The sequence below is a fragment of the Pistacia vera genome, unplaced genomic scaffold, assembly GCF_008641045.1.
Source record: "Pistacia vera cultivar Batoury unplaced genomic scaffold, PisVer_v2 Contig529, whole genome shotgun sequence".
Taxonomy (NCBI): Eukaryota; Viridiplantae; Streptophyta; class Magnoliopsida; order Sapindales; family Anacardiaceae; genus Pistacia; species Pistacia vera.
Window position 1 is genome coordinate 308,772 of NW_022196367.1, and position 72,089 is coordinate 380,860.

General features: G+C 34.2%; 4 protein-coding genes and 2 pseudogenes across 4 annotated transcripts; 2 read left to right on the top strand and 4 right to left on the bottom strand.

Annotated features, from left to right (window-relative positions):
• Positions 1-16,951: 16,951 nt before the first annotated feature.
• Positions 16,952-24,203, bottom strand: LOC116107226 (annotated as a pseudogene).
• A 275-nt stretch (positions 24,204-24,478) lies between these two features.
• On the top strand, positions 24,479-25,538 carry LOC116107227 (uncharacterized mitochondrial protein AtMg00810-like). Its single transcript, XM_031393534.1, has 2 exons — positions 24,479-24,565; positions 24,666-25,538. The coding sequence occupies exons 1-2, from the start codon at positions 24,479-24,481 to the stop codon at positions 25,536-25,538; spliced, it is 960 nt and encodes a 319-aa protein (XP_031249394.1).
• A 21,854-nt stretch (positions 25,539-47,392) lies between these two features.
• Positions 47,393-49,612, bottom strand: LOC116107213 (annotated as a pseudogene).
• A 4,034-nt stretch (positions 49,613-53,646) lies between these two features.
• LOC116107203 (protein TIC 20-II, chloroplastic) lies at positions 53,647-54,673 on the bottom strand. Its single transcript, XM_031393512.1, has one exon. It carries the CDS (start codon positions 54,608-54,610, stop codon positions 53,966-53,968), a length of 645 nt encoding a protein of 214 aa, XP_031249372.1. The 5' UTR covers positions 54,611-54,673; the 3' UTR covers positions 53,647-53,965.
• Positions 54,674-57,066: 2,393 nt separating this feature from the next.
• Positions 57,067-66,326, top strand: LOC116107176 (membrane-associated protein VIPP1, chloroplastic-like). The gene is made up of 11 exons (XM_031393475.1): positions 57,067-57,196; positions 58,532-58,656; positions 58,781-58,891; positions 59,094-59,158; positions 59,256-59,337; positions 60,265-60,339; positions 63,601-63,671; positions 63,777-63,859; positions 65,072-65,136; positions 65,758-65,832; positions 66,210-66,326. Exons 1-11 carry the CDS (start codon positions 57,067-57,069, stop codon positions 66,324-66,326), a joined length of 999 nt encoding a protein of 332 aa, XP_031249335.1.
• Positions 66,327-67,440: 1,114 nt separating this feature from the next.
• Positions 67,441-69,977, bottom strand: LOC116107191. The gene is made up of 2 exons (XM_031393495.1): positions 69,354-69,977; positions 67,441-67,934 (listed from the first exon to the last, which is right to left on the bottom strand). Exons 1-2 carry the CDS (start codon positions 69,834-69,836, stop codon positions 67,872-67,874), a joined length of 546 nt encoding a protein of 181 aa, XP_031249355.1. The 5' UTR covers positions 69,837-69,977; the 3' UTR covers positions 67,441-67,871.
• Positions 69,978-72,089: the final 2,112 nt, after the last annotated feature.

Here is a 72,089-nt window from a genome sequence, read left to right on the forward strand (position 1 = left end):
TTATCATTTTATTTTGTGTAATGTTTTTGGTTGAAATCAAATTGTAGATTGCGACCCACATTCAAACTGTTGTAAAGTAAGATTGGATGAGTTTTAAATTAATTAAAAAAAAATCATAGATTTTAACCGTATATTTAATTTCTTAAACTATTCAGAAAATGGAGTTTGACGGGATTGTAATACTAACAGGACTACATTAAAAAGCAGTGGAATTTGATCAAGTCTTTATAACCAATACAATAATCAATTCCCAATGATTTTTAAAGGGATAAAAAAGAAGCCCCAGGCTGTTAGAAGTTCCATAAATTACTGTAGATTTGGGAGTCAGAAGTTCCATAAATTACTGTAGATTTGGGAGTCAGAGCATTCTCAATTATGTTTTTTTGAAAAACATTTTTCATAATATTTTTATTTATGTTTTGAAGAACATTTTTTATATAAACGAAGAATATTTTTATTAATTTTTAAATATAAAGAATATAATTTTTATTTAAATCTGACAAACTCTTTAAATTTAATGAAGATGTTCTTTATTTTCAAGATAAAAACTTAATGGGAGAGGGAATTAATAAACAAAATGCATAGAAGCCACTGTTTTAAAAAGTAGATCGGAGGGTAACTCGCTCTGTTGCTTAGGTCACGGTAGTGGTGGAAAAGTAACCCGCCCGGCCTGGCCCGGCCCGGCCCGCGGCGGGTTACATGTTTTGGCGGGCTGGGCTCAACCCGCCCGCCAACAAAGGCGGGCCGGGTTAGGCCCGCCAATTAAGGGAAAGATGCTGGCCCAGCCCGGCCCGCCAGCCCTAACCCGTCGGGTTAGGCACGGTCCGGGCCGGGTTAGCCCGATTTTGTTTTTTTTTTGTTTTTGTTTTTTTAATTTATCTTTTCAAATGAATAATTATAAATATAATTGTTTTTAGTTAACTTTTCAAATATCAATAATTCAATTCAATTCAATTTTTTTTTTTGTTAACATTTCAAATATTAATTCAATTTTAATACAATAAAATTTATATAGACAGAAAAATTAGACTTATTCATTATACAAAAAATAAAATAGAAATTACAACAATTATTGCCTCGTTAAAAACCTCACAAGAAAAACCCAATGGGAGAAAAACTTGGTAAAGAAAAAAGAGTGCAATAATTGACAATTAATTTACAAATTACATTTTACAAAAACAACTAAATTGGGGGTGGTTCAATGGACCTCCCTCATCTGTATCATCTATATTACAAAATGAAATGATTCTATTAAGCATTGTCGATAACTGTATTGATCTTGATGGCGCGATCGTTCCCAATCTCGAAGACATGTGAGGACTTCAATCATTTTTGGAGCAAGTTTAGTCCTCTTTCATTTAAAATCCTTCCACTTGCACTAAATGTTTGTTCGGATGAGACGGTTGAGACGAACAGCGAAAACATCCAAGGCAAGTCTTGATAATACCGGAAAAAATACATTTTGGCTCTCCAATACTCTAAGAGATCAAAGTGACATGTTGAAAACATTTCGGGGGTTGCCAAATATTGTTGAAGTTCATTACTGCGACTCCATGGAGGACAGCATATTAGTTGTTGTTGTTGTTGGTGGTGGTGGTGCGTCTGAAGAGGAGGTTGCGGCTGTGCTTCGGACTCGGGCTCTTCGGCCTATTCAGTGCATTCAAGAGATAAGTCTTCATTTGTTTCTTCTGCTACAGCTTCTCTGGATATTTCGCCTCTTTGCGAATGCGGGTTCCCATAACTGTTTTCATATTGGAATATACTTCGAAAAGACTATTTTTTACTCTCCTATTTGTTGATATATGATTCGTTTTGTAAATTTCACTTAAATTGTCAAAACCATTTTCTAAACGTGCTATTATCTAGGATCAAAATAGCACCTAAACAATAAGAAAAGGAAGGGTCTCCAATATTTCAAAAATTTTTTTCCATTGCCTTATTGGTGCATGTAAAATTTCCATCTTGTTTTTTGTAGATAATCGGAAATTTTTATAATTGCATGTATTACCAATGGACTAGTAGGGTAATACACACCAGAAAGTTGTAAGTGGCTTGGTAAAACATTGAGAAAGAATGAAATACTTTAGCTATTTCCAATCATTTTCTACCAAATGATGAGGACCTCTATTATTTGCTACAAAATAACTATATATTAGCATAAGGTACATGAATCAAGCATAAATAAGTACTATTCATCTAACAGGCATATCTAATGCAAAAGTTCTAGAGACATATTTGATTTTATACAAGCTTCTTGAAATTCAGCATTCTTTTATTACTACTAGTAATCCAAGCTAAAGATTCCTAATCTATCAATATTTTTTTTAATTGTTTTCATACCACTTTTCACAATTAAATTAATAACAGACATGACAACGTTGGTGAAAAAACTTCAAATTATTATATAAAAGATAATTATTTGAAAAAATTCTATAGCTTACTATTAGAACTTGCATTATCTAAAGTAAACTTATCACTTTATCAATAATATCATAATCTTCTAAAACTTCAATAATTTTATATAGATTTCTAAACCACTATGATCCACACCCATTAATCTAAATCCTAATAAAGATTTATTTAATAATCATTATCAAAATAATGACTAGTCACACAAATATAATCTTGTAGCTCTACCACTCCAAATATCAGCAGTTAAGCCACACTAATATGACAAGTATGAAATTATTTTTTTAATTCTAATTTCATTTTTTTAAACAATTTTATTTAACATTTCTAGTGCAGTTTTAGAATAACTTTTAAATCCTGGGAAAAATGAATTTTGACAAATCTTTCAAAATATTTATCTTCTGCCATATTAATAGGTTGATCAGATGCAGCAATATATAAAGCTAACTGTTCCCTATATACATCAGAATTATAACGCCAAGTAGTACCCATATTAGTATTTGAGTTTGATTGCTTTCTCTATTTCCATGTTGATTAATATGTTATTAGCATGCCTTTTAAAGTACTAGTACCCTTACCTGAATACGCTTTATAAACATTTGCACAATATTGCATCTTGTTCTGACTTGAACGCCATTTTCTGTCTCGTAAAACTTGTCGAAATGCGCCCAAAAGTTGATGTGTGTCTGTTTTCGCTTTCGACGGCAGTTGATGATCCCGCCTCAGCTTGAGATGAAGTTGGACGAGGACGACGATTACGAGGACGACTTCTAGAACCGGGCGCTGTTGGAACGACGCCAATTTTGAGGTGTATCGGATTGAGACGGGATTGGGACAAGCGGGACTATTGAATCTCCTGCATTCATAGTAAAATCAGCGGGACTAGGACTAGGATAATAGTTTTCTTCTCATTGAAATTGATGGGAGAGAATATCTATTGTAGACTTGTAGTTGAAAAAAAATGTGTAGAAGAAATAAAATAAAGAAAGAGATTTGGAATATGGAAATTGGAAATATGAATGAAAATTGCAAAACCTAAAAAATTAAAATAAGAGCAAATTGATAACAAAAATATTAAGAGAATAAATGAATAATTGAGACTTGAGAGTTGAGAGAATAGAGAATATGAGAAAATGAGAGAATTTGAGTTGTGAGAAAAATATGAGAGTTTAGGCCAATTTATAGAAAAAAATAGGGAAGAAAATGACGAAAAAGACCCCTCCAACGGCTATAAAACGGCTAGATTTCAAGGTAAAAGTGTAATTGAAAAAAATAAAAAATATTAATAATTTTTTTTTTTTTGGGCCAACCGGCGGGTTGCCGTTGGCAACAGCCAACCCGCGGTTGGCATGCCAACCCGCCGGGTTGCGGGCCTCTTCCAAAGAGGCCAAAATAGCAACCCGGCGGGCCGCGGGTTACCATTGTGTAACCCGGCCCGCCCGGGGGTGACTGGCGGGTTGGGCTCAACCCGGCCCGCCATGAAGGCGGGCCGGTTTGAGCCCTCTTTTTTACGGGCCGGGTTAGGGTTGGCCCGCCTAACCCGGCCCATATTTTCCACCTCTAGGTCACGGTTCAACCGGTCCAATCGGTTGGATTGGTGATGTCATCACACAATATGATGATGTCAGCACATTAACAAAAAAACCTCTTTTTTTTTCTTTTTTTTTTTAAGATTTATATTTTTTAATAAAACAATAACAATTTAATTACTGTCCAAAATGATTCAAAATTCAAATTCAATAACAATCTCAGTATTATTTAAGTATTTAACAACAATTTCCAAAGTTCAAATCCAAAGTTTCAAAGTCCAAACATGATGTTGTTTTTTTATGCAAACATTTGTTTAAAATGATAATGGTGGATCACACATTTTCAGCAAATTATAATCACTTTTCTTTTGGTTCAGTTGAATTTATTAACTAGACCCCATGTTTAAATCTTAAACTAACAAACCCCAATTCAGAATTTACTTGAAAAATAGCCTCCATATATATGTATACTAGCTGTCATCATGACTCCGGTGATACAGGAAAAATAGCCTCCACATTTTGGGATCAAATTTAGTTTAATACTGGCAAAATAAACGTAGAAAAATGCATGCATTCCGGTGATATAACAGTGTAAATATAAGAGATTCTATTTCATTGAGCACCAACATTCTTTATAAACAAACTGCCTTCAGGAAAATGCAAATACGAATTAAAAGTTCATGAACATTTAATTCCGCAGAAAAAGTAAATATAAGGGATTCTATTTCGTTGAGCACCAACATTCTTTGGAAACAAACTACCTTCAGCAAAATGCAAATACGCAGAAAAAGTTCATCAACATTTAATTCCACAGAAAAAGTAAATATAAGGGATTCTATTTCATTGAGCACCAACATTCTTTGGAAACAAACTACCTTCAGCAAAATGCAAATACGCAGAAAAAGTTCATCAACATTTAATTAAGCAAGCAAGCATTCCTCCTGCTAGATGATTGAACCAGAGTTTCTCCAAAATTCTAATACGTATTAGAGATGAACCTGTGAATGGCATGTAACTGGTTCAATTGTTGTTGCCGGTTAACAGTAAAAATTATTGCAAACAAAAGAATCACATTTAAGCATTAAAAATGAAATCATTATTGAAGATGAACCTGTAAATGGCGTGTTTATTACTTAGATCGTTGAGGAATGGAGCTGTCACCGTCGATTTCCAGCAAGGAACGGAGTTGTCGTCGTCTAGGAATGGAGTTGCCGTCGTCGTCGTCGATTTCTAACAAGGAATGGAGCAACCGTCATTGTCGTTGATTTCCAGCAGGGAATGGAGTTGTAGTCGTCGATTTCCGGCGAGGGAGGAACGCGTAGGTGTCGATTTGAGAGAGTTCAGTTGCGAACTTGCGATTTGGTGAATGGTTGCGATTTGAGTGCGATTTCAAAGAGGAATTTGCATAGGAGAAGAAGCTGAGAAATCTGAGAAACAGAGATGAAATCAGATTCAGATTTCAGAATGAATGGGCTTGTGATTGCGATTGCGTAGAGTTAGAGCTTTTTCACATTCGACCGATTGACCGGCGGTTCACTCATTATATCCGATTTTCAAACGGTTTAAAGCGGGTTAGTGTGTAATTACGGGTTTGATGGTGACTCGAACTGGACACGTGACCGGGTCCCGGTCCAACTGGTTGGACCGGTCGGTTCGATTTTTAAAATAGTGATAGAACTTGTAATTTATTAATTAAAATTAGGAATGAGAGTGAAATTTGACTCTTCAGATGTAGAGAATCAAACTAACTTTTCAATTTATATTTTAAAGATAAAGAGTATACTAAACTCTTATTTTTATGGATATATTTTTTATAATAAAGAATTTTAAGTCATATAAAGAGTCTTTTGGAAATGTTTGTACAAAAGCAGCCTTTTAAATTTCACATAAACCACCTGATAATCTAGGGTTAAAAATTGGGAGGTAACATAAATAGTCCCGACTAGAGTTGGGCCAGTCGAATACCGGGCCGGTGCCTTTTTTTGTTCATCCCTAGTTGAAAACATGGATACACGTCAAGTTACCAATATTGCAACAAAAACATTAAACAACAAAACAATCCTACAAGGAATCCATACGTGGGTGTTAAGGTTGCCTCTCTCACGAATCACGATGGCAAAATTAGTTAATGATGTTTATTTGTCTTTATAAACTCAAGATCTAACTTATGTTTATCCGGACATCATGGCTAACTCATTAGTTATTATTCTTTGTTGATGCATCACGTAACTCAACCTAACCCAAGCTCAATATCAGTCATCAGAAGAGTCGTCTGTTACTTCTTGGAGCAAAAGAGCAACGATGAAGTCATCGCCATCTTCTTCTTCTCTTCTTTCAATGGGTGGCGGTGGCAGCTGCAGATTTACGCTAGTTAAAACAAAGGTGTGAGTGACTTGAAGAAACTCATGATAAAACCATAGCCATAACCGCTTCACAATCTCTACCAGCTTTTGAAACCAAGGAGAAATGGCTATGCAAATTAAGTAAGAAACGAAGAAGAGTAAGGGACGACAGAGGAGGAGTGAGGCAAGTAATGCCAGAGTCAGTGGCCCGGAGAAGTCGCCGAACTTGACAATAAGTGGGTATACCAAAACATGTATAGGGAGTTTGATGGAGTTGAGTAGAAAGACGAGAATGGCACAGAAAAGAAAGAGCAGGGCCACTAAGGTTAATAAGAAGTAATCGTCGACGTCGTCATCGTTGCCCTCTTTGTGAAATAGATCAATGTAAGCTAATTGGTCGCTAAGTAAAATGCGGAGAAGGTAGAGGAGAAGTGGAAGAAGAAAGCGTAAATCGATTTTCCAGTTCATGGTTATGGCTGAGTAAAGTTTGGTGTTGTGAAGTGAATGGGTTGCAGACCTGCAGGTGAAGGTGGGAATGTTTATATGGGCAAACTTGGGGTGTGCGCCGTAGGAATATTTAATTTCATATTGATTTGAAATTATTTAGAATGGACATATTAGTGGGTCCGTCTTCATGAAACCGAGTTCAACAGTTAACACTGCTTCAAAATGTTTTGGTTCACAATTTTGTGTTTTTGGGAAAATTTTTTTGAAAAAAGTTAAAAAAAAAGTTGAATTGGGTAGGTATTACGATGTAGGATTTACAAATTATAAAATACCCCCTATGTTTGTTTTTTTACAAAACACCCCTTATAATAAAACATTAAAAGTTAACAAAAATACCCCCAATCTACCCTCTAATACAGACAGCCGGCCACCACCGCCGGAGGGTGGCCGGAGTCGCCGTAACAAAAACATTAAAAATATTTAGGGGTATTTAATTGAATTAACAAATTTAGGGGATTTAAAAAATGTTGAATAAAGTTGAATAATATTGTGAGTTTTTTGGTATTTTACTGTTTAACTTTTTTGGGAATACTAAAAGTAGTATTCCCAAAATCCAACCAAACGAAGCCCTCAGTTTCCTTTTCCCAATCCTGAAACCTGTTATTTCATGAAACCGAGTTCAACAGTTAAACACTATGCTTCTGAATCCATATTTTCCTCAGTTAACTTTTCCCAATCCTGAAACCTGTTATTCTTTAATTGGTTCCGGCAACAGATTTTTTACTCCTTGTGGAATTCAAGCAAGTCAGCATCTAGATTTTATATCACCATGTTTGTCTCTCACTCCTGCAGCTACCAGGAAGCTCATGTCAATTGAAGAATTTTAATATTACATTCAGGTCAAGACTCTTGAATGTAATATTAAAATTTATTAATATTACATTCAATAAGACCTGGTGAACGGACTGCTCGGTTAACATTACATTATAAATATTATTAATTTACTACATTAGTTATTAATATATTACTAAATTAAATGGTTAAAAAATATAATTGATTGTAATATTATATTATAAATTTATAATATAATTTTTTAATTAATTATAATATTACATTATAAACATTAGTACAATATTTAATTAAATAATTAGAAATTTAATTAATTATAATATTATATTATAAATGTATAGTATGATTACTTAATTAATTATAATATTATATTATAAATGTATAGTATGATTACTTAATTAATTATAACATTACATTATATTTGAATGATTTTGGTAAAGTTATTTGATGTGAATTGTGATGAATAATTGTTTATGTTTTGGTTTTGATTGAGGAATTTTATGTGAATTATGATGAATTAATTGAATTCAAGTATTGCCCAGAGATTAGAGGATTTATGAATTACATTGGACACAAATGAATGAGTAATCAAAATTTGTTAGGGTTATATTTGTAAACTTTTAAGGTATTTTTGTCATCTTTTAAACTAATAGGGGGGGGCAATTATTTTTTATAGGGTACCCGGAAAAGGCACCGAAACTTGCATTTTAGGTTCTAGTTCCTTGAATTTAAGAACCAGCATTGTGTGTTCCGATTCCGGTTCCTTTTTTTGGAAACTTGCACAGTGAGGTTTCGGTTCTCCCGAAAAATGCAGGGTATCCGGAACCGCTCACCCCTAAATTATACACAGATCCCTATGGAATGTAGTGCTACCCAGCATTGCTTGCCTGGAATTCATTCTTTTAATTAGTTTAAAGAGACTAGTTTTATTCTCTTCGGACTCTCGGACAGAGACTTTGGTTTGGTGGGGATTTACATAGATCGTAGAGTTTTTATGTTGTCATGAGAAAATTTTCTTGGCAATGACAACAAAAATAGCTAAGTTTGATGAAGGGAGGCAAGATATATTGGTTTATGATTAGTTTATGTTGGGTTAACCGGAACCGGTTTTTAAATACATCAGTGGGTCCGTCTTTATGAAACGGGCAAGATATATTGGTTTATGATTAATTTCATATAGATTTGAAATTATTTCAGAATGGATATATCAGTGGGTCCGTCTTCATGAAACCGAGTTTCAACAGTTAACACTATGCTTCTGAATATTTTCCTGGAAAAAATTCTGCCAATCCTGAAACCTGTTATTCTTTAATTGGTTGCTGCAACAGATTTTATACTCCTTCTGGATTTCAAGCAAGTCAGCATCTAGATTTTATATCACCATGTTTGTCTCTCACTCCGACCCGGACCCAGGCCTTGACCTGGTTAAGTGGCCTGCTCGGTTAAAATTCTAATAAATTTTCCGTTTTCACTTGCATTTCTACGAGTGTGAAAAATCAAAATAAAAAAATGTTGGTTATTTTAATTATTTTAAAATATTATAGATTATTAATTAGGTATCAATTCCTGTTAAAATTGGATTACGTGTCACTCTTCAAAATGAAAATTTTAACAAGTAATTGACTGCCATTTAATATTTTACCTATTTATTAATATGATTTAACTTTTTTTTTTCCAATAAAAACAATAATTAATTCTTATTAATATATTAAAATCATAATTATCTTTTATTAACATTTTAGGGGTTTTTCTCAAATCCCAAAGTTCAAACAAATAACAAAAGTTTCCCTGAGATTTTAGAAATAACAAAAATTCCTCTACCATTAATGTATAATAAGAATTTATGCCGTGCTATGATAATGAGTACTAATTTAATTTTCTCCTGCCATTTATTTTTATACCAAATAATTAATAGTAGAGGGATTTATGTTATTTCTCTAATCATACGGAGATTTTTGTTAATCAATTATACCTAATGGAGATTTTGTTATTAACCCAACATTTTATTAGATTAATACATAACTTAAACTTTGTAAACTACATTGTATTTTATATCTTTGCTATATCTCTCATTTATCATTTTTATTAATTATGTCAAATCTTATCGCTCTTAGATTTGTCATTATATTTTTATTGAATATTTTGAATTATTACCACCACTATTTTCTTTTGTTTAATTATTATATATTTGTCAGTAGATATCTTTTAATTTTAAGTCCCTCCAATAAATATATCATGTATGGCTTTAATTCACCAAAGTAATCCAATCTCTAGAGGAAATTAGAGTCATGCATTATATATTTTGAGTTAGGTGCTTCCTCTATCTTCAAATTGAAAACGAAAATGATCAATTACGATGTAAAATTTTCAGACTTTTACTATAGAATGACAAAAGTTATAAATTGTTCAATTAAAAGACATTTATCAGTTATTTATTATTAACTTAACAGAAAATGACATAATAACTTAAGTGTCCTTGATTTTTTGTTTTTCTTTTTTTTTTGAAGTAAATTTAGTTCATAAAATCTAATTCAATTGTTAAAAAAAAAAAAAAAAAAACTAAAAAGACTAAAACTATTTTTTTCAAGGAAATCGAAGAAACAAAAAAATTTAACAAATTTAAAAACTAAAAACTAAAAGAAAATTTAATAAAAATAAAATATAATAAAAAACCTAAATATCTTTTTTTTTTCTTTTTTTAATTATAATTATAATTTTGATAATTTTTAATTTTATTATTTATATTGTAAATAGTATAGTTTAAGTTGTTCAATTATATCTTTATGTTTATATAAAGTTGAACTTGACCCAAATTAATTGTTCTCTTAATTAAATGATTTATAACTACATGGCCTCAAATGTAATTTTACATTCAAAATGTCGGCGGTTGAAGTAACATCACAGTTGAGGCCAAGGTAGGATGTAAAATTACATGGAGGCCAAAGTCGGCTGTAAAATTACATGTGAGGCCATGACTGATGTAGGTCAATGTCAGATGTAAAATTACATATGAGGCCAAAGTCGGCTGGTAAATTACCATGTGGTGATGTAGGTCAATGTCATATGTAAAATTACATTTGAGGCCATGTTGGCGGTGGAAAATAAGCGTTATTTGATTTATTCTTACATTCGACCACCTACATGGCCTCAAAAATAATTTTACATTGGACAGACTACATCACTACATGGCCTCAAATGTGATTTTACATTTGACAAATCAAGCTACACATACTACTAGAAGACTGATCAAACTTTACAATGGAGCTCATTTTTGTTCTATAAATTTGGTGAAGTCCATTTAACACAATAGCCATAGTCATAACCATGAATTGGAAAATCGATTTACGCTTTCTTCTTCTCCCTTTCCTCAACCTTCTTCTTATTTTACTCTGGAACTCTCCTTCTTCAAACCAATTAGATTACATTGATTTATTTCACAAAGAGGATGACGACGACGATGATCACTTCTTCTTGTTCATCCTGGCCTTGCTCTCTCTTCTCTTTGCCACTCTCTTCTTTCTACTCACCTCCATCAAACTCCATATACGCGTTTTGAAATACCCATTTGTTTTCCAGTTCGGCGACTTCTCGGGGCCACTTGCTTTGGCATTACTTGCCTCACTTCTCCTTCGTCCCTTACTCTTCTTCATTGCTTACTTAATTTGCATAGCCATTTCTCCTTGGTTTCCAAAGTTGGTAGAGATTGTGAAGGGGTTATGGCTGTGGTTTTATCATGAGTTTCTTCAAGCCACTCCTGCATTTGTTTTAACTAGCGTCAATCTGCGGCAGTCGCCATCGTCGCCCATTGGAAGAAGGGAAGAAGAAGATGGCGACAACTTCATCGTTCCTCTTTTGCTCCAAGAAGTATCAGACTCCTCTTCTGATATTGAGCTTGGGTTAGCTTGAGCAACATGAAGAATCTCTGTTTTTTAGATTTTAAGTACACGTGATTAATTTTGCTTTTAAATTTTCACTTAATTTCCTGAGAAAAATATAACTGTTTCTAAATATGAGAAGAACCTTGGTCATATATTATTGGGACTTACATGTTGCTTATAATATTATTATAGGAGGACAAAAGTTAGAGGCGCAAGGAGGGAAGTATTTAAATTTAGCTCACACCTTATTTTTCAGGACTGAATATTAGCTCTGATCGTATAGTTTTAATTATGTGAATCTGAATTTTCTTGCTTCTTTTTATAGAAAAAGAAAAGATACACAAGACATGAGACATGGGACGGCCTCATTTTTTTTAATGAAATTGGAAACTACTCAGGAAGTTGCCTGAGTGTTTATTATAAAATATGTAATGCAGAAGAAAGAAATCTTGTCATTAGGGTTCCAAAAGTCTTGATGGGGTTTGAATGAATAGGCATTATCTTTTATTCAGCTATAAGGGGCCACCCTTTCTATATTTATTTAAGGCAAAATATCATAAACTATTGGAGGTTTTCGAATATTCGCAGAATAAATTTTACACTTACTATTAATGAATCCTTGACGTTTAAAATGTATCATTGATATCCTTTTACCTTGTTTCATGGATCCTCAAAGTTTGAAAACTTGATCACAAATACCCTTTACATTGTTGTTAGGTAGCACAAATGACAATATAACAAAGTTAGGGCAAAGATGTATCCATGATACAGTTTTCAAACTTTGAGAGTCGGCTTGATAAAAAGTACAAAAGTNAACAAAAAAATTTAACAAATTTAAAAACTAAAAGAAAATAAAATATAATAAAAAACCTAAATATCTTTTTTTCTGTTTTTTAATTATAATTATAATTTTGATAATTTTTAATTTTACTATTTATATTGTAAAAAGTATAGTTTAAGTTGTTCAATTACATCTTTATGTTTATATAAAGTTGAACTTGACCCAAATTAATTGTTCTCTTAACTAAATGATTGGTAACCTCTGTCCTTCCAGATAAAGGTATGAAAAATGGCCGAACGATTTTGCATACCCAAAGTTTTCTATAATAACAAATTGGTACCTAAAAGGTTTAGAAACGACAAACAGGTATCTTCCGTTATGTGTTGTTAGTGATTTCTGTTAGTTAATAATGAAAAGACTAAAATACCTTTAAAAGTTTGATATTTTAGTTTTTTTATAAATTTAAAACTTTCTAAAAAACCCCCTAGGTTTGCTAATTTAACTAAACACCCGCATATATAAAAAGTTTGTTAAATAACAAAAACACCCCCACCACCAGCAATGCCAGATTCCGACCACCACCGCCAGAAACTGGCCAGGAAATTGCGTTACGACACAAACCCGACGGATCTGTGTCGTAACGTGTCGATCTGGCCCTCGAGGTAGCAGATGGAGTTTTGCGGCCTCGACGGCCAGATCTGACCTTTTCCAACTAGATCCTTGGCTGATCTGGCTGTCATGGCCGCAAAACTCCATCTGCGGTGTCGACGGCCAGATCTAGCCTTTTCCGGCCAGATTAGCCATGGATCTGGCCGGAAAAGGCCAGATCGACGTGTTACGACACAGATCTGACGGGTCTATGTCGTAACGCAATTTTCGACCAGATTCCGGCGGTGGTGGCCGAAATCTGGCACTGCAGGTGGTAGGGTTGTTTTTGTCATTTAACAAATTTTTTATATATGGGAGTGTTTAGTTAAATTAGCAAACCTAGGAGATTTTTTAGAAATTTTTAAATTTATAAAAAACTTAAATATCAAACTTTCAAAGGCATTTTAGTCTTTTCATTGTTAACAAACAGAAATTACTAACAACACATGATGGAAGGTATTTATTTGTCGTTTCTAAACCTTTTAGGTACCACTTTGTCGTTATTGGCCTTTGAAAAATTTATACCCTATATAATATCTCAACACGTGATAATATCCATCTAAATAGTAGTAGATAAAATCCAAATTATTGTCTGAATATTTATATTTAATTGATTAAAATTAAATAATAAAAAAATGCACGTGTCATCCTCTATAATACAATTTTCTTCCGCGTCTCGCTACATCACTACGTGGCCTCAAATGTAATTTTACATTCAAATGTAGGCGGTTGAAGTAACATCACACTTGAGGCCAAGGTAGGATGTAAAATAACATGGAGGCCAAAGTCGGCTGTAAAATTACATGTGAGGCCATGACTGATGTAGGTCAATGTCAGATGTAAAATTACATATGAGGCCAAAGTCGGCTGGTAAATTACCATGTGGTGATGTAGGTCAATGTCATATGTAAAATTACATTTGAGGCCATGTTGGCGGTGGAAAATAAGCGTTATTTGATTTATTCTTACATTCGACCACCTACATGGCCTCAAAAATAATTTTACATTGGACAGACTACATCACTACATGGCCTCAAATGTGATTTTACATTTGACAAATCAAGCTACACATACTACTAGAAGACTGATCAAACTTTACAATGGAGCTCATTTTTGTTCTATAAATTTGGTGAAGTCCATTTAACACAATAGCCATAGTCATAACCATGAATTGGAAAATCGATTTACGCTTTCTTCTTCTCCCTTTCCTCAACCTTCTTCTTATTTTACTCTGGAACTCTCCTTCTTCAAACCAATTAGATTACATTGATTTATTTCACAAAGAGGATGACGACGACGATGATCACTTCTTCTTGTTCATCCTGGCCTTGCTCTCTCTTCTCTTTGCCACTCTCTTCTTTCTACTCACCTCCATCAAACTCCATATACGCGTTTTGAAATACCCANAGAAGCGCGTGGTGTGGAGAGTTAAATGGAAATGGGGAAAAGCACAGGAAATCCATTAGCTTTACTGTACGAGGATGGCTGTAGTCAACACCCTCCTTCCAGACAAAAAGTGGGCAGTGGGTCTGGGTTAAGCTTGAAAGTTGAAATATTCCAGGAATGATAAGCAAATTCAGAAATTCTAAATAGTAGTAGATAAAATCCAAATTATTGTCTGAATATTTATATTTAATTGATTAAAATTAAATAATAAATAAATGCACCTGTCATCCTCTATATTTTTTTCTTTCTCTTAAACAATCTAATATATAGAGTTTACATGGATACGATACAAAATTGATATGAAAAAAAGGAAAAAGAAGATGGAAATGGTAAAGAAGCACGTGGTGTGGAGAGTTAAATGGAAATGGGGAAAAGCACAGGAAATCCATTAGCTTTACTGTAAGAGGATGGCTGTAGTCAACACCCTCCTTCCAGACAAAAAGTGGCAGTGGGTCTGGGTTAAGCTTGAAAGTTGAAATATTCCAGGAATGATGAGCAAATTCTAAATGGTAGTAGAGAAAATCAAAATTATCGTCTGAATATTTATATTTAATTGATTAAAATTAAATAATAAATAAATGCACGTGTCATCCTCTATAATACAATTCTCTTCTGCGTCACGCTACATCACTGCATGGCCTCAAATGTAAGTTTACATTCAAATGTAGGCGGTTGAAGTAATATTACACTTGAGGCCAAGGCGGTTGAAGTAATATAGGCTAATTTCTTTTTCTATAAATTTGGTGAATAACATTTAACTCAATCTACACCCCATAACCATAGCGATGAATTGGAAAATCGATTTGCACTTTCTTCTTCCACCTCTCCTCAACCTTCTTATTTTACTATGCAACAACTCTCATTCTTCAATCCAATTAGCTTACATTGATTTATTTCACAAAGAGGATGACGACGACAATGATCAATTCTTTTTATTCATCTTGGTCTTGCTCTCTGATCTCCTCCCTTTGCTTTCATTAATATCTCCCTCTAATTAACACATTAAGTAATTTATTTATATACTATAAGATGTGTTCGTGTTTGCAATAATTAATGTTATGCGATTGAGTTCCCTTACATTAGTGCCAAATAGAATCACCATAATTCTGCAAATAAAAAAAATCGTAAAATAATTAATTTTTGATATATTTCTTGAATATTACAAAACCGGTCACTAATGAAACCTTTAATAATCGAATAATATTTCCATTACATGAAGTATTATCATTATTTATTATCGATAATTGTCGAACATTAAGCATTATTGAGCATTAATAAGTTCCAATAATAAAATATATTTTGAATTTGCAATTGCAATTAATTATGTTGACGATCTCTATTATTAATGAATTAATGAATTTTGAGTCATATTAATTTTATTGTCAAATATAAATAAAATATATTATATTACTAGACATTTTAATTTAGTTATCTATAAATTAAATATTCAACTATTAGCATAATCTAATAAATCAACAAGTGTTACAAGTCTATTATAAGACCAAGTTTATTGTTATATAAAAAATTGAAACTATTAAATGTATGAAATTATAAGTTTGGTCTATCGAGGGAAAATTCCCCACAAGGATTAATACCTGCAAATCCCCGACCTCTAGGGTGGGGATGGGGATCATGCCATCCCTGTCTCAGGGATGAGGCAGGGACGGGTGACCCACAATAGGTCAAGGATAGGGCCGAGTACCCCATTCCCTGACTCTGATTGGACCCGCCCCACGCCCATCTCTATTTAGAAATGACATTACAATAATCCAAGTTGCATTTGTGTTGTATGACATTGAAATAAAATACCTTTGATTTATAATCAGTTGTGTGAAATAAAGATTTTGGTTTATAGGTATAAAAAGCGATAATTACCGATTTTCCATTTTTTATCCCTTATAAAATTTATAATCAAACAATTTTATATTGAATTTTTCACAAAAAAAAAAAAAAAAAAATTCCCAAATAGGAGGGAGAATCAGTAATTTATAATCAAATGATTAATAGAGTGGTCGGAAACGGTGAATAAAGTCGGCAAGTAAAAGTATGAGTTTTGTAAAGGAGGTTGTGAGGAATCCAACAGTGGTCTTGGAAATACTTTTGGACTTCAGAATCAGCCGAAACCAAAAACCGCTGGCTTGAACATTGCTAACGTTAGTCGTTGTTTGCTAAAATAAGTCCATCTTCTACCAAAGAAAATGTCGGCATACTTTAATGTGCTAACGTGCATCGCATTACAGTGAAAAGTTGAGAATCTGTTAAAATAAAGGAAACGACGTTACTTTAAAGGTAGGAATTTGAAATAAATGGAACAAGGAGTATCAACTTAAGATTTCACTAAACCTCTAGTCGGAGTATCTCGTTTGCTCTAAATATATAATACATTGTATATACATCCACTTACTGCACATTACGCTCATAGCAAATCTGAATGAAGCTCAATTTTTATCTGACCCAAATCAGATTACATATTGTTTTTCATATCTAAACACATATTTGTTCTTAAATTAAATAGATAAATGGCACTGTTTTTTCTTCTTCTTCTTCATTAAACTGCAATAACATATGATATCTTGATGCTCTGATTACAAATGGCCAAAGATAATTGGTAAAAATCAGGATGTTAGTTAAGTTTCAACAGCCTCAGTGCTCAATGGTTTTCACCATTGTTCAAGTTTAATTAGTTTTTACAGCCAGAAATAGAATAGAAATAATCTCCGGAAGGAATGCCATCAACTTCTAGCTTAACTTTCAATCGATGTCAACCAATTTCTTAAATGCCTTGACATGTTCAAGCCTCTTGCTTTGAGCCTCAGTTCGTGCATTCGACGCTTTTAAACTCTGATAAAGATTCTTATGGTGCTTTAAGAACTCGCTTTTATACATCCATTTGTCTATGTACGTGTTATGCCCTTTCATGTAATTGATGACCTCCATCACTCTCTCAAACTAACCACCTTTAAGAAAGTTCAACAGCATGATCTCAAAGAGATCTCTGTTCACTGCTAAATTGCCAGTCGCCATGTTCCTTTTAATGTCACCCCATAAGATTGTAATATCGCGATAAATTTCCAATGAAAAGTACCCGTATGCCAAATAAGCAAAGGTTTGCACGGTTGGTTGGATATTCATTGCCTGCATTCTTCCGTATATCTTCAAAGCATCGTCTATCATTTTGCCTTTGCAGAAAAAGAAGATAGAAGAGTTTAACTCGTAGACTGTAGAAGGAACTGCCTTTTCCTTCTCTCTCATTTCTCGAATTAAAGACTGAGCTAGACGTGATCTATTGATGGATTTGTGCTTGAGATTCCTATGTCATCAGATAAATTTACAGCCAAACCAGCCTTCTTCATTTGCTTTAACAGTGCCTCGGCCTCCCTAGACATTTTTGTTTGTAATAAGCTCTTAGGAGCGACATGTATGTAGTAAAGAGCATGGGATAACCAGCTGATTCCATGTCATGCAGGATGTCGTGAGCAGTCTCCGGCAAACCTGCTTGAATAAAAGCTCAATCACATCAGAACACAGAGCGAATCCCTCCAATGAATTATTTTCCTTCTGAATGCTTAATAAGAGCTTTGACAGCCCACTAATCTTCCCGTATCTCTTGTATCCATTAATGAGCTTGGCCAGAGCCCTGTTACCGAGCAGAAGTTGTAAGAAGCTGGTGTGGCAGCAAGCACGAGGAGGCAACTAAGTTACCAAAGAGTGCAGGAGAGGCAAAAGAAGCAACCTAAGTTGCTGAGTATGCCGAACAAGAGAGAAGAGAAAGAGAATAATTTTTGTATATTACTTTTCATGTACAGAAGTCACAATTTATACAATTGTGAATGTAATGTGTAAGGAAACCAAATAAAGGAAAATGAATGTAGATCAATACATACAAGGTAATTACCTAAACTACATATTTGGAGATTACTGGATATCTTCTAAATATGGTACATACAGTCATTCACATGTCAACACTCCCCCGCAAGCTCGTGGTTTATAAATGTCAAAAACTCCAAGCTTGCTCAATAAATGTGAATGTTGTCTCTGACACAGTGGTTTTGTGAATATGTCGGCTGGCTGATCTGAGGTTCGGATGTGCTATGTTTTAATCATACCTTCATGTATCTTGTCTCTGATAAAGTGGCAATCAATTTCTATGTGCTTGGTTCTTTCATGGAAGACTGGATTGGCTACAATATCATTTGCCACTTTGTTGTCACAATAGAGCTTAACTGGTGTTTCCACTTGAAGATTCAAGTCCTGTAATAATCCAAGAATCCATGTGACTTCACATGTGGTGTTGGCCATGGCTCTGTACTCTGCTTCTGTTGATGAAAGTGATACAGTGGATTGCTTCTTTTTTTTCCATGAAATGAGGGATTCTCCAAGTTTAATACAGAAACCAGTGAGGGATCTTCTTGTCATTGGGCATGAACCCTAATCTGAGTCGCAGTATGCAGTGATGTTGAGGTCTCCTTTCCTTGGCAAAAGAAGTCCCAGCCTTGGACATCCCTTCAAATATTTTAGTACCTTCACTGCTACATCCAGGTAGGATTGCTTTGGGGCATGCATGAATTGGCTGAGGATTTGTACTGCATAGCTGATATCTGGTCAAGTCATGGTAAGATAAATGAGCCTTCTGACAAGCCGTTGATAGCTGGAACTATCTTCTAATAATGGATCAATCTTAGGGTTTTGGCTTTTCTCATCATATTCTTGTGTGGTGAGCTTAACATTTTGTTCTACGGGAATGACGCTTGGTTTGCATGCAGTTAGTCCTGAGTCTGTAATGAGTTCAAGTACATATTTCTGTTGGCTGAGGGATATTCCTTCTGAGGAACGAGCAATCTCAATACCCAGAAAATATTTTGGTGTCCCTAAATCTTTAATGTGAAATGTACTATGAAGATACTCTTTAAATTCTGTGATTGCTTTCTCGTCATTTCTTGTAATGAGAATGTCATCCACATAAACCATGAGACTGATGAAAGACTTACCCTGTTGTCTGGAAAATAAGGCATAATCATGTTTGGATTGACTGAATCCAATGGCTGTGAGAGCTTCTGTGAATTTTGTATTCCACTGTCGTGATGCTTGTTTTAGCCCATATAAAGATTTCTGTAATCGACATACAAGATTCTCCCCCTGATTGCGAAGACCGGGAGGAATATCCATATAAATCTCTTCATCAAGATCCCCATGAAGGAAGGCATTATGGACGTCCATCTGATGAAGTGGCCAATCATGGTGAGAAGCGACAGAAAGGAATGTACGGACAGTGACATGTTTGGCTACCAGGGAGAATGTTTCCTGATAGTCAAATCCTTCCTGTTGAGTGAAGCCTTTGGCAACCAGATGAGCTTTATACCTTTTGATGGAACCATCAGCATGATATTTTATCTTGTAGACCCACTTACAACCAATCGATTTCCTATGTGAAGGTCGGGAAACAAGGTCCCATGTGTGGTTGCTAACTAGAGCATTTAATTCTGTCTCCATGGCCTGACACCAATAAGCATGCTGGATAGCATCAGAAAAGGTGGCTGGTTCTCGATCAGCAGAAATATTGCTCATAAAAAATCTGTGTCCAGGAGATAAGCGATCAAAATTGACATAATTGGATATGGGATAGGCAGTACCATTCACAGTAGAGCAAATGTGATCAGCTGTCCAGATAGGTGGCCGGGTAGTTCTGGAAGACCGACGTAAAGGAGCAGTAGCTAGTGAAGGAGTAGGAAGGGCCATATCTGTAGATGAGGGAGTATCCTGGGAATGATCCGTGGTAAGGGGAGAGGTTGGAGCTGGATCAGTAACCGTGGAGTCAGGGTCCAAAGTAGTAGCATGATCATATTGTAGCTGAGTAAATGGAACGGGAACCATAGTGATGGGAGATTCTGACTGATAATCTAGTAAGGGAGGAGCCGATGGAGCAGATTCAGTGTCAGTTGCCGAGAAGGGAAAGACACTCTCATGAAAGACAACATCTCTGCTAACAAAGAATTTGTTAAGTTGAGGATCATAAAGGCGATATTCTTTTTGCAGCATAGGATAGCCCATGAAAACACATTTCCTGACATGAGGAGCAAACTTGTCACGGGAACCCACGATTGTGGAATAACATAAACAACCAAAAACATGTAAGTGAGAGTTATCAGGTATCTTTCCAAACAGTAATTCAAAAGGAGTTTTACTTCCAATAACGCGTGAAGGCATGCGATTAATGAGATAGGTAGCAGTAATTACACATTCGCCCCAAAATTTGGCAGGGATATTGGCTTGGTGTTTGAGGGCTCAAGCTACTTCTAAGAGATGACGGTGTTTTCGTTCAACAATCCCATTTTGTTGAAGAGTATAAGTGTAGGAACTCTCGTGGAGAATCCCGTGGGAGAGGAACAAGGAAGAGCATTGCTGGTTAAAAAATTCTAAAGCATTATCAGTCCTAACCTGTTGAACCCGTGTTTGGAATTGTGTTTGGACCATGGATAGAAAGTTGAGAATATGGGAAAAGGCTTGAGCTTTGGATTACATTAAGAATATCCAGGTTCCGCAAGAAAAATCATCTACGACGATAAGAAAATACCTGGATCCATCATGATTAGGGACAGAGTATGGGCCCCAGATATTGAGATGGATTAGGGCAAAAGGTTGGTCAGTGGAGGATGTGCTAATGGGAAAACTCGTCCGTGGCTGTTTAGCAATGGGACAAATTGGACAGTGAGAGTGAGGTATAGATGCGTTGTGACCCATTCTTTGATGTAAAATCAGATATTTATTATTAAAATTGGCATTACAATAATATTTAGTACTACGAAAAGAAAATGGCTCCCAGTAGTAAAGTCCCTGGTGGGCTTTACCCAAGCCCATCTGTTTGCCAGTCAAATGGTCCTGAAAGGTACACATATCCGGAAGGAATCGCAATATGCAATTATTGTCAGTGCAAAATTTAGAGACAGAGATGAGATTAAAATTAAAAGCAGGAACCAAAAGGACATTTCAGAGAGTGATGCTGTCATTAAGTTGGACTATCCCTGTGTGGGTTGCATTGGCAATATTGCCATTTGCCATTCGAACAGATAATTGTGTAACAGTGTTTGTGTGTGATTGGAAATATTTAGGGTCACAAATTATGTGATCACTAGCACCTGAGTCAATAATCCATAAATCACGGGAAATTGAATTACTGAAACAAAAAGATGTACCTGCATAACTTGCAGAAGCATTGTTTGTTGGGAGTTGATGCAACATCTGGATGAGTTGAGTGATTTGTTCAGGTTTGAGCAAGGAGGATGGGGTCTCAGATCCAGAAGTGGTAGTGACAGTCACATTATTAGCGGTCGGAAGGCCTGTTCTATTTTTAGGGTAACCATGTAATTTCCAACATCTGTCCCGATTGTGATTTCGTCTTTCGCAATAGTCACAATACATTTTTTTACTCGATCGGGATGATCCAGAACCATTGGATCCATATTGAGAATTGAAAAATATGGGCCATTAGATGAATTACTAAAGGGTTGACCGGTTTGATTGTTGACTTGGTTGACTACTTGTGGGCCGTCAGATTTCTGGATTGAATCGTGGTCGTTCACGGCTTTATATAAAAGAGCCTGTTCATTCTCATTTGCAAACCCTAGCCGCAGCGCTCCATTACTGTTCTTGTCTCTGTCTGCAGCGAAGGCCATAGAATCACCCAACTTGGGTGATTCCATGGCGGCGAGGCATTGGCTTTCGTCTTGGACAGCAAGCTGGTAAGCCTGGCGAAGGGAAGGCGGCGAGGTTGCGGCCAACATCTAGGTGCGAAAGGCTAAATTTTTTTCGTTTAATCCAAGAAGAAAATGGATTAAACGATCCTGTTCTTTGATTTGTTGGTATTGGTGCAGGGTTTCCGGTGGTCCATGGAGAGGATCTGTGACGGCATCGAGCTCGTTCCACAGGGTTGAAAGGCGATTGTAGTAGGCCGTAACAGTTTGATTTTGCTGTTTAACATCGACAAGATTTCGCCGTAAAGTGAAAAGTTTGGCTAGATCCAACTGGCCGTACATTTCTTTGATGAATCACCAGAGTTCCTCGGCGATGTCTGTTGGGGGTAAACCGATGGCAATCTCCTGGGTTAGGGAGTTGTCGATCCACAAGCGGACTAACATGTTGCAACGGGTCCAAAATTTGTGTTGATGTGGATCTTCTAGTGGTGTGACGGTGCCATCGATAAATTCGTCTTTATCTTTTACGATGAACGCCCGCCGAAAATCGCAAGCCCAGGTCGCGTAATTGTCTGTGCCAGTGAGAATGTGTTTGACTAGAACAAGTTCTGGTCCATCGGATAGGGAGGAATACAGGGGGTCACCGGGCTCCAGCCGACGAGATAGAGGTTGGAAAATCTGGAATTGATAGGGAAACGGGTTCAGGCCAGTTTGACCTGAAAACTCGAAAGGAAAGGTGTTCGGGTCGGGGTTTGGGTTGGGGTTTGGGTTGGGCTCTCTATTTGGGTCCATTTGTGTGTGTGTGTGTGTGTTGGCTTGGTTGTTTGCTGGATCAGGCCCAATTGGGTTTGTTTGGTTTATAGCCATTTGGTTTGAAGGACTAACTTTGAATTTGTATTGTAGGAAAAAAAAAACGAATTATTGGTGCATAACAGGGAAAATGGCTAGCAGGACAACCTGCTTTGATAACATGTAAAAAGCTGGTGTGGCAGCAAGCACGAGGAGGAACTAAGTTACCAAAGAGTGCAAGAGAGGCAAGAGAGAAGAGAAAGAGAATAATTTTTGTATATTACTTTTCATGCACAGAAGTCACAATTTATACAATTGTGAATGTAATGTATAAGGAAACCAAATAAAGGAAAATGAATGTAGATCAATACATACAAGGTAATTACCTAAACTACATATTTGGAGATTACTGGAAATCTTCCAAATATGGTCTGTACAGTTATTCACATGTCAACAGAAGTTTCCCATTTTTGAAGAGAACAAGCTCCTGTTTACCTTCTATTTTGAGGATGGAATCCTTCTCTAATAGCTCAGGCATAATCTGTATCTTCAATCCGTTCCTCAGATTGGGAGAACCTATCGGAACAACTGAACACGGCAAGGTTTTTGACAGCCTTTCATAAGTTTTTGATCAAGAAGAGAGTCTCGATATCTATTCATATCCAATACAAGCTCAGAAGCTGCATCATATCATCGAACTTAAAATACAAGCTCAAAAGACTATCATAAAACTGCCTGTAATGTTGCAGAAATGGAACTGAGACTCGATCAATGCAATCTTTAAATTTCTTCAGCTCATCCCTCTGATTGTTCATTTCATGAATCTGAGCCATAATAACAATTGTGTGAGCATCAGCAATGACCCCAGTTTGTGACATAAGTTCCATTATATGTTGGCCTTTAAGAGGTGAACCGAATCTCACACAAGCATCCAGCACAAGGTTAAAGATCATTGTATCAGGTTTGATCAGCTTCGCGCAATTGCTTTTCTCTGCACTTGAAAGTAGGAAACAATCACACATCTGAATCAAGAAACTTGATGCAACACACGTCCCAGTTTCAGTCTTCACCATATGCAGAAAAACCAACCACAATACATTCATTGCTGGAAGATTCTTTTTCTCCAACATCAGTCTAAGTATCGTTAGAACGTCAAGCTGAAGTAAATTTGGTTTCTCTTTCTAAATTATAAGAACCAAAATGCATGCTTTTTTTACCCAATGAGACTCAGATGAGTAAGACAACCCGGTGACAAACTTGTTCACAATTGAATACTCAGGAAAACCATGCAATCTCTTTAAATCATTAAAAGTTTCCCATGCTTCATCCACTTTATGATTCTTCAGTGTTAATTCAAGTTTTCTCAGTAAAACTTCACGAGAAGTACCTTCCCAGCATTATACATTATTAGGGTTTGTAAATATTGTAAATACTGATTAGTTGTTAATCTTCAGATTAGTTACAGATTAGTTAGTTAGTTAGCTTCACTAATTACATTTTATGTTATAACTAATCCATTGTAATAGTGACTATATATAGTCTGCTTGTCTGCTTCTATTTTGGTAGACTAATAATAAAGAAAGTAGTTTATTCTTCATTCTCTCTCTTCTTCTCAGCTCATCTTCTTCTTCTTCACGAAGCTTAATATGGTATCAGAGCAAGCCTCGAGACAATGGTATTCAAAATTTTCTCAAGCCTTGATCAAGTTTGGCTTTCTTCACTTCAAGTCCGATTATTCTCTCTTTACAAAGAGTCATGGGTCCTCGTTTATTGCTCTTCTCGTTTATGTGGATGATATCATCCTTACTAGTCCTTCACCTCAAGCTATTGATGAGCTCAAACAGTTTCTGCATACATAGTTTAAGCTAAAAGATCTTGGTGGTCTCAAGTACTTCCTTGGTCTTGAGATTGCTCAATCCAAACAGGGTATTGCACTTTCTCAACGTCATTACACCTTACAATTGCTTGAGGACTCTGGTTACTTGGCTTGTAAACCCACTGTTGTTCCCATGGATCCAAAACTCAGATTGACTGCTACTGAAGGTGAATTGCTTTCTGATATTACACACTATAGACGGCTTGTTGGGAAACTTCTTTACCTCACTTTGTCTCGCCCAGATATCACTTTTGCAGTTCACAAGCTCACTCAATTCTTGGCCCAACCTCACCTTCCTCATCTCAAGGCGATGCATCATCTACTTCGTTATCTCAAGAACAGTCCTGGCCAAGGGTTGCTGTTTTCATCTCATTCTTCTTTACAGCTTAAAGCATTCTCTGATTCTGATTGGGGATCATGTCCTAATTCTCGTCGCTCCGTTACAAGTTTTTGCATCTTTATTGGAGACTCTTTAGTCTCTTGGAAGGCCAAAAAGCAGACCACCGTCTCTCGATCATCAACTGAAGCTGAGTATCGAGCTCTTTCCTCTACTGCCAGTGAGCTCATCTGGTTGCAGCAACTTCTTCAAGATTTTCAAGTCACAGTTGCTTCTCCTGCTTTGCTATATTATGACAATCAAGCTGCGATACATATTGCCTCTAATCCAACCTTTCATGAACGCACTAAGCATATCGAAATAGATTGCCATTTTGTTCGTGAAAGAGTTGCTTCGGGAGTTCTCAAATTGCTGCCCATTCGTTTTCAATACCAATTGGCTGACCTGTTTACTAAACCCCTTCCCTCTACTCAGTTTTTTTCTTTGTTGTCCAAGATGGCTGTAAAAGACATTTACTAGCCACCTTGAGGGGGAGTATTAGGGTGTGTAAATATTGTAAATACTGATTAGTTGTTAATCTTCAGATTAGTTACAGATTAGTTAGTTAGTTCGCTTCACTAATTACATTTTATGTTATAATTAATCCATTGTAATAGTGACTATATATAGTCTGCTTGTCTGCTTCTATTTTGGTCGACTAATAATAAAGAAAGCAGTTTATTCTTCATTCTCTCTCTTCTTCTCAGCTCATCTTCTTCTTCTTCACGAAGCTCAACATATATATATATATATATACACATACATATGATGTATATATAGATACATACATACATACATATGTATGTATTAATACATACATACATATATATACATACATATGTATGTATCTATATATAATTAAATGAAATTTATAAATTATTATATAAGATCCATATTTTAAAATGTCTCTTAATTTTCTATCATAATTCATTATGTATCATATACTTTTTCTTTTGGATAAAGACTATAATAAATTCAATTTATCATATAAATATTTTATTCATTTCTTTAAGATAAAATATATATTTTAAACAACAAAACTCATTCTAACTTCTTATTAATATAAATTCTCACACGACTAGATCTGTAATTTACATATATAATACAAAACTCATTTTAACCATTTTGTCGTGGTTGTTAACAGTCGATGAGGGTTAGGGTATGTCGAAGGCAATGAGCTTTGTTTTGGAAACTTGATGTTTAATGTCGGAGAGTCACTATTTTACTTGATCATTAAACTTGGTATTTTGCTCTTAGTGGAATAAAATATGACTTGAGGATGGCCTTTTTGATATCTATTTTTGAATTAAATGATGATTCAAATTAAGTTGTCCATCTGTTGGTTTTGGAAAGAGTTGCCGTTGGGATATCATTATTATTATTATTACGTTTTCGAAAACAATACTGTTGAAGAGTCGACATGTTTTAATTCATTTTTTTATTTAAAATTTTAATTTAGACGGTGAATTAGTTGTTAACCATAAAATGAAATTGAAGGAAATTAAAGATTTATTTGCCAAATTAGAAGTCCAATTAGCATAGTTTTTTCTTTTCAACTAATCCTTCGGAACTCTGAAATTGACCGCCAAATAAATCTCCTCAATGACCACCTCTATATTAGGGCATATGGACACTCGAACTCAAAAACTCATGTTAAATCTCTTTACTCTTTTACCATCAAACCACCCAGTTGTGGTTAATGGACATAGTTTTGATACTGGTTATTATTTTATTTTGTTTGATGCTTTTTAGTGTGTGGTTGAAATTAAATTGTTGATTCCGACCTACATTCAAAATGTTGCAAAGCAAGATTGGATGAGTTTTCAAATAATTATGTTGATGCGAGATTCTGCACCAACGAAACGCACGTGCGAAATATTGTAGGGACCCCGAAATCACATGTGAAAGTAATGGATAAGAGATAGTAAATGCAATGGAGACAGTTTTTAAAGTGGTTCGGATGCTAAGGTAGCAAGTCCTATGTCCACTGATGCCTATATTGATGATAGGGGTCAGGTCGCTATTAGCTGACTGACTTTATAATGATATTACAAGATATCAATTGCTAAGAAAAGAGAGAATAATTAATCAAGTGAAAAATGTGCGAATCCCCTTTAATGAGAGATGAATTCCTAATTTATAGTTAGATGCCTTGAGGCAATGATCACTAAATCTGCAAGTTGGAGGGATTATTCGTGCAAATCCTTCTTTATGTCGTATTGCCCACCTTCCAGAGTGATTTGCGCGATTTAGAGCAGGGATTGGACACGTGAGAGCACCACAGCCTCCTGACTAGCCTGACGCGCGCCCACTATCCTGACAGACGCAGACGGTGGCTGTTCCAATGATCTGACTTTTGCGGGCTGAAGGGTCCTGACGTCAGCCCTTATATTTTCAGGCATAACAAATTAAAAATAAGAAATCATAGATTTCAACCCTCTTAATCTTCATATACTATACAGAGTGAAATTGACTGGATTGTAATACCAACAAGACACTACATTAAAAAGCAGTGACATTACATCAAGTCTTTATAACCAACACAAACTTAGTATATAAGTCTTGTTGATTTGATAAATTAGCTCATGTCGTCAATTCTCAATTTGGTTTTTAAGAAGATAAAATGAACAAGCTCCATTTGGTTAGCCAGAAGTTCAATAAACTCCTCCTGGTGGATTCTGGAGGTCCTCTTAAATTGCACATAAACCTCCTGACAATCTAGGGTTATAAATTGGGAGAGAAACAAATACTCTGGACCAGAGTTGGGGCCTGTCAAAGCCTCGGCCGGCGCCTTTTTTCTTCATCCCTGGTTGAAAACATGGAAATATTACCAATCTTGCAACTAAAAATTAAACAAAACAATCCTACAACTACAGGGGATCGAAACGTGGCTAACTTATTATAATATTATTCTTTGTTGACATCACACAACAAGATCAGCAGCTCATTGTATGATAAATGAAAAATCATAATAAAGTTTTGATCATGTGACAAATTAATTTCATATGCAACATGTAAGTCCCAATTATATATGACAAAAGTTTAATCATGTCAACAGATTATTTTTCTCAAGAAACTGAGTGAAAACTTACAAAACAAAATTAGTCACATGTACTTAAAAGGGAGAACGACTTATACATACCCAATATTTGTCGAAACGACAAGTTGATACCCAAAAGGTTTCGAAACGACAAATGGATACCTTCCGTCATGTTCTGTTAGTGATTTTCGTTAGATAATAGTGAAAAGACTAAAATGCCCTTGAAAGTTTAATTTTTAGTGTTTTATAAATTTAAAAATTTCTAAAAAACCCCATAGGTTTGATAATTTGACTAAATACCCCAATATATAAAAATTTTATAAAATAACAAATACACCCCCACACCCACAGTACCAGATTCCGGCCACCACCGCCGGAATCTGGAGGGAAAATTGTGTTACGACACAGACCCGTCGGATCTGTGTCGTAACACACCGATCTGGCCTTTTCTCGTCAGATCCGCCTCGGATCTGGCCGGAAAAGGCCAGATCTATGTTTGGCCTTTTTCGGCCTCGACGGCCAGATCTGGCCTTTTCTGGCCAAATCATCCACGGATTTGGCCGGAAAACGCCAGATCGACGTGTTACGACACAGATCCGATGGGTCTGTGTCGTAACACAATTTCTTGGCAAGTTTCCGGTCTCGACGGCCAGATGTGGCCATAGATCTGGTCTTTTCCGGCCAGATCAGCCACGGATCTTGCCGGAAAATGAAAGATCTACGCGTTACGACACAAATGGGTCTGTGTCGTAACGCAATTTTCCGGCCAGATTCCGGCGATGGTGGCTGGAATCTGACACTGCGGGGGTGGCGGGGGTGTTTTGTTATTTTTATAAAATTTTATATATTGGGGTGTTTAGTAAATTAGCAAACCTAGGGGGTTTTTTAAAATTTTTAAATTTATAAAAAACTAAAAATTAAACTTTCAAGGGTATTTTAGTCTTTTCACTATTATCTAACCAAAATCACTAACGGAACATGACGGAAGGTACCTATTTGTCGTTTCAAAACCTTTCGGATATCCACTTGTCGTTTCAACAAACCTTGAGTATGCATAAGTCGTTCCGCCTACTTAAAATCTGAAAAACAGAGTTTAAACAGACTCTTCACGTAACTAAAGCTAACCCAAGCTCAATATCAGAAGAGGAGTCTGATACTTCTTGGAGCAAAATCGGAACGATGAAGTTATCGCCTTCTTTTTCTTCTCTTCTTTCAATGGGCGGCGTTGGCGGTAGCTGCAAATTGATGCTAGTTAAAACAAAGGCAAGAGTGGCTTGAAGAAACTCATGATAAAACCATATCCATAACCGCTTCACAATCTCTACCAGCTTTTGAAACCAAGGAGAAATGGCTATGCAAATTAAGTAAGCAATGAAGAAGAGTAAGGGACGAAGGAGGAGTGAGGCAAGTAATGTCGGAGCCAATGGCCCTGAGAAGTCCGTTTTAGCAAAAAATTTACTACACATACTTTAGTTCAAAAATATTTGTGTAACTCCATGATTTTGACAAATAATCTTAAGGTAACTTTTGCTTTTTTTATTGAAATTTTTAAAAAAAAAAAAAAAAACTTATGGAAATATCAAAGAATATAAAGAGGAAAAAATAATCATTTAATTCACTTGTTGAGTTGAAATGATATTTTATAGAGAATAACCCACCGTCAAGGTATTTATGAATTTTTGTCTCTTACTCACCTCAAAATCAAATAGTGAGGGTAAGAACGCATACCTCTCTATTCGAATATATTACTTCATTATTGAAAACCAATTACATTCACTTAAAAGAATGGAGTCTTGGAACAATGAGTTGGGTGTTACAGATATGTTACTGTTGGAGGCTGCTAATTTTATTTATAAAAAGGAAAAAAAAAATAATTAAGTCAATTATCTTATTTCATTTTATATATTTATAAAATAAAAACAAGGAATGAATAACTGTTTTAATTATTTATTTATAAAAATCAGAATAAAAAAGGAATTAATGTTTGATTATATATTTAGAGAAATAAAAGATAACAATGAATTTATTATTTGCTATTTATTTATTAAGATCAAAATGAAAAAGAAATTGTTGTTTTAATTTTTTATGATTAAAAAATAAAAATAAAAAAGGAAGGTTATTTTAAATATTTATTGATAAGAAATAAAATATTAACAACTCTTTTAATTATGTCCTATAATAAATAAATAAAAAATAGAATGGTTATTTAATTATTCATTTACAAAAAAAAAAAAAAATGAATGGCTAGTTAATTATTCATTTATATATAGAAAAAACATTGTTTATTTTAGTAATTTATTTATTAAAATCAAAAGTAAATTTTTTTGGTTGTTTTAATTAATTTTTCCATAAAACAATTTTTTTGGTTGTTTTAATTAATTTTTCCATAAAACATAAGAAAAATAGAAAAATATTTGTTACTTTAATTATTTAAAAAAAATAGATTATTACTTAGGTATCAATTCCTTTTAAAATTGGATTCTATTCAAATTATGTGCCACTCTTCAAAATGAAAAATTTAACAACAAAAAAGTGTCACACAATTTTACAAAAGAAATTGACTATTGTTTAACATTAACTATATTAATGTGATTAACTTTTTCTCCAATAATATTTCTGAAAATAATAATTAATTCTTATTAATATATTAAAATAACAATTATCTTTTATTAACATTTTAGGGATTTTCTTGACCCCTTGATATTTTAGAAATAACAAAAATCCTCCTGCTATAGTGTAAAGTTAAAATTTATGACATGATAGGTTAATGAATATTTACTTAATTTTCCCCATACCATGTATTTTTATACCAAAAAATTTATAGTAAAGGGATCTTGTTATTAATCCAACATTTTATTATATTAATATGTAATTTTAGAACTTTTTAAATTACATTGTCTTTTATATCTTTACTGTATCTTTCAAATTTCAAATTATCATTTTTATTTATTACGTCAAATTTTGTCACTCTTCTACTTGTCATTATATTTTTATTGAATATTTTGAATTATTATCATCACTATTTTCAAATTACTTTTTTGTTCATCCCTAGTTGAATACATGGACACACCTCAAGTTACCAATATTAACAATCTTACCACTAAAAATTAAATAAAACCTGTTACTTAATGATGTCTATTTGTCTTTATAAGCTCAACATCCAACATATATTTATCCGGACATCATGGCTAACTCATCACACAACAAGATCGGCAGCTTATTGCATGATAAACGATAAATCATAATAAAATTTTCTTCATGTGACAAATTAATTTCATAAGTAACATGTAAGTCCAAATAATATATGATCAAAATTTGATCATCCCAACAGATCATTTTTCTCTGGAAACTAAGCAAAAAATTAATCATGCGTACTTAAAATTTGAAAAACAGAGTTTAAATAGAGACTGTTCACGTAACTCAAGATAACTCAAGCTCAATATCAGATTCAGAAGATTCGTTTGATTCTTCTTGGAGCAAAAGAGGAACAATGAAGTTATCATCATCTTCTTCTTCTCTTCTTCCAATGGGCAGTGATGGGCACTGCTGCATATTCATACTAGTTAAAACAAAGGCAGGAATGGCTTGAAGAAACTCATGATAAAACCCTAGCCATAACCGCTTCACAATCTCTACTAGCTTTTGAAACCAAGGAGAAATGGCTATGCAAATTAAGTAAGAGATGAAGAAGAGTAAGGGACGAAGGAGGAGTGAGGCAAGTAATGTCAGAGCCAGTGGCCATGAGAAGTCGCCGAACTTCAAAACAGGTGGGTATGTCAAAACATGTATATTGAGTTTGATGGAGGTGAGTAGAAAGAAGAGAGAGGCAAAGAGAAGAGAAAGTAATGCCAGGATGAACAAGAAAAAGTGATCATCTTCGTCGTCTTCTTTGTAAAATAGATCAATGTAAGCTAAGTGGTTTGAAGGAGAGTTGTTGTAGAGTAAAATAAGGAGAAGATTGAGGAAAGGTGGAAGAAGAAAGCGTAAATCGATTCTCCAGTTCATGGTTATGGCACAAACAGTTTGGTGTTATGAAGTGAATGGACTGCAGATTGCCGTTCACCTTTTATAGACAAAAAACCTGAGTGGGTGTTAGTGAAGTCTGAGGGGAAACACGAAACCCAACGTTGAATGACATGTAGTTGAAGTTTCCTGGAATGTGTGTCTCCAACAACAGGTACTGTAGGAACAAATCATATGTGGTACTGTAGGAACAAATCATAAGTTGTACTATATCTTTACTATATCACTCAAATTTCTAAGTTATCATAACTAAAACTTTGTAAACTACATTGTTTCTTATATCTTTACTATATCACTCAAATTTCAAGTTATCATTTATATTTATTACATCAAATCTTATATTTTNCCTTTTATAGACAAAAAGCCTGAGTGGGTGTTAGTGAAGTCTGAGGGGAAACACGAAACCCAACGTTGAATGACATGTAGTTGAAGTTTCCTGGAATGTGTGTCTCCAACAACAGGTACTGTAGGAACAAATCATATGTGGTACTGTAGGAACAAATCATAAGTTGTACTATATCTTTACTATATCACTCAAATTTCTAAGTTATCATAACTAAAACTTTGTAAACTACATTGTTTCTTATATCTTTACTATATCACTCAAATTTCAAGTTATCATTTATATTTATTACATCAAATCTTATATTTTTATTGAATATTTTGAAATATTATCACCACTGTTTACATTTGTTTAATAATTATATATTTGTTAGTAGATACCTTTTAATTTTAAGTCCCTCCAATAAATATATCATGTATGACTCTAATTCACCAACGTTTTTCAATCTTTAAAAGGAATTAGATTCATACTTTATATATTTTGTGTTAAGGACTTCTTCTGTCTTCAAATTGAAAATGGAAATTATCAATTATAAAATGTTTATTTTCACAAACTTGTGGTGTGCGGCCTAGAATTATTTAATGAGTAAACAACATGTTCCCACCCAAGGTTTAACGAAACAACAAGTTACCACCCTTGGTTTCTTAAATTCCAGATTCTCACCCATAAATTAACATAAAATCATGTAAAGTAACAGTAAAATGGTTATTTATGACATTAAATCAGAAATGAAAATGAAAATTATCTCAAAGGGTGAAGTGGGCTGGGTGTGGCTTTGGATGAGGAATTTTGTCAGAACAGGTCGTGGGCACGTTGGCTGTGAGAAGGTTGAAAACGATGGAGAGTCATCGGCGACCAGGTAATCCGGCCAAATTGAGCCTAAATCGTCAATTGAATAGGTGGAGATGGTTCACAGGAACGGTGCAAATCCGGCCAAAAAAATTCGTATGCTTAACAAGGCTACGATATGAATTTTTTTTCATGGATGAATTTCAGATTATTCATGATTCTGATGCCATGGAATTCTTCTTTTTTCTTTTAATTATTTTATGTATATGTTTTTATAGATATAGTGTTAATATCTCACCTGTTGAGATTATTCCTAATTAGTAAGGAACACGGCTTCATTGCTTGAATGATTGTAAGATCTTTTATGTCCTCATTGTAAAAATCCTTGCTTTAGTATCGACTCCAATAGGATTTTGCTGACAAGTGACAAGAATATTATTGGAATGGAGGTACTGCAACCTGTTGAATGATTTTGACCCCTGATCTATTAAGAAGCAAGAGCTCAAGTTATAAGACTGAAGAAGAGAGTGCTATTGTAATAAATTTAAAAGTTAAAAGATTATTTTTTTAGTTCTACAAACTTTGGGGTTAAATATAATTTATTAATTTATATGTTAAAGGTGGTATGGTAATAGCTACCTTTATACTTGTGTTAGAACTTATAAATAGTTAACGGTATTGGTTTAAAAGTGGAAATCTGAAATTTATGAAACGAGGGGTTGGAACTGCTATTTTGCTAAACCTTGGGTGGGAATATGTAGTTTACTCTTACTTAATTTCATATAGATTTTTCAATTAGACATCAGTTGACTCATGCATGCAACAATCCATTAATCAAATCCGTGTTTTAGAGGAAATACTTTACAAGTGAAACTGCCATGAAAGTGAAAATGGAAAATTGTTCAATTAAGGGCATCTAACTTTAACAGAAATTGACCAAATGACTTGAATGCCCTTGATTATTTTTTTCTTTTTTTGAAGTGAATTAAGTTCATAAAATCTAATTTAAAAACTAATAGAACAAAACTATTTTTTTTTTAAGGGAATCGAAGAAACAAAAAAGTTTAATAAATTTAAAAACTAAAATAAAATTTAATTATAATTAAAAAAATAGAAACAAAACCTAAATATCCTTTTTCTTTTCAATTTTGATAATTTTTAATTTTTATCATTTATATTGTAAAAAGTGTAAATAAAATTATTCAATTACATTTTTACCCTTATATAAAGCTGAACTTGACCCCAATTAATTGTTCTATTAGAAAATTTATACCCTAAATAACATCCCAATTGGAAATGACAGGTGATAAGGACCATCTTAATTGTAATAGGTAAAATCTAAATTATTATCTGAATATTTATATTTAAAATTAAATAATAAAAAACTTGACGTGTCACCTTGTAACTAATTTAAATAATCTTTTAGAAATCAACCCTTGGCATTTGACCTGAACAAAAGGAGTCTATTTTGTACTAGTTTAAAATAATCCAAGTTGCATTGTATTTGTATTGCATGACATAGAAATAAAATACCTTTCGGCGCGTTTGGTTTATTATTTTGGATAGGATTTTGGAGATAGTATTGGATAGTTGGATAAGGGAGTATTACAAGATAAAATTTAAAAATTTATGAAAAAGCTCCCAAGGTTTGCTAATTTAATAAACACCCCAATATATTAAAATATTGTAAAATGACAAAAACACCCCTACCACCCACAGTGCCAGATTTCGGCCACCACCATTAGAATCTGGTCGGAAAATTGGATAACCACACATACTGGTCGGATCTGACGGGTATTCGATCGATATGGCCTTTTCCTGCCATATCCACCACGGATCTGTCCGGAAAAGGCCAGATCTAAGGCCGGATGTGGCCTTCGACGGTTGGAAAAGGCCATCTTTGGCCGTCATTGTCTGTCAATGATGGCCAAGATTTGGTCGTCGATGACGGCCAGATCTGGCCATTATCGGCCATTTACGGTGATGGTGTGACTGTTGTGATAGATTCCGGCTACCACCGGCAGTGGTTACTGAAATCTGGCAAATATTGGTGGGTGGGGGTGTTTTTGTTAGTTTTTAAACTTTTTTTTGGGGGGTATTTAATGAAATTAATAAACTTATGGGGTCTAAAAGTAATTAAAAAAATAGACTAATATTTTGGGAATAATGTGCCAAACAACATTTGAAGAATAGGATTGTGAATATGGATAAAAACAATAAGTCAAACGCACCCTTTGATTTTAAACAGATGTGTGAAATAAAGAATTTGGTTTATAGGTATAAAAGACAATTTAATGTTTATTAACTAATTTCATTTTTTTCTCTCCTATAAAAATTTATAATCAACTTTAATCACTAAAAGTGTTAAGATTATTATTTTAAAAAAAATAAAAAATAACGTTTATATCTAATAGTAAACATTGTTTATATATCTAAAAGTGTATTTAGTGCTTAGTAAGAAATACCCTTTTTTTTAAAGGTGGAGGAAACACCAAAATACCTAATAAATATTTTCTTGAAAGTATATATTACCATATTTCCAAGTGCCTAAAAAGAAAAAGAAAAAATCATGAAATAGAAGCTTGTTTTTCATTTTATGTGTGAAACACAACCGCTTCACAAAATCAAATTTAAGACAAACATTCCATTAATGGGATTTCTTGCTGAGGAAAGTAAAGACTATTGAGAGGGATGGGACTGAAAAGGAAAACGCATTCCTTTGGTAACAATCACGCCGACAATTTTCTCAGGTCCTTAGCTCTTAAATTTCAAATAAGCCCCAATTACAGATACTAGTGCGCTTGTGTCGCGTGTTGTGCTTATTTGACGCAACCTTATAAGTTGACAGAATCTTTTTTCATTTCCACAATTCATAAGCCCCAATTACAAATTTATTAACATATGAACTTTTTTTTTATTTTCTCAAAAAAAAAAGAAAAAAAAAGAAGGAATTTAGAAGGATAAAGAATCATAAGCTTTTAAATAAAAATATAAATAAATATCCAAAATAAGAGAATCAGTAATTTACTATTGAGAGATGATTATGGAGGGAGATTCCAGCCTCAGGACTGTACGAAGTAGTTCCGAGGGTCCCGTAGATTGGGAACCAAACGAAGGGGACAGTGCACGTGAAAATAACCCATATATACCCTGGGGAAAGAAGAAGAGGGTAAGATAAACAACTTTAACTTCTTACTTCACATAATCAAACTGGCTTCCCACTTCTTACGTCAAAACTTCAAAACAACTTCAACTTAGAGATGGGCGTGGGGCGGGTCAGGGCTGGGAATAGGGTATGGGGGATCACCCGTCCCTGCACCGTTGGGGAATCCCCATCCTTGCCCCTCAGGGATGGGATGATCCCCATCTCATCCCAACCCACAAGCTGAGGCTTTGTGGGTATTAATCCTCACGGCGAATTTTCCCCAAGCGGGAGATTATTTCAAACTTTTTCTTTTATTGATTTTGTATCCTTCTTTTGTGGTAACTGGGAGCATAAGATTTAAGGATCTAGACAGTAAAAGAAGAAAAACTCAATAAAATGTACGAATAAAATTATGATATAAAAATAAATGTATATTTAGTTAATTTTTTACAATAAAACTACACTTATAAGTTTTTTATACAACCCTGAGGGACAGCTTGCGATTGATTAGTTTGCATTTGGACAGATGAGACCCACTGCGAGCTGACCAATCACAAACTGCCACATCAGGTTGTATAAAAAGATTTGTTTAAACAAGCTGTAGTGTAGTGCTACTCAATTTTTTAATATATATTTCATTTTCCCCATCACTATAATTATATATTTAATTATCTCAAAATAGAACCATTATTCTCCTCTAGTACATACTTAATTAAACGCTGCAAAAATTTTTAAATTGCTTCACAAAAAATTGTTTACAAATTGCAACTGCTTAATGAAAATTGAATTAATTAATTGACTAAATTTTAAAATATGATCAGAAAAACTTTACTCTATTGAATATCAAAATTGAATATCAAGATTGATATTGATAACTCATAAATCATAAATCATAATCAAAGATGGTAAGCATAGATCAATTATTTGATTTAATTACTTGTTAATTTAAAGGTATAAAATATCAGAAATTATAATGTAGTTACAAATACATCATACATCAGTCTTATTGAACTACCGAATAAAAATAAAATAATGTTTATAAAACAATGTTAATAAATAATTAATTAATTAACTGATTGATTAGAAAGATAACATAATTTGTGTAATTTGAATTTTTTTTTTTTTTTCTAATTTAGATTTCTCCTAAAATGTTTCCAAAGTTTTGATAATTTACTTAGAAGATAACTTTATGCAATAGTGAAATAGTAGTCATAAATCTTAATGAGCATCAACAATTCAACATCATAATTCATACATCAAGTCTTTGTAATTTGAATCACTAAACAAGTAAAAAAAAAAAATATATATATATATATAATATATAATATGATTAATACTCTTTTTAAATTTAAGAAAATTTGGTAGGGGGGCATAAATCATAAAAATCATAGAAATTAATATAATTTCATATACATCAACAATTCATACATCAAGTCTTGTAATTTCAAACGAAGATATGATTCTAAATTAAAAATCTTAGTTGTATTTTATGATAAATTTTAATTAAATATTCAGAGAATTAAGAAAAAAATTTAACATTTAACATTAAATAAAATAAAATTTTAATTAAATATTATAGGGAATTAAGAAAAATCTTGGGGTTTACGGGGTGGGTCCCCGACGAGGCAAACTACAACCATCCCTGGGTGTGGGGATTTTGTTCCCTGTCTGTCCCGGTCAGATTACCCGACAGTTTCAGGGAATCCCCGCCCCAACTCTCATCCCTACTTCAACTTCACCAACATGGATTTCTGTTCCATGTTTATCTTCTTTTCATCTTCTCTTTAACTTTACAAATGCCTTGAATGTTTTTTCTGTAAAAGCAGGCAATGAATTCAAATTCTCATGATTAAGACTATACGGTAAGAGCTAATATCAGTCTAGGAATGGTGAGCTAAATTTATATCTTTCCCTCCTTGTGTTCTACTTATCTACTTTCTTCAGTACTGCTCGGTGCCAGCAGTCGTCGTGGGTTCTTTCATTTTTGTCGTCGTCCTTTCTTTTATTCCCATTTATCTACCTATAGTTTTCAGTTCAATACCAAATTTAAGTCCGACCACTTCTCATATTTAATATTCATATGAGTATTGGTTGCAATGGTCTTTCACTCATCTATGGTTCCATTGGCCTTTCTCATAATTACATGTGTAATACTCAGGAGGTAATTAGGTCATCGTTTCCTTCAATTTGTTATTGTTCTTTGTTTATTAGCAGGATCAGGAAAGGGAAGAAGAAGCAGTTGATGTTGAGTTAGGGTCAGCTTGAGTCCCCACTGGCTAAATTTTGTATTAGAGGGACTCGGATGAGAATTTGATCCTGTTGTGGTGAATATCACTTCAAAACTTTTTTTTTACTCTCTAATTTTGGTTACAATACTCTACAATCATTAGGTTTTGGGAATTGTGGAAAACGCCATTTCCTAACATAAATACATGAAAAGAATTTAACATGTAGATTCTTATTTGTTTAGTTGAGTATGGAACCCTTGTTTGTACATTCATTTGTTTTGTTATTATTGTTCTAAGAAATAAGTACCTTCTATGTACTTATTAGTTTATTATTCATTTAAAAACTCATGGTTGGGTATTATTTGGTTAGGATTTTGGAGATAGTATGGATAATTGAATATGGGAGTATTACAAGGTAAAATTTAAAATTTATAAAAAAAAAAAACCCCTAAGTTTGCTAATTTAATAAATACCCCAATATATAAAAATATGTAAAAGACAAAAAGACCCCCACCACCGCATGCCAGATTCCGGCCACCACGCCAGAATTTGGCCAAAAAATTGCATAATGACACATACCAGCCGGATCTGGCCGGTATGGCGTCGCTATGGCCTTTTCCGGCCAGATCCACTGTGGATCTGGCTAGAAAAGGCCAGATCGGTGATTACGGCATATTGGTCGGTAATTCACCGTTATAGCAGATTCCGGCTACCACCAACGGTGGTTGCCGGAATCTGGCAAGTACGGATCATGGGGGTATTTTTGTTACTTTTTAAACTTTTTTAGGGGGTATTTAATGAAATTAATAACTATGGGGTCTAAAAGTAATTAAAAAAATAGGCTAATATTTTTGGAATAATGTGCCAAACATTATTTGGAGAATAGGATTGGGAATTGGGCAGAAATAATAAGTCAAACGACCCTAAATTTTTTCAGCTCATCCTTCTGACTATTCATTTCATGAATCTGAGCCATAACAACAATTGTGTGAGCATCGACAATGACCCCAATCTGTCAGATAAGTTCCATTATATGTTGGCTTTAAGAGATGATCCAAATCTCACACAAGCATCTAGCACGAGGCTAAAGATCATGTACCAGGTTTGATCAGCTTCGCACAATTGCTTTTCTCTGCACTTAAAAGTAGGAAACAATCACACATGATCAACAAATTTGATGCAGCACATGTCCCAGTTTAGTCTTCACCATATGTAGAAAAACCAACAACAATACTATAGGGATAATTTGCAAATCCACTAACCTAACAATCCACAATTTACACACACAATCAAATTGTAAAGGAAACAAGAACACAAGAACACGGATTTTACCATGGTTCACTACCTAATATAGGATAAGCTGCATCCACGTTGAACTCCAGTAAACTTGGGGCTCACTGCACTAAAGATAGAGTATCTACACCAATTAACTAAAAATTACACCCAAATAGTTCACACTCTACAAAACTCTCTCTCACAGTAAACTGAACCTTTCATATGAGAATACTACACCTAGATTCTCAAGACCAAGGGAAACTCAACCCTCAACCCGTGATTACAGCCAATCACTTAAGACACTAAAACGAGTTTTCTATTTGATTTCAGGGACAAAAAGAGAGGCTTGTTTGAGCGGAAGCTTAAAGACCATGCTCTGATACCATGTCAAGAATTGATATGAAAAGGCAAAGAGCAGTAGTTCAAGATATTGATACTGCCAAAGTATGCTAAAGAGAAGAGAGAAGGGAAAAGATTTATGTATTTTTCATGATGTCTGGCTTTCACTTTTTTTTTCTATTTTTGTGTTAATTTTTTGAGTTAATATATAATAGCTAGACTAGAGGTTTCGGCTATAAGGGTATACCAAAAATGTTGCTATGCATTAGAGTCTTACAGCTAATTGGAGACATCATTTGTTGTAAAATTGGCTTAAACACTTAAATAGTGGTTTGTGCTTATATCCCACATTGTTTAGTTAACAAAAGGTTAAGACTTGTTATTTTATATTCAATAGCTAGCGTTAAAGTTTGTGTTTCCTTTTCACAATATCATTACTGACTATTTTGATTTTGTCAGTTCCTTCGTATATGAAAGCAATACTAAAAGTAGTGATAAATTCTGACCAGTTATTTTAACGCCATGATAATACCTATCTAATTAAATTAAGGTGAGGGTATTTGGTATAATCACTGACTAATTGAATTGATGTATGTTTGTGTATGTGAAGTTTTGAGTGATTTTTTTAGGCTTGGATAGTGTACATTCTTTGTGCAGCCGTCATTCCCTTTGGATTTTAGGTTTCTCTCTCTAGGTGGAATATTTTGAGAGAGAGAGAGAAGAAAAAAAAAAGGTAAAAGGTGAAGTTGAAGCAGTGACGAATAATATTTGAGTAATATTATTTGTACAAACTCTTATATAAAGAAAGTTTGTATAAATTGACGTGATATGTCACAAAGCATACCATGTGGTTTTGGAATCCACGTAACTTAATATCACATTAATGTTATGTGGGTCCTCTATCACATGACACTCACATGGTATGCCACGTCAGTTTGTATAAACTCTCTTTGTACAAAGAGTTTGTACAAATAGCTTTACCCATTATATTTAGAATAATACTACACATACATCATTTTCATACAACATTTCCCATGCAATATTATGTGGTAAGATATGATTGGCTAATTCAAAGTTAAAATTAAACTTTCACTCAATCATATCTTGTCACATAATGTTGTATGAGAAATATTGTATGAATAATGTATTTGTAGTATTATTCTAATATTTACCATTTTAGTTGATCATTGAACTCGGTAGTTTGCTCTTGTTGGAATAAATAAATCATATCTTGTCACATAATGTTGTATGAGAAATGTTGTATATAAATAATGTATTTGTAGTATTATTCTAATATTTACCATTTTAGTTGATCATTGAACTCGGTATAGTTTGCTCTTGTTGGAATAAATATGACTTGAGGATGGCCTTTTTTATATCTATTTTTGAATTAGATGATGATACAAAATAAGTTGTCCATCTGTTGGTTTTGGAAAGATTTACTCTTTGGGTATCATTGTTATTAGCCCAACTTTGTATTAGATCAATACATAACTAATACTTTGTAAACTATGTTGTGTTTTATATCTTTACTATATCACTTAAATTTCAAGTTGCCATTTTTATTTATTAAGTCAAATCTTATCCTTTTCGATTTGTTATTATATTTTTATCAAATATTTTGAATTATTAGCATAACTTTTTTATTTTGTTTGATTGTTATATAATTGTTAGTAGATATCTTTTAATTTTAAGTCCCTCCAATAAATATATCATGTATGACTCTAATTCACCAATATTTTCCAATCTCAAGAGGAAATTAGAGTCATACATTATCAATTTTGAGTTAGGGGCTTCTTTTGTCATTCAAATTGAAAATGAAAATTATCAATTATAGAATGTTTATATTGACAAACTTGCGTTGTGCGGCATAGGAATAATTAATTTCATTTAGATTTTTCAATTAAATATTAGTTGACTCGTGTATGCAAGAGTCCATTGATCAAATTTATGCTTTAAAAATTAGACATACTTTACAAGTGAAGAGACTGCCTTGAAATTTCTTAAAAAAAAAAAAAAATTATAAAAATAAATAGAATATACAAATTAAAAGACATACTTAAAATTATATATACATATATAATCCATATGAAGAGCGCCGACTAATTAGGTTATGTATGTGGACAGGTTATTTTTTTACCACGTTGATGGAAAGTTAGGACAATGTTTCAAAATACGCAATATTGGTGTTATCATTTTAAAATACTACGCTATTAATCTTTTGACTCAATAAACGGTTAATTGATTAAATATAATATTAAAATGATAAAAAAAATATCATCTTTTAAAGTTAATAAAATTTTAGTAAAGAGTTGATGTAATAATACATTTTAAAGAAATATTTTATCTTTTTTAATTAAAAATAATATTTATTTGTTCCCATTTTATCTGTGTTTTTATAAGATTACGGGTTGTTCAATGAAATGATATGTTATGTTACGTTGGATAAGTCAAAGGTGGACTAGTCTTTGTCCTCCATCGCCACCTATACGAAAAACAACCTCCCCTTATCTCTATTATAACTTACTTTTCATTCTGCCCATTTATAGACCAATCCTATTTATAAACTCAAGATCCCAGTTATAATATATTATTCTTTGTTGATGCATCGCACAACAAGATCTGCAGCTCATTGCATGATAAATGAAAATTCATAATAAAACTTTTGATCATGTGACTAATTAATTTCATAGGCAACAGGTAAGTCCCAAGTATACATGATCAAAGTTCTCCTCATGTTTAGAAACAGTTATAAAATAAATAATATTTCTATTAAATTTACTAGAAAATTTAATCATGTCAACAGATTATTATTTTTCAGCAAATTAAGTGAAAATTTAAAAACAAAATTAATTGCATGTGCTTAAAATCTGAAAAACTGTGTTTAAACAGAGACTCTTCACATATCTCAAGCAAACCCTAGCTCAATATCAGAAGAGTCATCTGATACTTCTTGGAGCAAAAGAGGAACGATGAAGTTGTCGCCACCTTCTTCTTCTCCTCTTTCAATTGGCAGCGGCGGTGGTTGCCGCAGATTGATGCTAGTTAAAACAAAGGCAGGAATGGCTTGAAGAAGGTCATGATAAAACGATAGCCATAACCACTTCACAGTCTCTACCAGCTTTGGAAACCAAGGAGAAATAGCTATGCAAATTAAGTAAGCAATGAAGAAGAGTAAGGGACGAAGGAGGAGAGAGGCAAGTAATGCCAGAGCCAGTGGCCCTGAGAAGTCACCGAACTTGAAAACAAGTGGATATGTCAAAACATGTATATGGAATTTGATGGAGGTGAGTAGAAAGAAGAGAGTGGCAAAAAGAAGAGAGAGCAAGGCCAGGATGAACAAGAAGAAGTGATCGTCGTCGTCCTCTTTGTGAAATAGATCAACGTAAGCTAATTGGTTGCTGAGTAAAAAAATGAGAAGGTTGAGGAGAGGTGGAAGAAGAAAGCGTAAATCGATTTTCCAGTTCATGATTATGGCTATGGGCGCAGATTATGGTTCACCTTTAATAGAACAAAAAGTTTGGTGTTAGGAAGTGAATGGGTTGCAGATGAAGTATGGTGTTATGAAGTGAATGGGGTGGCAGATGGTTTTATAGAAGCCTGAGGGGAAGACCACCCTCCACCGTGTTATTTGTCCCGAATAAAAATATGAAGTTTCCTTTGCGTTTCATGTAAGGTAGCTTAAAACATAATTGGGTGTTGAATGTTAACGAGCCGAGCCGAGTTTTCAGCTTAACGAGCTTGGCTCGTGAGAGAAGATTATTAATCGAGTCAAGCTCGAGTTGAGCCGAGCCGTAGATTTTATGGCTCGGCTTGGGAAATAGTTGGTAATATTTCGAGCCGGCTTATCGAGTCGGCTCGCGAGCCAACTTTAAAAAATTCAAGTTTTTAAAGAAAAAATCAATTTTTTTTAAGCCAAACTCGGCTCGTTCTGTCTCACCAACCGAGCCGAACTGTTAACAAGCCAGACTCAAGCCCAGTCAAGCCGGCTCGTGAGCAGTTCGGCCCCGTTAAGCACCCCTAGTGTTGATGTATGGGGGTGTAAGAGTGTTCATAAAGACAAAAACCAAAAGGCAAAGTCACCGCACGGAACCGTTTTAGCAACCCGTTTAATAAAGAGAAAAAAGTTGACAATTATCATTATGGCTAAGCTTTTATAGGTAATAACTCTCTAATATTAATCACTAAATATGATTTTGTTTAGTAATATTCAATTTTAGCAAGAATTTTACTACTTATACTTTAGTTCGAAATTATTTGAAAAAAAACCATCCGAATATCAAAATATATAATGAAGAAAAACAACCATTTGATCATTTATTGAGTCGAAATGATATTTTATAGAGAATAATGCACTGTCAAGATATTTATGAATTTATTGTGTAACTCCATGAATTTGACAAATAATCTTAAGGTAACTTGCTTTTTTTTTTCAATAGAAAAAAAAAACTTATCAGAATATCGAAATATATAATGAAGAGAAAAAGAAATCATCATATTACTTATTATTGGAAATGAATTAAATTCAGTTAAAAGGATGGAATCTTGGAACAGTAAGCCGGGTGTTACAAATATATTATTGTTAGAGACAGTTGATTTTATTTATAAAAAAAAAAAAAATTAAAAAAAAGTTATTAAATCAATTATCTTATTTCATTCTATAATTATATAAAATGAAAATAACGAATAAATAATTTTTTTAATTATTTATTTATAAAAATCAGAATAAAAAAGGAATTAATTATATATTTATAGAAATAAAAGATAAAAATGAATTTAATATTTACTATTTATTTAATAAAATAAAAATAAAAAAAGAAATTGTTCTTTTAATAATTTATTATTAAAAAAAAGAAGGTTATTTTAATATTTATTGATAAGAAATAAAATATCAACAACTCTTTTAATTATGTCCTATAAAAAATAAATAAATAAGTATGATGGTTATTTAATTATTCATTAAAAAAATGAATGGCTAATTAATTATTCATTTATTAAAAAAGATTGGTTATTTTATTGATTTATTTATTAATCAAAATAGAAAATGTTGGTTACTTTGATTAATTTTTCCATAAAAAATAAGAAAAAATGAAATATTATTTTTAATTATTTGTTTATGAAAAAATAAAATTGAATAGATTATTACTGAGCTATCAATTCCGTTTAGGATTTATGACATGATGAGTGAATGAATATTTACTTAATTGCCCCTTACCGTTTATTTTTATACTAAATAATTAATAATAGAGAGATTTTTATTATTTTTCTAACCATAGGAGGTATTTTGTTATTCAATTATATATAGAGGGGATCTAGTCATTAACCCAACATTTTATTAGATTAATACATAACTTAAACTTTGTAAACTACATTGTATTTTATATCTTTGCTATATCTCTCATTTATCATTTTTATTAATTATGTCAAATCTTATCGCTCTTTGATTTGTCATTATATTTTTATTGATTGTTTTGAATTATTATCACCACTATTTTCTTTTGTTTAATTATTAGGTATTAATTTTAAGTCCCTCCAATAAATATATCGTGTATGACGCTAATTCACTCATACAGGAAATTAGGGTCATACATTATACGTTTTGAGTTAAGGGCTTCTTTGTCTTCAAATTGAAAATGGAAATTATCAATTCTAGAATGTTTATATTGACAAACTTGTGGTGTGCGGCGTAGGATTATTTAATTTCATACAGATTTTTCAATTGGACATCAGTTTACTCATGTATGCAAGAGTCTATGGATCAAATCTATGCTTTAGCAATTAGAGGAAACTGCCGCGAAGTGAAAATGAAAATTATCAATTAGGGTATGAACTTTTTAGATTATTACCTATAGGGAAGAATGGACTGAGGAGTTAAAAAGACCAAGGGTTCTTGGGTTTTGTAAGGGCAAGCTGAGCCGAGCATGGCTCAAACTCGGCTTGTTCTGTCTCATCAACCGAGCCGAGCCGGCTCATTATCTGATAAGCCGAGTCAAGCCGGCTAGTGAGCGGGCCGTTAATCCTGAAGTTTGAAAAAATTATTCCAATTGAAAATGACGGTGATAAGGACCTCTTAAGTGTGAAAAACTGAAAATAGCAGTGATAAGGTCCTTGTCACTAATTTCAATCATCTTTGGCATTTGAAACCCTCTTCTCACGATAACTCAAACAAATCTAAAAGAAGCTCAATTTCTATCTAAATCTTGACCCAAATCGGATTACATTGGAACACACACACGTGCACATTTAATACTGTAGTCAAGAGTAATAATACGTTTAGGCATTTTTACATGGAGTCATGGACCACATGGTGCTTTCATAAATTTATATTTATATTGACATGGAGTCATGGAGTCATGGATCACATGGTGCTTTCTTTCTGATAAATTTATATTTATATTCATATACTTTTTTTTTTTAATTATCGGGAGTGTCTGGACCAGTTTACGCCTACCTCGACTAGTTCCTCACCCCCAAACAAAGCTTCTGAAATAGAACAAGTCCTACGATTTATGACCAACAATATTATCAATTGTTTTTGTGATTCGAATCTAAGACTACAGAGAGAGCAAACCTCTTGACCCCAAGTCTTTACCACTCAACCAACCCATTATTGGTTCATATATATTCGGACTGCACATTCTGTTTATAATACGAGACAATGGTGCTATTTATGGACCACACCTTGGGTGAATGTTATTACGTAAAGAAAAATGTTGACAAATTCATACATTGGAAGACAGACACATGCACATTTAATACTATAGTCAGAGTAATAATACGTTTAGACATTTTTACGAACACTTAGATGGATGCTTATTTATTTATATTATCTATTATTCCTTAAACCTTTGCATAATTAAATATAATTTCACTCTATCTGGGATTGGTTTCTTTTTTGTAAATGATTGCCAGTTAGTCCCAGCACTAACATTGCCACGCCCGTTCTCCCAAACAAATCTGAAAGAAGCTCAATTTCCATCTAAATCTTGACCCAAATCAGATTAATTACATATTGTTTTTAATATCTAAACACATGTTTGTTCTTAAATTAAATACATAAATGGCACTGTTTCTTCGTCTTATTCTTCATTAAACTGCAATACAATATGATATCTTGATACTGTGATTACAAATGGCCAAAGATATTTGGTACAAAATCAGGATGTTAATTAACTTCCTAATCAATAGCCACAGTGCTCAATGGTTTTCACCATTGTTCAAGTTTAATTAGTTTCTTCACCCTTAAATAGAATAGAAATAATCTCCACCAGGATTGCCATCAACTTCAGGCTGAATTTTCAATCGATGTCAACCAATTTCCTAAATGCCTTGACATGTTCAAGCCTCTTGCTCTGAGCCTCAGTTCGCACATTTGACGCTTTTAAGCTCTGATATAGATTCTTATGGTGCTTTAAGAACTCGCTTTTATACATACATTTGTCTATGTACATGTTATGCTCTTTCATGTAATTGATGACCTCCATCACTCTCTCAAAGTAACCACCTTTAAGAAAGTTCAGCAGCATGATCTCAAACAGATCTCTGTTCACCGCTAAATTGCCAGTTGCCATGTTCCTTTTAATGTCGCCCCATAAGATTGTAATATCGCGATACATTTCCAAAGAAGAGTACCCGTATGCCAAATAAGCAAAGGTTTGCACGGTTGGTTGGATATTCATTGCCTGCATTCTTCGGTATATCTTCAAAGCATCGTCTATCATTTTGCCTTTGCAGAAAAAGAAGATAGAAGAGTTTAACTCATAGACTGTAGAAGGAACTGCCTTTTCCTTCTCTCTCATTTCTCGAATTAAAGACTGAGCTAGACGTGATCTACCTACTGATGGTTTTGTGCTTGAGATGCCCATCTCATCAGATAAATTTACAGCCAAACCAACCTTCTTCATTGTTTAACAGTGCCTCGGCCTCCCTAGACATTTTAATTTGTAATAAGCTCTTAGGAGTGACATGTATGTAGAGAGCGATGGGGTAACCAGCTGATTCCATGTCATCCAAGATGTCGTGAGCAGTCTCCGGCAAACCTGATTGAATAAAAGCATCAATCACATCAGAACACAAAGTGAATCCCTCCAATGAATTATTTTCCTTCTGAATGCTTAATAAGAGCTTTGACAGCCCTAATCTTCCCATATCTCTTGTATCCATTAATGAGCTTGGCTAGAGACCTGTTACCGAGCAGAAGTTTCCATTCTGAAGAGAATGAGCTTGTTACCTTCTATTTTGAGGATGGAATCCTTCTCTAGTAGCTCAGGCAATCTGTATCTTCAATCCCTGCCTCAGATTGGGAGAACCTATCGGAACAAGGCAAGGCTTTTGACTGCCTTTCATAAATTTTTGATCAGGAAGAGAGTCTCGATATCTATTCATATCCAATACAAGCTCAGAAGCTGCATCAATATCATCAAACTAAATACAAGCTCAAAAGACTATCATAAAACTGCCTGGAATGCTGCAGAAATGGAACTGATAATCGATCAATGTAATCTTTAAATTTCTTCAGCTCATCCCTCTGACTGTTCATTCATGAATTGAGCCATAACAACAATGTGTGAGCATCAGCAATGACCCAGTCTGTGACATAAGTTCCATTATATGTTGGCCTTTAAGAGGTGATCCGAATCTCACACAAGCATCCAGCACAAGGTTAAAGTCATTGTATCAGGGATCAGCTTTGCGCAATGGTTTTCTCTGCACTTAAAAGTAGGAAACAATCAACACATCTGAATCAAGAAATTTGACGCAACACACGTCCCAGTTTCAGTCTTCACCATATGCAGAAAAACCAACCACAATACATTCATTGCTGGAAGATTCTTTTTCTCAACATCAGTCTAAGTATCACGAAGCAGGGATAGGCATCTGAGCTCTTGCTAAAGAGAGGGACAGCTTCGCTAGAACGTCAAGCTGAAGCAAATTCGGTTTCTCTTTCAAGATTATAAGAACCAAAATACATGCTTTTTTTAGCCAATGAGACTCAGATGAGTAAGACAACTCCGTGACAAACTTGTTCACAATTGAACACTCAGGAAAACCATGCAATCTCTTCAAATCATTAAAAGTTTCCCATGCTTCATCCACTTTATGATTCTTCAGTGTTAATTCAAGTTTTTTCAGTAAAACTTCACGAGACGTACCTTCCCAACATAATTTTTCAGGCACAATACTACCAGCACAAAAGCATCTGAGATTTGACAACCAAAAATATTTACACAATCCATCCAATACTAGAGACCTTCCAAAACCATTGTTAACAAGCACCGGTGTCTGAATAGTTGATGTCAAAATGAATCCGAAAGAACTACTGTTAACAAGGCAGGCTTGCACCAATTTCTTTCTTGCCAATGTTAATGCCATTGAGACACACCATCATTAGATCATAACACAAGCCCCATCAAGCCCACCAACACGAATCTAAAATTGACGGAAATTTTATAATTTTTATTCATTTTTAGCTTTTTCAAGACAAAATCAAGCACCCAGAAGCTTATTCTTCCATATCTTTATCAAACAAACATACCCAGAACTAAAATTCTGAAGTCCAAACTGCAAAGAATCTGTTAAAAAGAAAACATAATCTGAGTACGGCCAAGGATATTGCTAATATGAACAATTAACATGAAATATTCTCAAAAACCATAGAAATAATGAATAAAATGACAAATTAAATCACATAAAATTTTACCTTTTTTACACATCATACAGTGATTATTATGAAAATAATAAGAACAATAAAGAAAAATAATTGTTTCGACACAGTAGGAAAAAAAAAATAAAACAACATAGAAGCTTTAATAATTGAAAAGAACTAGCAAAATTACAGAAATAAATCAGAATCTCTAAAATATATATGTTGTTTATCTACTTATTATAATCGATAAATAAATTCGAAACTGGAAATTAAAAAATATATATATAAAAATAAAACCTGTTGACGCTTAAAAAACTGCCGGGAAATTCGCCGGCGTCAAGGTTGAGTTTGTGGCGGATTTTTTCATCGTTGACGGCCGCTCGGCGAAAGCGATGGCCACTATGCGTAGGTACGTGATTGAGCAGTGTACAGATTCCTTGGTTTCTCAAGCGGCGGCTGGCCGCCGTACTCGGCGGAGGTCTATTTTTGAGAGAAGAGAAAAAGCTGGGCGCGATTTAACTGGCTGTTTTTACTTTTTAGTTCAGTTCAGCTTCACTGTATAATAGTTTTAAAATTTTATTTTAATAATTTTACCCCATTATTTTGGATAGGATTTTGAGAATAATATTTGCTAATTTAATTAAATACCCCAATATATAAAGTGACAAAAACACCTCCACCACCTGTAGTGCCAGATTCTGGCCACACCATCGGAACCAAAATCTGGCTGGAAAATTGAGTTACAATACAAATCGGTCGGATCTGTGTCGTAACCCATCGATATGGCCTTTTCCAGTCAGATCCACCATAAATGTGGCTGGAAAATGCCAGATCTACGGCCAAATGTGCTCGTCAACGGCCGCAAAGGTCCATATCGGCTACGGCCAAAGATATGGCCGTCGTTGACCATCAACGACGGCCATTTCTTTAGCCGTGGCTGACGACCAGATCTAGCCTTTTTCGGCCAGATCCATAGTGGATATGGCCAGAAAATGCCAGATCGGTGAATAACCAGCCAATTCCGGTCGTGGTGTAAGCTGTTGTGACAGATTCCGGATATCACCGACGGTGGTTGCCGGAATCTGGCAAGTACGGGTGGGTGGGGGTGTTTTTGCTAATTTTTAAACTTTTTTTTGGGGGTATTTAGTGAAATTAATAAACTTAAGGGGTTTAAAAGTTATTAAAAAAATACACTAATATTTCTCAAATAATGTGCCAAACAATATTTAGGGAATAGGATTGGAAATATGAGTAAAAATATTAAACCAAACGCACCCACTGAAGTGGGTTATTTGCATTAAAAGGGGCTTATTTTCACTTTCATCCTTAGGATTTGAAACATATATTTACCTCCAATACTATGGGATACGAACGGTTTAGTCCAATAAGTGAAGATTTTTAATAAAAAGTCTATTTTTCCCTGGTGGTCTTATTTATACATTACTAGAAATGATGAAAAAATAATAATATATATATATATAGTCCATATTATATTTGGATATCAATTATTACTCTAACAAAAAATTAAATTTTTTTAGATATACAATCATTTTTACTTTTTTTTTAATATTTTATTCATTTTAATTACATGGTATAAGACAACATGGGTAAATAGTCTTATCAGGCTAGACTCAACTGTTTGTATCCCATAATATTGTAGGGAGTAATACTACAGTTATCGAAGGGTGTGTATTGAATTTGTGCATCGAATAACGTGACAAAATCCTGACCGTTGATTCATTATAAGTTAATATTAATCAACGATCAGGATTTTATCATATCATTCGGTGCACAAATTCGGTGTGTAACTTCCGATAACTCTATCATTTTTCATATTGTAGGTAAGTGAATATAATTCAAACCTCAAGGACAAAAATACAAATAACTCTCAAAAGGTAATTTAAATATTAAGTAATTATTTGACACATTTGACAAATTATTTCACTTATTTCATCATCTAAAATCTCAATTTTATACACAAAATATTATTATTACTCTTGGAGCTATGCTCCTAAGAATTAAGATTGGTTGATATTATTGTAGGTTAGAGCCACTTTTGATTTCGCAATTAATTAATCATTCGAAACTCTCTTGAGTAGCTGGATTTTTCTTCCCTTAAATAAAGGGTTTGGTACATACTAGTGTTGTTGATATTTTTTGTTACCAATTCAAAAATAAACTTTATCTGTAATGCTTTTTTGATTTGGTTTGATAAAGGTTTTGTTGGTGTTAAAGTCCCACATTGGTTAGAAGACGAAGATTTTGGTTGCTTATATAAGATAAGGACACCCTCGCTACCTAGAGGTGCATTTTCAAAACAAAACCATAGGGACAATACCTTTGGAAACCTACTTTCCATGTGTCTAGATCTCCAATATATATCAAAATTTGGGTACATTATGCAATATGAATATCATATAGGTCTAAATGTAGGTAAACAAACTAATAATATTAGAATAATGTTATGGACACCGATAATTTGCATTGAATTTTTGTACCGACATATGTGACATCCACTCAGACGCGGCCACGTTAGAGACAACACACGTCTTCCATGAATGAACGATCATCCAACAATTATAGTCCATATTTGATAGACAACCGTTCATCACGAATGGACGAGCGTCCACAAAAATAACAATGGATTTTTTTCCATATTATTTGGATAGGAGTCTATTTAGTATAGATGGACGTCCACCTCATATGGACGCCCGTCCATAAAATTTTAAAAATAAAATAATGGCTGGGCGTCCATCTCTTTTAGTAGTGTGTTAATGTTTTGTTTGCCCTTCTAAAATACATTACATGCCTTCTCTTCAATTCAAATGTGAATAATTTTTAGCTGATTGATGCAAGCAAAGTCAAGAAATGTCAATGTCTTTATCCAAAACTAGATAACATGTTTATAAATTAATAAATCATAATAAAGTAGATAATTAACTTACATGTTCTTCATGTGGTAAATTATAGATGGTAATGGATGCTTGTTCATATAATATGGACGAGTATCCATTATTTTATTTTTAAAGATTTATAGACAGACGTCTATATGAGGTGGATGCCCATTTAGAGAAAATGGATTCCCGTTCATTATTATTTTCTTGGACGCTCGTCCATTCGTAATGAACGATCGTCCATAATTGTTGGACGGTCATTTATTTATGAAAGACGTTCCAACATGGTTACGCCTGACTGGATGTCATATATATCAGTACAAAAATTCGATGCTAATAATTGGTTTCTGTAGCACTATTCATAATGTTATGTTAGTTAAATGATGGAAATAAGGATATATATACATATACTTAAAAGATTTAAGTGGACGTACAAAATAAACCTTACTCTTCAAATTTTATAAGTTGTGCGTGTAAAATGGGAAACACCCAAGTCCCTAACATATTTATCCATGACAAGTTCTCAATCCAAAAATCCAATTATTCTAGACATGATACCTAAAATTCCCTTAAAATGACCTCAAAATTAATTGAGATAGAAACCCACAAAATTATAATTCATCACACGATTCTCATAATTCAATGACTTCAAAATTTATACAATTGGATAGCAAACCGTACGTTGGATTATCCGAAGTCCGAACCTTTTCTCTTATAACTTAAAAATCTTCTAGACTTGCTGTGTAAATCGAATTCCTGACAAAAACCTACAATCTTCAAGAAAAATGAAAATAGTCCTTATTCATGTACAAATTACAATGTTTACCCAAAATAAATCATATACTTAACATTATTTTATCACAAAATTAGAAAAATAAGCTAAAAACAACTAAAATTGAATTCCTCAATAGTGTTATTACATTTGAGTAACTTCAAATTTGTACAAAATCAAAAGCATTTCACAAATTACATAAACCCTAATTTGACCCTCTTCTCCCACTTGTACCTCTCATTCCCAAAAACTTCAAAAACGCCGCCATAAGGTACAACCTCCACTTGCAACGATCACCCCCATCGGCAACAACAAAAGCACTTCCTCACAAATCGGAAAAAACCCTAATAGCCCCTCTTCTACCACTTGTACATTCCTCCTCAAAAGGTCAATAATATCCCAAAACGTACAACCTAAAGTTGCCTTCCGGCGGCATCCGCCACGAAGGGCAAATACGGAGTTTTACCCAACATAGAACAAATCAACCCATAAACAAAACAAAAACAACTAAAAACAAACACCGCATTGTGGCCCCAAAGCATCAACTTGAACCCGATCCCGGCCCGACCCGGATTGAATATCCGGGTCAAGAGCAGAGGCACCACCAGGAGGACGTCCAAAGTGACGGCCTGCATCGCGTTGAACCGCACGTAGCGGCTGAAGCTAGGATTTCTAACGACGCCCAAATAGAGCGCGAAGAAGGCGACGAAGCTAGCGTACGGGAAGGCCCGGTAGAGGCCCAGCAAGGGGAGAAACGGGTCGAAGAGGAGGCCCAATTGGGGGTACTGCATGAAGAGGTAACGGCCGTACTGGAGGGAGTTGAAGAAAGGGAGAGTGTAGGCGACGGCGGAGATGAGGCGTTCCGGAGCAGGGGTTGGGGCGGAGGAAGGGGGATTGTTTTTGTAGGACATTTGGACGGTGGAGATGGGTTTGGGGCGGTGGGTCTGTGCCCATTTTGGGGAAGGGAAGATCTGGGCCGTTGATAAGCGAGGGGTGAAACTGGAAATGAAGTGTTTGGAAGAGGGGTGGAGAGAGAGGGAGAGAGTGAGAGATGCCATGGTAGAGTGAGAGAGAGAGAGAGAGAGAGAGTCTGGGTTTAGGGTTTGAGAGATTTTGGGGGTTTTTGATATTAGAGGATGGTGATTAATGGTTTGCAGGGTGGTTGAATGAAATTTTTTGATGTTTTGGGGAAATGTTACAATTGTTTTTTTCGGGGGGGGGGGGGGGGGGTGGCGGGGCGGCGGCGGGGGGCGGGGGTGTGATATTGGGTCAAAATGTAGAAAAATTAAGAGGTTTATTTATTTATTTGATAGATTTTGGATTTGAATTTTAGATGGTTGAATATAGATTAATAAAGACAAGTTAAAATAATTTTTAAAAGAGCTTGTAAAGTATTTAAATCCACGGTATTTAATGTTTGTTAATAAAATATGCTTAAAATCATAAGTTTAAATTAGATAATAAATTAATATATGAAAAATATATAATATTTTAAAAGTTCAAAAGTCTTAAACATAATTTTAATTTTTCTTTAAGAAATTTATCCAAATTAAGTAAAATGTTTTGAAGATGGAGAGATAGGAGAATAAATGGTGGAGTTTTTATTTCATAGTAAGAGTTAAGAAAATCATTAGTTATAAAATTTTTTAAAAAAAATCCTTAATAAATAATAATAATTCTATATACGGAGATGATGATTTAGTTAAGGAATTAGAATTAATATTTCTTATGTATTTAAATATTATTGTCAATTAAAACAAAATTGCATATTAACTTTTATAAGGATGATAAATAATTTAATCTGTTTTAGTATTTGAGAGAAGGTTTTTAATCTTCAACATTAAAAATATGTCTAGCGTGCTGTTGAGCACGATAGACATTACGAAACGTTTTTTGATCCCGTTTTTTTTTTTGTATCACCTCCCTGTCTTTTTTATTTGAAGAAGATAGACTAATAAGAGTGGACTTTGATTTCTGTTTTTGTTTTGTTGTTCCTAACCCAAGGCATGTCCTTAGGTAGGAAGAGGAAATCTTTTTGGTTTTCTAAGGCATGTTGTTTTTGTTCCCAACTTAGGGCATGTCCCGAGGTAGGAAGAGGAGAGTGTATAGTCTTCTTTAGCTTTGTTTTTTTTAGTCTTTTTTGGACTAATTGATTCTTTTAGTCCTAACTTAGGGCTTATCTTGAGGTAGGATGGTCGGTTTTATAAGCCTCATGTACATTCTCTCTTTTCTAATGCATACTAACTTACCAAAAAAAAAAAAAAAAAATAATAATAATAATTTCATCTACACAGTCTTTTTTATTTTTCTTTTTTTCACCTAACCATTATAATTGTCGGTTAATTTGAAATAAATACACGTGAAATCTAATTGAATGGGCATAAATATTATTGGAGATAAACTTAAATGTGACAATGTTGTTACATCACTATATCCATATTGCAAGATTTTTAACTTAATTTTAACCACATATATTCTTTAAACCGGTTATACCAACATGTAAGGTTATTATTATTATTATTTTAAAAAATAGACCCTTAAAGAATATGGTTATATTTTGAAATAGCCAAAAATAAAATATATAAAAGAGTAATCAAGTCGACCCAGAATGTTTGCCAAATGACAAAGCCCACCTGCTGGTGTGGGAAATCACACTAACCCCCAACTTTTGTTATATGTACTTTTTAAGAATCTATTAAAATTGGAAATATCATAGTTTCCCTCCAATATAAGTTCAACTACTGTGTTACCCTAAAACTTATCAAATTGATATTTACAAACCAAAAACTTTATAAAAAATATCATTAAGTAAGCAAACTAGAAAAACTACCAAATAAAATTCCAAAATGCCTAAACCCCAAATCGTACCTTATAGCAATTGCTAAAGGAAATCGCCTCGTGATAGCCATTGGAAGCCGAAAAAAGTTTGGGTAGCTATTGAAACCATTTTTGGCCTTGCACATCTTGGGGGAGATATGTTTGACCTTGTGGTAGTCATGCAAGGGTATTTTGGACATTGTCCATGTTGCCAAGGCCGTTCTCGGCCTTGTGGCGACCACGGATGGCTGGAGTAAGAATTAAGTGGTTGGGAAAAAAAAAGGGAAGAAGATTGCGGAGGAGGAGAAAAAAAAGATGAGATATCAAAAACTTCTAAAAAGATAAAAATCTCAAACTACCTTGCGATGAATTAAAATTAACACAAAAATTAATGGAATGACATTAAATCTAATTTCACATATCTGTGGGAGTTATTTGTCATTTTTTAAAAAATATGGGCCAAATAAAAAACGCAATTATAGAAACTTACAAGGCAAGTAAGCACAAAACGCTCTCGAACAACTGAACCACCTCGTACCTCTCATGTCTCTGCCCTATGTTCGCTCACTCTCACCCACAACAACAACAACAAAACCTGTTTATTTATTTATTTATATTCTCTCTTGATTTTCTGCAACAATTTCAACACCCGGGTTTTGTTTTCTGTTTTTTTTTTTACTCCACAAACACTCAAAACATGGCCTTAAATGCACCACCCATTACAGCCATTTCTTTGCCTTCATTAAAACCTTCTTCTTCCTTTTCTTCTAATAGGCCATGCACGGTCAGGCTTCCACCTCTCAAATCTTCTTTCGTTGGCCTGGAAGGTACGAGAAATTTTTCATCTTTGAATCAAAGTTATAATTGTTTTGCTTTCTGGGTTTGCATCTGTTTAGTTTCCTCCATTTTCTAGGAAAACAAACAAGAGGATCATTCAAAGTTATAGTAATTTTTTATTATAGTATCCTCTACTTTATGGGAAAACAAACAAAAGGGGTCATTGTTGATATCTTTGAACAAAAGTTATAATTGTTTTTCTTTGCTTTTTATGTGTCATTGTATTGAATTTTTTATTATCATGCTTTATTTTGTTTTGTATTGTTTTTTGTTTTTTGGGTTTGTCTCTGTTTGTTTTAGTATGATCATAGTTGACAAATAATGATACTTTTGTTTGTTAAAAAAATTATGTATTTTTTGCTTTTATTTTTCTTCAGTTATGTTGAATTTTTGATGATGCTATTCAGTTATCTTGTTGCTTTGGTTTCTGGGTTTGTCTCAGTTTGTCATAGAGTAATCATAGTTCATAAATAATGATCCTTTTGTTTGTTTACCTAGAATGTGGAGGAAACTAATGAAAACATTATAACGTATTTGTTACTTCCATTTTTTTCCCCATTGTATTGCTTTCTGTGTTACCCTCAGTTTGTTTTATTGTTATGATATGTTTCTTCAGTATGTTTTAATTGTGTATAAAATAAGAGAAAAAAAAAAAAAAAAAAACTTAATTTTGTACATTCTTTGGAAGCAATATATGGTATTTGTACAACTCTAAAACGATAACATGTATAGATCATGTGTTGGATGTTACTAAAATTAAGTTGTCTACAATCAAGTTTAGTATAAATGTTACTGATATAACACTCACTAATAGCAAGATAATTTTTCTGAAGAATTACCTAAATCCTGTGGTTTGTTAATTACTTAGCAGAATGGTATTTGACTTGGTAATGTTCTTGGACAAGTTATAATGTAAAATTGATAATATTAGAAATCATGCATTTTATATTGTTAAAATAATGCTATATTGCAATTCATATTTCACCTTTGATTTGATGTTGTATGTTGAATGTTGCCTGTTACCAGTATAAAGTTGTGGGTTAACAGTATGTTAAAGGTTTTTCATGTACGATCGAGATCTTGTTTGCTCTCACTTTACTTTGTTTTTCTTGAAAATTTTGTTTGTATCTGTGTAGACAAATGTGTTTTCTTTTACTATGTTTATTCTTTGTTTGATTCGTCAGAAGTTGTATGAAATAAATTCTTGATGTCATACAGTGCCTACTCTGGTGGACAATCTTCTATTGGTCATTTACTCTTCTAATTGTTTCTTATTAGTATTATGTTTCAAAATTTCTTCTGTGTATAAATTTATTTTCTTGCAGTGGGAGAACGGAGAGTTAGTCAGCTAAGATTAACTTGCAACGATAGGTTAAGATGTAATGGTCTTGGTGGAGGTGCTTCTGGCTCTGGGATGAATATTTTTGAGCGGTTTGCAAGAATTATCAGAGTAAGCTCTGCGAATACTTTTATATTGCGGATTCTTCTGATAGATCTCAGCTCTTTTTTTTTTTTAAATATTTATTGAATTTTAATATATGAAATTTTTTACCTGTTGATTTCCACTGTTGAAGTCATATGTAAATTCTATTGCGGCGATCTTCGAAGACCCAGAGAAGATCATAGATCAAGCTGTTATTGACATGAATGGAGATTTGACAAAGATGCGTCAAGCTACTGCTCAAGTATGTCCATCATATTTATAATTTTCAGTTGTTTCTTATCTGTTTTCTTTAACTTATCTCTCCCGTATTTGTTTATTCTGACTGGTTAAGGGATCAACATATGTTGAAATTTTAATGCATCAAATGGTAAACTGAATGGAGCAAAGAGGAGTGCATGCAAGTTTTCAATTAGAAAATATTTGACATTGTTCCTTTTTTGAAGGTCTTGGCATCGCAAAAGCAATTAGAAAATAAATGTAAAGCTGCACGAGAAGCTTCTGAAAAATGGTGAAACGATTTTTCAGATTTTTCAGAAGCTTTAATTTGCAAAAAGAATAAAAAAGGCATCTTGATGGCGGTTTTCATATGCCTTGTCTTGTAATAGGTATCAAAAAGCCCAATTGGCTCTTCAAAAGGGGGATGAGGGTCTTGCTCGTGATGCACTTGCCAGAAGAAGATCTTTTGCTGTAAGTTCTCTTCAAAATTTGGCATGATGAGTTTTCAGTCAAGTATGCAGTGTTGAACATTTGTATGATTGCAAGGGACATTACAAGTTACAATTTGAACGGACGTTTGGTGCCTTTTTTGTTTTGCCTCACCCTATATATGTTCATGCTTCAGTATTTATGCTATTAAGCTAATAATTAAGGGAGTTACAAGTGACTATTGATTATCTACAGAACACATGGGTGTTAATAAAATGGTTAGATTTATCATTAAGGATGATCATATCTAGACTCCTACATAATGAGTGTGGATTTAGAGCAAGAGGAGTTTGTGAGTCATTTTTGTTTAAATATGTGACGGGTCACTAGTGCAAATGCCTTGTTCATTTATTTTTGCTTTAGAAGTTATGGATACCTCCTCTATCCATGGCGCATGCTTGTCCTCATATTGGGGACAGGAAAGCAGGGAAAGGGGACTGAATTGTAGGGGTTCTCGTTCCTTTGTTGCTTTTGAGGGCATTTTCTTATGAATTAACCCCAATTCCTTCCCAATGCCTACCAAGAAAAGCCCTGAATCTGATCCCACATTTGCAGTTTATTTTTGAGTGTGGTTATGCACTCTCCAAGTTTTAATCCATTTTCTGAATGCTGTTGAATGCTTACATTTATTATATGTTTGCGTACGTGTATATTTGTGTATAAAAATATACACTTACATGTTTGTTAAAATTAAGTAAAAACATTTAAAAAAAAAAGACTATTCTTGTGATGCATGCTGCAGCCTAGCCAGCTCATTCTTGTCCAGTAGTACTAGACAAGTAAATCTTGTATGCTATTGAATTGATTTGATTAGAGCTAAGCCTTCGACCTCTAATAAGCTTGTTTTAATGTTTCTGAGTATGTTATTTGACTGATATATCTCAAGTTTGTAAATGTCTTGTTTTGCAGGAAAATGCAAGTGTTCTGCAACGTCAACTTGATCAGCAGAGGAGTTTTGTTGATAATCTTGTTTCTAATACAAGGGTAGGTTGCTATTCAATTCTATTCAATGGCAATATATGTTTCTTATTTATGTGTTTCAATTAGTATTTGTCCCTTTGGAATTTATTAAATGCATTACATTTTTGTTTTAACTTAACTTTTTCTTTCATTTAGTTCATTGAGTTTCTCAAACTGCTCTAGCTAAATTGTATTGAGCATGTAACCCATCCAATATGTTGTAGATTTCATGGAAAACTAGGGAATTGATATGTTTCTGTAAAGTGGGAGTAGGCCTATTAGCGCTTTTTTTTTTTAAGAACATATTTCAAAATATTTTGGGACAACCTGGACTGTAATTGTTTTTCAAAGTCCAAAGTATCAGCGGAGTAATTCCAACAATGACTCAGGATATGCCATCCTCGAGGGGACTTTGTTGCTCCGAACTATTGGAGAAATGCTACCACCATACATAGAACGATATTTAACTCCAGCCGTAGTTTGTATGTTTTGATAGAAGATGAGATGGGAGGGAAGGTTTGAGATGAAAGGGGAGAAGTTGTGATGATAGTAGCAACTTGCTGCTGCCGTTGCTGCATCATGTGAGGTCAGTTGGGTCCTGCATAGGAGGTGGTAGACCAAAGTCATATAAAGCTTCAAACTTACCATAATTTAATCGAAGACTTTTTAAAAAGATAACACAGCGCTACATGAGAACTAAGGGAAATATATTTTCAAAGAATTTCTAGTGGTTGCAAGTGCTGTTTGATCCTCAAAGTGGCTTGGTTAAATGTTGTGGTCACAAGATCTGATAGGGATGCAGAAAAATGCTTACATCAGTATGTCAAAAGGATGAAAGTTCATTTTCATTCATTAAAGGAAGCATGTTGGGAAGCACATATTTTGGCTGCTTTCAGGCAAGTCAAGCTAAGTTTCTGTTAGACCTCCCATACACAAGGTCTACAAGGCAGGGGAAGGAATAGGAATAAGGGTACGTTGAGTGTGAGTCTGTTAAGGGATGATGAGGTGTGCAAAGAGGGTGGTTAATGCATGGGAAGGCTGTTATGGAAATGGACATGTAGCTGTCAATTAGTTATGGGACTGAATAATTAGCTTATAAAAAGGAGGAAATGAGGGAGGCAGGACATCATCAAAAATATTATTCATAGGCTTGTTTGGGAGGTCCCCAGCTCCTCAAATTGCTGGGAATTTGTCTGTTATTTCAATTGTTCCTATTTTTGTTCTCAGTTCCAGTTAATGCAATATGCTATTTCTCTATTTTTGTGCATATTCTCTTGCTGTGTGTTGTGTGTGTGTTGCTGTGATTTACTGAGTTGCAGGGGAGTTCCATCAGCTTGGTATCAGAGCAAGGTTGCCAATAGGGTTCACGTTGGGGAATGGTCAAATAAAAAATGGATAATATGGAAAAAGAGATGAAGTCACTACAGGAGGATATGAGTTCAGTTAAGACTGATGTGGGAAGCCTTAAAGAATACTTGATCGAGATGAGAGAATTGTTAAGGTTAAGAGAGGAGAGGGAGGAGAAAGGTTACAATGAAAAAGAGAAATCCCAGTCATCATCTGAGAATACGGGTTCTGGTGATGGCCGAGAGCGAGAACAAGAAACAATCGGGGAAGGTGGGAAAGAGGAGAAGAAAGCCTGGAAGCTGGAGCTTCCAATTTTCAGTGGAGAAGACCCTTTTGGATGGACCTTTCACGTAGACCGTTACTTCGTTATTAACAAATATGGGCCATCGGAGATGGTGGAGGCCACGGCTGTTTGCATGGAGGGTAGGGCGTTAAACTGGTACCAGTGGGTAGAAGGACGAGAACCTTTCAAGTCATGGGAAGAGTTCAAGGCTGCTCTAATCGCGAGGTTCCGGCCGTCGTTCCAAGGGTCTGCACACGAGGCGCTGGTGGCACTGAAACAAACCTCCACCTTGATTGAATACAGGGAAGACTTTTAAGCCCTTACAGCATCGTTGAAGGATTTAGGAGAAGACTTGTTAATGGGGGTTTTCATAAATGGGCTTAGGGAAGAAGTTAGAGCTGAGTTGAGAGTGCTGAGGCCCAACTCTCTCCAAGAGGTTATTGAGCAGGCCCATCGTGTGGAGGAAAAAAATTGGGTGACGAAAAAGTGAAGGCCCAAACCTTTTAGAGCCCAGGTATCCAAGGAGAATTACACACGGGTATCCAGCAGCCCAGATCTAACCCGGCACACGTGGTGGTCCAACCTATCAAAGATATCCGGTAGTCTGGATCCGACCCGACCCGCCTGGTGGCCCAACTCATCAAAACCACCAGAATCTAAGCAAGTCGCATCATCTCGTGCACCCGATAGAAGAGAGAGAGCATCGAAAACTAGAGTCCCGAGCTTCCGAGGGGGATCAAGAGGGAATTTTCGACGGCTGTCTGAAGCCGAGATCCAGTATAAGCGAGAAAGAAGGCTTTGCTTTTGATGCGACAAAAAATTCGGCCCTAATCATCGCTGTCGGAGTAAATCGTTGCAAATCTTGTTGGCTTTGGAGGATGACGAAACCGAGAAGGGTGAAATGTTGTGGTCACAAGATCTGATAGGGATGCAGAAAAATGCTTACATCAGTATGTCAAAAGGATGAAAGTTCATTTTCATTCATTAAAGGAAGCATGTTGGGAAGCACATATTTTGGCTGCTTTCAGGCAAGTCAAGCTAAGTTTCTGTTAGACCTCCCATACACAAGGTCTACAAATCCAAGGGCAGGGGAAGGAATAGGAATAAGGGTACGTTGAGTGTGAGTCTGTTAAGGGATGATGAGGTGTGCAAGGAGGGTGGTTAATGCATGGGAAGGCTGTTATGGAAATGGACACGTAGCTGTCAATTAGTTATGGGACTGAATAATTAGCTTATAAAAAGAAGGAAGTGAGGGAGGCAGGACATCATCGAAAATATTAGTCATAGGCTTGTTTGGGACGTCCCCAGCTCCTCGAATTGCTGGGAATCTGTCTGTTATTTCAATTGTTCCTGTTTTTGTTCTCAGTTCCAGTTAATGCAATCTGCTATTTCTCTATTTTTGTGCATATTCTCTTGCTGTGTGTTGTGTGTGTGTTGCTGTGATTTACTGAGTTGCAGGGGAGTTCCATCAGTTCCTAAAAGGGATAAGCTGAGTTAAAAAATTTATGGTTTCTTGTTGGTCAGTCTACTCTCTGTGTCGCAGATGTTTTAATACAATTGCTAGTTTATCATGTGGCTTCAATTTCGGGCAACCATGTCTACAAAGGACAATCATTTCATTTTAGGCTAATTCAATCGGTCTGCTTTTCTGACAGCTTCTGGAGAGCAAGATAATGGAAGCAAAATCAAAGAAAGATTCCCTTAGAGCACGTTCCACCGCTGCAAAGTTTGTCTTAAACTTCCTATCTTTCATCTTTTATTTTTCCTCCCACTGGAAAAATTTCTCTCTCACATAATGATACTATAAGGGCTGGTTTATATCTTCTGTTAGGACTGCAATGAAAGTTCAAGAAATGATTGGAACTGTGGATACCAGTTCTGCTCTTTCAGCTTTTGGAAGAATGGAGGAAAAAGGTACTTTATCTATAGAATAATGCTACAATCACCGACAATAGTAATGTTACAATCACTGATAATAGTACATCGAATTTATGCATTGAATAACGTGACAAAATCCTGACCGTTGATTAATAATAAATTAAAATTAATCAACAGTCATGATTTTATCACGTTATTCGGTACACAAATTCAGTACACTATCGTCGGTGACTGTATTATTTTCCTTATCTATATGTTTTAACATATGCATGCTATTATCTCTATCAAACACGTGTCTCATCAATTGCATGCGCATTCTCTCATGCATGTATTTTAATTTTTCCTAATTTTTTCAGTTAATAATACTAGCTAGCCTTCTTCATTGTCTATATGTGGATTGTGGTATTTTTCGTGAGGCCTTCTTGTTATGGTTTTGGGCTAAATTAGTTCATTTTATTCTCTTTTTTCCGAATACATTATATATAATTTATCTTGGATATCTTCCTTATCTTGGTTTTTGTTGTCAATGGCCTGTGTCATTCTCATTTTTCTTACAATTTTATATTTGATTATATAATTGCTATTTTTCTTTCTTTTTGGGCTTTGAGTATATCAGAAACTAGGGGTGAACGGTTCCGAGTACCCTGCGTTTTTTGAGGAAACTGGAACCGCATAATGCAGGTTCCCAAAAAAAGGAACTAGAATCGGAACCTGAAATGCAAGGTACCCTGTAAAAATTAATGACCCCCCTATTAGTTTAAAAAATGACAAAAATACCTTAAAAGTTTACAAATATAGCCCTAACAAATTAAGAAAACCTACATTTAGTAGTTTTCAACTTTTGATTACTCATTCATTTGTAACCAATGTGACTTATAAATCCTCTAATCTCTAGGCAACACTTGAATTCAATCAATTCATCATAATTCACATAAAATTTCTCGATCAAAACCAAAACACAAACAAGTTCCAAGTAGGGTACCCGCTTTAGGTTCTTTTTCCAGGTTCCGATTCTAGAACCTATAGGAACCGAAACAGCACAGTGTCAGTTCCAATAAATGGAATCGGAACCGATGTAAAACCGAATAAAACCAGAACCGGAACAGCACAGTGTCAATGTTGGTTCTGGGTAGGTTCCGGTTCCGGTTCTGGTTTTATTCGCAAGTTCTGGTTCTACCTGCTACCCATGCTCACTCCTATCAGAAACCTTGGTGTTTGTGGCTGACAAGGTATGTTGTATTCTTGCAGTTTTGACCATGGAGACTCAAGCAGAGGCACTTAATCAATTAACCACTGATGAACTTGAGGGAAAGGTTTGAGTCTTATCTTTCTCACATTTCTTTGCAATATTTTCAATCATCTTCACGTGTTCTTTCTTGTGTGTTAGCCTCTTTTACTTCTCACAGTCTAACAACTATTATATATTATCTCAAAATGAATAGATGATCTAGTGGAGCCGGAAAGTAAAAGCAGATCTGTTTGTTGCTATGAATATTGTTTCCTGATAATGTTTGCTCTTTTAGTATATGTAGAACTTGCTTATATACTCCAAATAGATGCATAGCTGGAATATATTTCCCAGAGACTTAGATAATTGATTGAGGTGAACTTGAAATCTAGTGTACCCTCATGACGCCACAATATTATCCTTATGATTTTGGATAGTTAGATCGATGCAACATTAATTCTTATTTGAATTGTTATAAATCTTTCAGATCTCTTTAGTGTTAAAACGCCCCATAGGATGTTCAATTTTCTGTCATGTTAGTGGAATACTCTCGTTTAAGTATTCGATGGAAGTATTTTTGACGTGTGAAATGAACTAAATTACTAGTGGTCGTACACTAGGTTGTATCTGTATCTTTATTTTATTTTTTAAATAACCTGTAAAGCTAAGATCACTTTTACTGATCCTTAATCTGTATCGTTTGAAGTTTAAAATACTTGAAGGTACAACTATTGAAGATGATCTTGCTGAATTGAAAAAAGAGCAATCTGTGATCTCCAAGGTACTTCTTTTCTTTTTTCTGTAGATGGTGGAATTTAATTATGAGTTCCAAGGTATTCCTATTCTTCTTGTTTCCTCTTGCTCACTCGATGTTTCTCTAGTTATGTTACGGTTACTATGATTTTTAGCATTAGCGTGTTATTCATGTTTATTTGAAGCCAAACTAAGAATTCTTTGGCCATGGAGAGCCTGATTTAATACCAGAAGGGTATCAGTTGAACTTTCATAATAAAGGCAGTTTTAGAAATTTTAAAAGTACTCCTGCAAGAAACGTAATCCTGTTGACATATTACAGGGGTTGGATTAGTGGGCTATTTGTCTGTTTGCAATGCTTTTACACATCATTCACCTTATTCGTTTTCTTTTCAGTCTAAACAGAAGGGAGAGCTTCCACCTGGGAGAACTGCTGTTCCCTCAAACATGCCATTTCCTTTCCGAGAGTCTGAAATCGAAAGGGAGCTGAGTGAGCTAAGGAGACGGGCGAATGAATTCTAATGTTACTTTGGTAACCATTCTTCACAAATTTTGAATCATACTTTTCCTGTCAAATGCAGTTTACGGGGAAATTTTTGATGATAGGCTGAGGTTGAATTTTAGAAATGAAAATCAAATCAATCTCTAGCTTCCTTTATAAATAACTTATATCTATCTCTACACTATTTTTTTTCTCTATATAGATGCCTTTATTTTTTGATACTCGATCGATTTTCTTGCTATTGTATCAAAATTCTTATAATGGAGATACTAGTAATTGTTTCTTCCACAACTTAGAAGACAAGACCTTTTAAGTATAACTAACCCCATTAGTTAAGAGGGCTTGCCATCCGACCACATGGGCAAAGCAGCTTCTTGTAAATTTATGAATAGCTTTTTGTTGAATCTCAAAAAAATCAAGTTGTGCTTGTACATGACGTCGCTGGCGATAGAAGAATTAGAAGAATATATTGTGATACTTAGTATGCAAACTGATACCCATTCTGGACTTTTTTTAATTAGAAGTAACTTTTTCAAGAATTTTAATACTTATTGTTGAGAACTTTAATCCAAATCTAAGCAATCTCATAGTAATTATCAGTTCGATAACATTACTAAATCGATAGTAAACAAATACTACTGATTTTACTCCTGCAATGGTCAAATGACTCAAATCCAACTGTCACAGGCCAAAACCCAGTGACATTTTCTTGACAGCCATTAACTTGTTCTTAAACTCAATTCATTGCAAGTCTTCAATGCCCTGAAGAGTTGATATTACAACTAAATACTTTCAACTCTTCAATTTGCTTGCATATTTCCATCCCATTTCTCACTCAAACCAAATTAAAATAAGTTCAAGTTTTCACCACTTTGGACACAATCAAAAGCCTGGGGAATGCTCTGCATCAGTGTAATGGCTGAAAAATTAGTGTCTGAGGCGACTTGAAAAAAGATTCTACATAAAATACGAGGAGATGTTGTAGCAGCAAAACACTAAAATCTGAATTAAAGGAATCAATAAAACGTTACAAGCACACACATACACGAGCACATATACATTGAAACATGACTAATATTGGGAGCTTGTTTTATCAAAAAAATTAAAAAAAAAACCTCATATTTAACAGAATCATAAAATGAAAATACAAAGACATTGACAAATCCTTCCATTTACATAAAAAATACGAAAGAAGAAAAAAAATACACAATACCACAACCGATTTATATGCATATGGTATGATAACAAATAACAACAAAAAGGAGAGATTTCTAGTGAATTTATTATAGCCAGACCCAGAACCAGCCCGACCAATTTTACCCCCATTGAAACCTCATCCCAAATTTACATTACCTTATAACTTTTATAACTTTTACTCTTCATTTACCAAAATTGTAGTTCTTTTACCCCGCAAAGATAGCACCATCGGGCCAAAAGGTCTGTACAACAAAGAAAACAAGCACACGTAACGGAAGCATATAATTTGCCAAATAGACTCTCCAGCAGTCTCTTCAGGCAATAGCAAAAACCCATGGGATCATGAATAATAACTCAGCCCTTGAAATCTATGAAACAGCCCTTAGTTTGTCTCCCTGACCAACTTCAGACCCCAGACTCGTGTTCTTATCCTGAAATTGCAACATGACAAATTTCAGCACCACTTCAGATGGACCACAACAAATTCAACTTGAGAGACCAACAGCAATTATCAATCCATAATACAGGTTGCCAACATTCCTCACACAATCATATCAATGAATCAAATTCTATATCCAAAATAACGGTAGAAACATTCAACAAATTTTTGCAGAATCACTGACTCTTACAAAATGCTACAGCAAATACAATCTCTGGAAACAAATAGATTACAATATGATAACAAATCATCCTAAACCTATTGGATGACTAGAAGAGTAAATAAACATCTAATATAATCAAACAAAAATGAACATTGAATCTGTTAACAACTTGTACTGAGTCCCACCACTATAAGTGACTCCATAAATCCTTGAAACATAATATTAGAGATCCTAAAAACTAATAAGAAAATCAACATATTGCAACAAAGAACTTCAAATACATTATTGCAGATAGAGTAATATATAGGAACTGCGTTTAAGCAACAGATGTTTCCACAGTCAAATATCATCTACCACTATCGTATCCTATTTCATAACAAGCTCGAAAATAAAATGAAAACCACAATCTTAGTCATAATATAAACTACATACTCAAATCCCCAGCCATAACTCTACAATAATGAACCAACTTAAAAAAAAATGAAAGAGAAAATACAACATATAACTTTACACGCTTCTGGGTTCCAATATCAGTAGGTAATGATACATGACAAGCCTTACATTCTGATTTACAGATCTTAAATTCTATGCTAAAATTCAAAATTTCACATTACAAGTTTCATGATTTCTTTTCTGGTACACTATATTTTCCCATAAACCTCATACACATACCTATTGTGCTTCCCAAAATAAACATCATATATAACACATAATCTCAGCCTTGAGACCCTAATTATGAAATAAAATCCTCATCACTAGCAATAATCAAAGCCTAATCAGAATATTCATCACAATTATATGCTCTATATGCAACTATTCATCACATTTTTATGTTCTATGTTATAATTCACATTTTCAGATTACAAGTCATATTAAACGTTTCAGGTTTTTTTGGTATCAATATATTTCCCTATAAACCTCATACAACTAACTAGCATGCCTGCCATGAAATCACACACAACGGGCATAATGTGAGTCTGAAAACCCTAATTATCAAATGAAATCTCATCACTTTAACAGAAATACAAACCCTAATCTTGCATATTATTACAATTTCATGCAATTAACCTACATACCACCAACCCAAGTCCACAAACACACAATTCCCACAATACAAAATGTGAAATAACATCCTCACCACTCACACCAATAAAACCCTAATTGTTCAATCAACCCCAAAATTTCATGCAATTGACCCACATTTCAACAACCCATTTCCAAAAATCACAAAACTTCAAACCCACCAACCTTAGAACCATGATCGTCATCATCATGATCGTGATGATCATCAGGATCAACGGCCGTGCAATCACGAGGATTCTCAAACAACGAAAGCGAGAACTGCTTGTCAACAACCCCAACATCGAAGTAAATCAACCCAGAGCTCGGGACATCGACACGTATCCCCTTAACGGGGAACCACAAAAACAGTTCTTGCTGCGTCACACCGGATAATTCCCCGATCTTCCCGAAACTCAACTGCCCGGACACATTAAAATCGTAGTGAAGCTGATTCTCGAACTTGGCGTTGCAGGGCTGAGTCAAGTTGATTTGGAAGAAGCCTGAAGCGGGGTCCACGTAATAATCATTGATGCCCTTGGGGAAGAGTCCCATGGGGAGGCCGTTGGATTTCAGGTGATCGTAAATGGACGGCTGCGATGCGTCGACCTTGATGATCAAGAAAGTGAGGGCGATTGAGAGGAGAATTAGGGTTGAATTTGGGTGATTCATGATGGGTTTTGGGTTGTGGAAATGGGTTTTGATTGGATTCGGAGGAGATGGGAGAGGGAGAGGGAGAGTGTGGCGCGTTTTGATGTTGCTGACAATGAAATGAAGATGGGGGTCAAATTTTGCAGAGAATCAAACATAAATTTGGGGGATTTTTTTTAGGGTAACGTTATTGGAGCCAGTAACCTATAAAGTATGGTACTTGTGATCAAGGCTGGCATCAATGTGGTGGGTACCCTTACCACAACGCTACCACTGCATTATTCTATAGTCAATCATTAACTTAGAGTCAATAACATAATTTTTTTTTTCCTTTTTTTGGTTATTAGGGATGTCTGGACCAACTTATGCGCACTTCAATTAGTCCTTCAATCTTGAACAAGGCAAGTCCTAGGGTCTAACAAAAAATATTAACAACTGTTGTTATTCAAACTTCAGAGAGAAGGGGGGGGGGGGGGGGGGGGTTGGTTTTCCCTTTATTATTCGGTTAACACATTATTGGTTTCAATAACATAATTTATGTTAGGTTCGGTTAAATAATAAAAATTCCTGACAAAAAATATTAACAACCGTTGTTGTTATTCAAACTTCAGGGCGGGGCTCGTTTCCTTTGTTATTCAGTTAACCCATTGTTGGTTTCAATAATTGGTTTCAATAACATAATTTATGTTAGGTTCGGTTAAATAATAAAAATTCCTGACAAAAAATATTAGCAACCGTTGTTGTTATTCAAACTCAGACCCGGGGGGGGGGGGGGGGGGGGCGGGGGGGGCTGGTTCCTTTGTTATTCAGTTAACCCATTGTTGGTTTCAATAATTGGTTTCAATAACATAAAATTAAATAATAAAAATTCCTTTAAGGTTTATAACAGAAATTCGGCAAATATTTTATTAATTCAATATATGTTCAACAACTTTCTAACTATTCTCTAATGAGAGGGATTTTTTTATTTATTTTAAAATCGTTAAATTTTTTTATGTTACATCGAATTTAAGGAGTTTATGTTTTAACTCTTAGTTAATCCAATGATAGAAAAAGAGCGACATTGCCCTAACCCATAATGTGCTATTTTTTTTTATGTTACTGAGGTATTAGATCATATTGAAGTCTGTTTAATCCTCGGATCACGAACACCCTACAACCAATAGACCAAGGTAATTATACAAATGTAATAAACACTCTCCTAGTGACTCGAACACAAAATTCTCTGGATATAGCTAATCTAGTAGTTAAAAGGTTTGCCATACAACACAAGGGGGAGGTATAATGTGCTATTATTTATCAAAGGTTTTATTGTTTTTTTTTTTTTTTAAATTTTATCATAGAAAATTAATTTGGTATATGTGTAATTAGGTCATAGGTGTTTCTTACAAGTAAATTACCGAAGATAAGGTAATAACTTATATTAGGTAAATATATCGGTTCAATATAATGTTAGATCATAATATTTATGAGTTAAATTATAATAACTTTAAAATTTAATAGAATTTGAAACATAATTAATAGTCATTTATATATCAAAATTAATGGTTTAAAATATGATGAGATAGAACATAAAATAGTTACGTATTCGTAACTTTTCGCTCACAACTGTGAACTCAAAACGAATCATATGTTGAAAATTTGTATAAAGTAAAAAAAAAAAAAAAAAAAAAAAAATGATATTTGATATAATCCGACTAAACATAAAATAATTCGGATTCAAATAACAAAACAACTTTCTACTAATTTTAATAGCTAATTTGGCTTATAACTGCCTGTGTCATTCTTTTCAGATTTATTAAGAAACAAAACTAGATTGTGTTGATCAATTTTGAAATTTATTGTTGGTCCCTCCAATTAAGTTTTGGGAGATTATAGCAGTGTATTTTTTTTTTTTTTTTTGACTAATCGAGGGTGTTCAGACCAGTTTGTACACACCTCGACTAATCATTCGGAGCTTGAAGTTAACGATCGGATGTACCCTCTAATGGTCATCCCTATTCGGGACGAGGCAACTCAAACTCAAGGCCTCTTGAGTAATACACCCAAAAATTCTTGTTCGACCATTCAACCACCCAAGGGTGCTTATATGTATGCAAGTGTATTGAATTAACTTAGATCTGAAACAAAATTATGAATATCATAGTAAAAAAAGGAAATTGAAATAATGAACTAGAAAGAGCAAATGTATTTTGAGACTTAAAAGGACTAATAATCTTTCTTGCAAAATATCAAAATAGTTAAATTTTGAGCAAATCGTGAAGTAATGGTATC

What these genes read in the sequence shown, in the direction of transcription:
- LOC116107176 (XM_031393475.1), top strand. Translation starts at nt 57,067, where the DNA reads ATGGCCTTAAATGCACCACCCATTACAGCCATTTCTTTGCCTTCATTA. An exon ending in GGTTTGCAAGAATTATCAGA is followed by an intron (nt 58,657 to 58,780) that starts GTAAGCTCTGCG and finishes CCACTGTTGAAG; the next exon opens with TCATATGTAAATTCTATTGC. An exon ending in CTGATGAACTTGAGGGAAAG is followed by an intron (nt 65,137 to 65,757) that starts GTTTGAGTCTTA and finishes TATCGTTTGAAG; the next exon opens with TTTAAAATACTTGAAGGTAC.
- LOC116107191 (XM_031393495.1), bottom strand. Translation starts at nt 69,836, where the DNA reads ATGAATCACCCAAATTCAACCCTAATTCTCCTCTCAATCGCCCTCACT. An exon ending in ATGACGATCATGGTTCTAAG is followed by an intron (nt 67,935 to 69,353) that starts GTTGGTGGGTTT and finishes TTGCAATTTCAG; the next exon opens with GATAAGAACACGAGTCTGGG.
- LOC116107227 (XM_031393534.1), top strand. Translation starts at nt 24,479, where the DNA reads ATGGTATTCAAAATTTTCTCAAGCCTTGATCAAGTTTGGCTTTCTTCA. An exon ending in CTCTTTACAAAGAGTCATGG is followed by an intron (nt 24,566 to 24,665) that starts GTCCTCGTTTAT and finishes CTGCATACATAG; the next exon opens with TTTAAGCTAAAAGATCTTGG.
- LOC116107203 (XM_031393512.1), bottom strand. Translation starts at nt 54,610, where the DNA reads ATGGCATCTCTCACTCTCTCCCTCTCTCTCCACCCCTCTTCCAAACAC.